Here is a 72,089-nt window from a genome sequence, read left to right as displayed (position 1 = left end):
AATTTTTGACTTACTTCTGGACAAGGCAATGCAGATCTTTTGAAACCATAAATAGCATGTAAAATACCTTGCATTGAATGTTTCAACATAGAAACATCATAAATCCAACTATATAATTTTGGTGTGTCATTGATACGTAACATAATGCCCGCAAATATTGTCATTGGTAAGATAATTGAAGATATAACAATAGTATTTATCTACAATCAAAATGGTGTACATAATTATTTATGGATTTATTTTAAATGTTGATTAATAATATAAAAGTTAACTTACAAGAAAATTCTTGAACAAAACTGCGACTAACATGCCTGTTGCTTGAGACATCAAACCAGTTACAATTAACATTAAAAAAACCATTAAAAATCTGAATAATTCAAATGGTTGTCCAGTCATTAAATAAATCACGATACAAAATAATCCCGTGGAAATAATCTAAAATAAATAAAAAATATGTTTTATAATCTATAAAGATACCAAATTTTCAGCACTAAATTTCTTTTTTTTTAGGAATGCTTAATATTTAATGTGTTTGCAATAAAATGCTTTGGTGCTAAGACTGAAGGAACTTTGTAATGATTGTTATTTTCCTACAGTAGCATTGTAGCAACTATTAATAAAAATAAAATGAATGATATAATGTATTTAAACTGCATTTGTACACTTTGAATAAAATTTTTAAAATTGATAATATTTTGATGTTTTAAGATGATTCTCTTTGAGATATACTTAAATTCTTCAATTGACTAAAATCAATAATTAAAATTAATTAATTTTTAATATTAGTTTTTTAAAGTTGGGTAAACTTGGTAAAGGTTTCTGTGTTTTATTCAATAGCCTATTATGATAATTCTTGTGAAATATAAAATACTTGAATATTATGTAATTATACACTACCTATTACAATAATTATTGTTTAAAAAATAATGACGTGATTGTGATTGTTTTAAATTTGTTTTTTCTTACTAAACACTAATTTTGTTATTATTATTTTTTTTTTATGTTTAATGTATTACATTTTAATTATGATAAAGAGTAATTAAATGTTCATACAAAATTTAAAAAAAAAAAAAAAAAAATGTTACAGGATAGACTTTAAGTAATAAATACCAATTATCTATTCAACAAAACTAATTATTATAAGTATGCAGTATGTAAATGACGATGTAAATTATGATAAAATATACAGATTGCCAGTTCATTGCCTTTTCAAATTAAATTTGTTGTTAAAATCTATAATAGTACAACATTTTACTCTAATAATTAATATAAATAAAATAATGAATTACAAACCTGTAAAGGTAGATCCATTAACGTCACACACGTGTAATATGAACGAAGTGAATACCATTGGTTGAAATATTCTAACCTCATAAGTAACAATTCCATTGGAACTAAAATAATATTATATTATTATACACGGAAAATTGTATTGTTTATGCACTATCAAGTAAAATAACTCACATTTAATTGACATTGAGTAGGCAGATAAGTAAACAATGGCCATCATACTGAAGTATAACATTATTACATTATCCCGTGTGAAGGAACCACTTTTGCCAATATTTAAATATACAGAACCAAACAGTAAACTCATTAAAAGAGGTACAATTATTCTTACTCTGATGAAGTCCTATAAAAAATATGAGAAACAAATATGATTTAATACGATTGTCTATGATGTATATAATATTATGCAGGTACCTATAGAGACATCAATCAAAATACATATATTATGAAATTAATACAACAATGTAACAATTTGATTTATTCTTTAGTCATTTTGACTAGAATACCTCTTATTAAAGATGTAAAATACAAACACTGTCTCTAGATGAGATGATTAATGTTCTACTAATAAGTATTCGTAGTTCATTGAAAAATTTTAAGATGCATTTATGTTGAGAATAATTAGACCGGTGGTATTGCATTTGAACATCTGCTATACATAAAATATACATTATTAATATTAATATATGTAAATTAATAATACCTACAATATTTTTTCACTCACTGTTTTCAATACTTTTTTCATTATTCCAGTCATTTGATTTTCCATTATTAATATACTTGACAAGTATTTCGTTGTGATCGCCATATTCTCCAGAACTCACTTCAATGACTAGTTAAAAAATAAAAAATACTGTTAATAATATTGTTGTACATGGTAAGATATACTAAAACAAGAAAATTTAACATACCGAAATCTGCAGGATTATGATGTAAGGGACATTGGAGACCAACAGATGACAAATAATTAATAAGACTTGATGACTGTCCACGGTAAATGCACTGACCCGTGGGTGATAGTATGTATAAAGCATTAAACATTTCCAATTGGGAAGAAGATGCCTGATGTATAGTGCATATAATTGTTTTACCACAATTGGCTAGGTCTCTTAGCATAGATACCACATAATTTGCAGATACCACATCTAAACCTCTAACAAAGTAAAGTATATTTTAATTTACATATATTAATAATAATGTATATACTAGTATTTACGTAGTTGGTTCATCAAAAAACATCACTTTTGGATTACGTATTAATTCTACAGCAATAGACAGTCGTCGACGCTCGCCCCCAGATAAATGTCCTGCCAATGTGTTTTCTTTTTCTGACAACTTCAAATTATCCAATATTCTTTTAATCTGAAAAAAAATTAAGTACTAACACTCAAGTGAAATAGAAAATTTTTCCTTAACCTAAATATAACTTTTTAATTGTTCTATAAAAAACAAATTAAGTACTTAAATAAGTTTTAACTTTAATAACCTAAAATCACAATTTTATATTTTAATTCTTATTTATTGATATTGTGAACTTCAAAATCTTATTCTACCTTGTTAGATATATGAACATTTTTCTATTTCTAATTTCATTGTTTAAATTATTAAATAGGTACCGATTTTAGTTTTTCATTAGTTAGGTAAAGTTGTAATATTTACACAGACAAATAAATACTAATTTTAATTTCTTACTAAGATTTTGTGGTAGACATCAAGTTGTACAGTACAGTTTCTAAGTTTTGAGGCTATTTCCATTGATTCTAATACAGTAAGGTGAGGTTGTAAGTTATCTTCTTGCATTATATAACTCAATTGTTTCATGAAATGTTTTCGATTGCGAGGCTGTCCGTTAATAATTACATCTCCTTTGTAGCCACATGTCCTATGTACAAATTTAAATATATGAAAAAAATAATGTAATACTACTAATAAAATAAAATATAACAGATTCGTCTTAACATACTTATAACCGGAGATAAAATTCAACAGCGAAGACTTGCCAGATCCAGAACATCCAATTATGGCACATGCTTGTTTCTTGTAGAATGTGCCGCTGACATTTCTTAAAATCGGCTTTTTTTCTGAAACAAACACAGAAATTGATTTAATGTTTATTTAATTTCTCAAGATGTTGACATCTGATATTCAAACTATGATTGACAGACAAAGTATAGATAATGTTATATACAAACATCAAAACATGGAGAAAAAATTGAGAAAATAACTATATACTTAAGTCAATAATGTCTAGCATTGGGGGATGACACAACCCTCCATTTTTTTTTACAGAAAATAATTTAAATTACCGTCGGAATATTGCAAAACGCAGTAAAGCTAAAATTGGTCAGATTAAAAAATAATTGATTATTATTTTTAATAACTGAATAATTATATACTACGTGATTTCATTGTTCATCACCTAGAATTATCGGGGTGTAATTAAATGCAATTATTGTTATGCATACCATAATATGCAACAAATTATTGTGATTAAAATATAATTAAATATTGTACAGTTTTAGACGACATAATCCAGAAGACAGAGAGACCTTGGGATATCGTTGGCCAATAGGTACCGTTGTTGATGTCAATATGCCGCCTTGAAAAATATGTTTCTAATGAAGTAGTGACCATCGCATCGGCCGGTAAATACCGCAACAACAGCATCGTATCCGGATAATCTCCGGAAATCTATGGATATTATCCTACACCGCGGTCCACGGCATTACCCGCGAATCATAATAAAATTACGATAGGTATACAACAACCGCAGAGGTTCTTATATTATATATTATTCGAGTTGACCTTCGATCAGAATATTATTTGTACCTATCGTATTATTCGTGCGTGCACCTACCAGGACTGAATATCCTGCCCGGCGTCCAGACGGTTACCGAGTACGACACGTCCGAAAACTGCACGTCGATCCCTCCGGCGTCCGTCACCAGCTCGTCGCGTTCGTCCATATCGATTTCCGCGTGCAAGCATCAACTGTCGACTGCACTCACAGGTCGCCGTTCGAGAACTGGACACCGGACAGTAGCGGACTGACAAGTAAGAGTCGAGACAGACGACTTCAACCAGTTCAATCTTCGACTAGTCAAGACAGCCGAGAGTTCGAGACCTCCGAGAAGTCCGAGAGTCGACCGAAACTAAACTACCGAATACCAATTACCAACTCGGTCGCCGTCGCGCACTCGCGCGGATACTCGCTATATGTGGCAAGCTGGTATCGTCGTCGTTGTTATTATTATTCAAATGCTGCGCGCGCACAACGGAATAACATGTTTTGTAATTTGTTTTAATTTTTGTCACGATGATGATGAAATGCGCGCGTACGAAGAAAAATAAATATTTATTACGAAACAAAATAAAAAAAAACAGTATAAATGTATAATATAAAATAATAATATTGATAATAATGGAGAAAAAACAAAATAATTATTTATGTTGTGACTTGGTACTTATAAGAGTACTTACGACAAGAATCATTATTATTGTGCCGCGACCGTGCACAAGGTCGATTCTCGTGGTATGAATTATGATCACGAATTAAGATATTAAGAGGATGTCAGCGCACTATTATTTGCTTTCTCTCTCTCTGACCCACCCTCAACATAGCCAACAAACATTTACGCAGAATTATTTTTCAATGTTTTTAAGTACCTAGTCTTTAGTGAAAACGTGATTATTATATTATTATTATTATCATCGTAATCAGTGGCGTATTTTGGTTGATTTCTCGGGGGGTGTCGACATTTATTGAACCTCAAAAACAAAATTTTTAGTACCTATTATTTACTAATATAAAAAGATATTGAATTAATTTTTTAACAAATTAATATGTTAGGAATTGACAAGAAGTCTTACATTTGATAAAAATGGTATACTATAAAATAAGTGACAATATATTAGGACTTTTTTTAAAATGTCGGGGGGTGTCAAGACATGGAGGACACCCCCCCCCCCCCAAAAAAAAAAAAAAAAATACGCCACTGATCGTAATCGGCCTGCAGTCTGAAAATCGTTCGACGGCGTGGGCGCGTGGTGGCCGTCCATGTCTTTGTATCTTGTTTGTGGGAAGCGGATGGGCCGATGGGTGACTGGGTAGTGGTTGGGTGGGTGAAGAAGGACGGACTATACGCGCGATATAACATTAAACATGCGGCTGCCGATATATTATGATTTATGATAGAACGCAAAACGCAATGAGACACGGAAACGTGCACCGCAGCTCTTATTATAGCACCGAAAACGTGATCCAAGGCCGGAATGCGCGAAGCGCGATACGCCGATTGTTTAATACTTCGAAAACTTTAATATTATCACATTATCGCAGGATGTTGTATAAATAATTAATGATTGTTAAAAAAAAAAAAAAAAATCTGTACCTAAAATAAATTCAGTTAACTAAGTTGAGTTGTTAATTCAGTTATTAATTCATATTTCATATTATATAGCCTGTCACCATATTATATTATGATATAATAGAAATTGCATTTCTTAATTTAAACCTTTTGGCTTTAATTATTGCCATGGACGAATGGACTTATTATAACAGTTGACGTCTATACAAAAAAATCAATCGATATGAGCACATCTTACATGCTATATTGTTGCTCCAAAGGTTGTATATATTGTACAGATGTGTGAAACTGTGAAGCATGTACTCTCATATAATATATGAATATAATAATAAACATCATGAACTAATTTTATACAACCTGGCAACAAAAAAACAACTTATTTAGTTGTACACTGTATATCATGCGCAAATCTAAGTCGAAAGCTACAGAAAACCAGCTTTAAAAAAAGCGGTTAAGTCGTGGATGTTGCTCTGTTGTACAGTATAGGTTACAAGTGGGTTATTACTGTAATGGATGAAATTAAATTTGAATCCAGTGATATTATATCATTGTATACGAAAAACGATTCTGAGCGGAGACGGTTTATCTGTCTATAGGACTCTAGGATAATATCATTTATTAAAGATTAGTAAAAATTTTCAAATCTTAGATTTAAAAGGAAATTTTTTTATGAATTTCTATCTAAGATAATCTGAACATTGCCGTAATTTTTACGTATTTAGTCAAAATTTGAACTTTAAATGCTTATAAAAAAAAATCGTGTCTATGTATTCTTTCGAATGTTTCCATTGATGTAGATTCAGATAATTCGTCCGTAGGCAGTCCACCAATAAAAAGACGAAAACCCGAGATGTCATAATCTGACACAAATCGTAATGTGAGTTTTTGACATTTTGTTAACTATCTATATTCTATGTTATAAATAATTTATAATAGGTAAACTAAAATCTATCTTTATGTTTTATGTTATAAAATAAAACAAGCTGGGTATCAGTTATGTTTGATACAGATTCGTTTTTAACATGATATACAATTGTAGTGTCCTATTGAGACATTATTATATAATAATATAATATTATATGACATCAAGGGATCTACTGATGATTTTATAGCTGAGATGGCCATGTGGCACAGGTAACAAAATATTTAATTTCTCATACACAAAAATATTGTTTGGGATCTATATTAAAACATAAAATTCATTGTAGTTTCAGACATTGTTTAAATATGTCAAAAGATAAACGGCCGAAAACATTTATTGAGACTCTCAACAATTGTAATATAATTCTGCATTGTATCTATCAATACACACCTTTTTGCAGATTGGTTCAACTCTACCTGTTTCCGTGGTAATAACAAGTGAACGGTCTTTTTCTTGTCTTCGAAGATTGAAAACATATCTGCGCAACAAGACTGGTGAGGAGCGATTAAATGGATTGATGCTATTAAACTTATACAGAGACGTGGAAGTCACTTGTGAAGAGGTCATTGATACAATGGCAAAAAAACCGAGACGTATAGATCTTGTTTTATAATTTAAATTGAATTGACAAATTTTATATAAGTATGAACAATATGATATTTATGAATACCTACTTTAAATTTTTTCAACCCCTCCCCCCCCCCGAATTTTTTCCTGCGTTCGACCCTGATATATTCATATTATCTATCTATAATACTGTATGATATTATCATTGATTAGTGTTTATAATCAATGATATTATTAATAATTAAAACTATAAGGTATTCAATGGTTAGTATTAGACATAACACATCTGCGATCTGCAGATAGTACGTCTTATAATAATATATTTTATTATACATAAATGTTTTAGTATATTTTATTTTAGTGTAGACCACCTGTATATTGGTACTCGGAAAAAAAAATCCACAGGAAAAAAACCCCCGGAAAAAAATCCCCAAAGTTTGCTTTGTCGAGTTTGCAAAGTTTACTTATATAATATAATAATTGTACATCCTAGGTTACAGTTAGGTATAAGGTATAACTATTGAGGAATTTTTGACAGCTGTGAGTAATAACATACGCAAGAGAACTGATTAACTTTTTATTATATAGGTATATATAGATATTATTTTAATTTTATGCGCAATATATTTACTATTGTTCATTATTATCATAATTATTTTTAATTTTTGCGAAATCTAGCTTGTGTGATCAAGATAATATTATAATAGTTATCATTCAAATTTTATATTTTTTTTAAATTATTTTATATTATTATTAATTATTATTTTAGAACAGTTATTAGGTATATCTTTGGGAATTTTTTTCCGGGGGTTTTTTTTTTCCTGTGGATTTATTTTCCGGGGATTTTTTCCTAGATTCTGTATAATATATTATATTAAGAGGACGCCACACCCACATGTGTTGTCTTCGTCGTATAAGCGCGTAGCATAGCAAATTTTACGCTCAGCAAATCTCGTTTATCTCCTTTAATTTAAAATTTTGAGTGAATTAACCTATTATAAAAAATTAAAGGCAAGATTATTACCGAGGGAATCTCATGGGATTTTTATTATATTTTAATTTTAAACCGAGTTATGAGTATTTTTAGATATAAAAATAATTTTAAATTTTAAAATACTCATAACTCACTTTGAAATTAAAATATAATAAACAACCTAAGAGATGCCCTCGGTAATAATCTTGCCTTTAATTTTTATAATAGGTCAATTCACTCTAAATTTTAAATTAACGGAGATAAACGTGATCTGCTGAGTGTAAAATTTGCAATGCTACGCACTTGTACGACGGAGACAACACACGCGGGTGTCTTCTTAAAGTAATAAAGTTTTATAATAATTTACTATCTATATTTTAGATTGTGAACGAAGTGATGAATGTATTGATTTTACAATGATGTGTGTTTTTTTTTGTGTCTGTGTACAGCAAACTAGTCGAAATAATGCATCGATTTCAAACTTTGGGGGTGGTTTCCGATGTAAAATTGAAGATCCTTGGTGCATTATAAAGGTCAAAAGTAAACATTTTCCAACAGTTTTCAAAAAAATCAAGAAAAACAAAAAAAAATGACAGAAAAACTGGAATTTTTACGCAAAACCAGTTTTCGACCAAATTGATTTATTTTATATGGTTCTAATTCAAAAACTAATCACTGTAAATACTTTTTGACTTTTTTTGAGTTATTTATAGACCACTGAAATTTTCGATGTTTTTGAGAATTTTTTTTTGAAGTGTCGGTAAAAAAATGTTGGACGACCAAAAAAACTTTAAAATTTAATACAAGGTTACTTATAAGTTGTTCTTATTGTAGCTAAAAAAAATTAAAAATCGTTAGTTACAATTTTTTTTGTAAGCGTTTATAGTTCAAATTTTTACGAAATATGTCGAAAATTTGCAAGTAATTTTGAAGTTGAAAAATCATAAAATTTTCCTGTTTATAACTAAGGATTAAAAATATAACACTAAGTTTTCTATAAGTTTTCCTTCAAATAGCTATAAAGAAAACTCGAAGCGTCATTATAGGAAAAATGTTTTGAGCGTTTGAATTTTAAATTTTTTCGAAATAGTGTAACGATAACGATATATCCTCAAACGATTTTAAACATTTGTTATTATTCAAAAAGTATAAGTCGTAGATACTTGAAAATTTTATCAGTTATTTAGATTGGCAATTTCTTTACATGATTAATTATTCAAAATATTTTGACTTTTTTTGAGGTATTTATAGACAACTGAAATTTTCAATTTTTCTGAAAAATTGTTTTTGAAGTGTTGATAAAATTTTTTTGGCCCTATCAAAATACTTGAAAATTTAATACAAAGTTCCTCATAAGTTATTAATATAGTGATTAAAAAATAAAAAAAATATATAGCCACGATTTTTTTTTATTAGCATTTGAAGTTCAAATTTTGACTTAATAAAATTAAGTCAATAATGTTCAAATTATCTTAGATCGAAATTCATAAAAGTTTTTCTTTTTATACCTAAGATTTGAAAATTTTATACAAGGCTCCTAAAATATTTTTACAATAGCATTTGAAAAATAAAAGAAATATATAGTCACACATTTTTTTAATAAGCATTTACAGTTCAAATTTTGACTAAATACATAAAAATTACGGCAATGTTCAAATTATCTTAGATCGAAATTCATAAAAAATTTTCCTTTTATACCTAAGATTTGAAAATTTAATACAAGATTCCTTACAAATTTTTCAATCTTCATCACAAAAAAAATGTCAACCGGAAATTCAAATTAAATTTTTATTAGCATTTGAATTTCAAATATTGACAGAAATTCGTCAAAACCATGAATATTTGCAAATTATTTTGTAGTTCAAAATTCATAATATTGTTTGTATTTATATCTAAGGTTATAAAATTTAACACCAAGTTTTCCATAAGTTTTGCTTCAAATAGCTATAGAGAAAATTTGAAGCGTCATTATAGGAAAAATATTTTGAGCGTTTGAGTTTTAAATTTTTATGAAATCGCGTAATGATAACGATTTATCCTCAAACGAGTCAAACGAATTTAAATATTATTTGTTATACTTCAAAAATTATAAGTCGTAGATACTTGAAAATTTCACCAGATATTTAGATCGGAAATTGAAAAATTGAAAATTTGTTCAATAATATTGTACCACAGATTATAACACATATATATTAGAAGAGATGATTATATTGTGATTACGAAATGTTTTCATGGATATTAGAGAAGAACTTGTTTGAAAATTGAATACAAAGTTCCTCATAAGTTATTCTTATAGTGATAAAAAAATTATAAGAATACATAGGCACAATTTTTTTTATAAGCGTTTATAGTTCAAATTTTTACGAAATCTGTCGAAAATGCGAAAATTTGCATGTAATTTTGAAGCTGAAAAATCATAAAATTTTTTGTGTTTATAACTAAGGATTAAGAATGCAACACTAAGTTTTCCATAAATTTTCCTTCAAGTAGCTATAGATAAATCTCGAAGCGTCAATATAGGAAAAATTTGAGGTGCGTTTGAATTTTAAACTTTTACGAAATAGCGTTACGATAACGATTTATCCTGAAACGATTTTAAATATTTGTTATTATTCAAAAAGTATAAGTCGTAGATACGTGAAAATTTTATCAGTTATTTAGATTGGCATTTTCTTTACATGATTTAATTTAAAAATATTTTGACTTTTTTTGAGATATTAATAGACAACTGAAGTTTTCAATTTTTCTGAAAAATTTTTTTGAAGGGTTGATAAAATTTTTTCGGCCCTATCAAAATACTTGAAAATTGAATACAAAGTTCCTCATAAGTTATTTTTAAAGTAATTAAAAAATTATAAAAATACGTAGGCACAATTTTTTTTTTATTAGCATTTGAAGTTCAAATATTGACTAAATACGTAAAAATTACGAAAATTCGCAAATTATTTTAAGCTAGAAATTTATACAAAATTTTCTTTTTAAATCAAAGATTTGAAAATTTTTAATTATCTATAATATATCCTAGACTGAAAAATCATCTCCGTTCAGAATCGTTTTTCGTATACAATGATACCTATCATTGCATTCAAATCTAACCTACCCTAGTCAGAGGTCCATCCCAACACCTAATGTACAGCAGAGCGACATCCACTTACCCGCTTTTTTTTTATAATCTAACTTAATTCGTAGTCCGCGCTTAACTACAGCAGCATACTATAATGACAACAACAACTCGACAATGTCCTCAAAATAATGCTAATCATTGCGGTGTCGTATATTATATTTCATTGGCTCATTTATTTATTATTATAATTTACATTGTATATATTTTTTATAACACGGAGGAAACAGACAGTGCCGCAACTAGGATTCTTGGGGCCCCGGACACAGTCAATGTATGGGGCCCTGAGGCTTATGTATATATTTTTTTATAGGTTACCAATACAAAATAAATAATGATGGTATTTTTTTTTTTTTAAACCTAAAAATAAAATGCGAAGGCCCACCACCACCCAGTGACTGGTGTCTTGTTATTAAAATATAACAACACGTTTAGTGTTTGTTTTTTTATTATAAATATAAATTGTATTATAATATTGATTCTGTCATTAAATTACCAATACTTTCACTAACAGTTTTATCAGAATATTCAGAATCATCATAAATAGAATTAGCTAAAATAATAAAATGTATGAAATAATTGTTAAAACGTTCATCGGCGGTGACCGGGAGGGGGGGGGGGCTTACGGGGGCTTAGCTCCCCCAAAATAAATAATTTGAAGTTGAACCCCCCCTAAAAATATTAAACAAACAATACCATACTTTTGTACAATTTGTAAAATTGTTATCAATATTTTATATTCTAATATCCACAATTATATAAGTGTATTTAGTACATACATATTATTTACTAATTTATTCTGTCACTAAATTACCAATACTTTCACTAACAGTTTTATATATAAGTATAGATGTTATTATGGATCAATAGGGCCCCCCGCTCTTCGACAACACATTAAATAGCATTATAAATCATAAAAATAAATATTTTCAATAATATTTTTACTTAATATATTTTATTTTATTTAAACATTAGACTATAATACATTTTTTTTTAAATAGACGCACTGCACGTCGGGGCCCCTTGAGCCAACGATTAGCGGCCCTCTGCAGGGACATTGCCCCGGCTGCCCCTGTGGTTGTTGCGGCACTGAAAACAGACAGCGTGGACTGTTGCCAAATAATAGGCAATAGGCCAATGCTGCAGACACGTATTTTATTTCCAACATGAAAATGAAATCAAATTTAATTAGTAAAGATGTGTTTAATAAAAACATGTATGACGTAGAAAAAGGATATAAAAGTGAACAAACGGCAATTTTTCTGGTAATACTAAGGCTTAGGCAGGGATTATATAAGTATTAGCCATTAGGTACCTATAGCTAGGCACTGAATATACCTATTATTTTAATCTACACTACCTATATATTATTATTGTAGGGATTGAAATTAATATTATGAATTTTCAAGTAAACCTATTTTATAGTTGGACCAACCTTGATTTAAAATAACTACCTAGGTAACTATATACCTATAATATACTACACGGTGTCCCGTGAGGATTTACTTATTGCGATATATCCTGAGATAATAAATATGTCATAAATCTGTTTTTATTAGATTCGCGTAGACAAGGGCTACTGGGCTACAGCACATGTATTTTATTTTTTATTTCATTACATTTTTTGGTAAAAAGTTAAAAAATCATTTTTTAATTTTTGATAAAAATAAAGATACCTTCATATATATTTTAAACTTTTATAGAGTTTATTTTGCTGAAAATTTTGACCTTTCAACATTTATTTTCATTAATCACGTATTCCGTGATTTTTAACAATTTTTTTTGGTCAATAGAAAAAACAGTAAAATACTGATTTTTACCCGGGAGACGAGTCCCCCTCTACGGCTAATGGGTTTATCCTCACGGGACACTCAGTATAATATACCATGTATATTGTATAGCAGGCGTGCCCAACCTTATTTAACTTGCGGGCCACATTCGAAATTTATATTTATACTGCGGGCCGTATATGCTTCATGGTTTTTTTTTTTGTTCATTTCGATAAAATATAGACTAGTTATAGGTATATCTATTATACATTTTATCGGATATAATATTATCTTTGTTCATTTATTGAATTTATGACTCAAATCGTATATATATCGTATATAAATTTTTTTACACCTATACAAATTTCTAATTTTTATAAAATGGTCACGGGCCGGTTGGAACACCTTCGCGGGCCGGATTCGGATGTTTTTGGTAAAATCGAAAAAATTTAATTATTTTAAAATTTCAAAAAGCTGTAACTCATTCAATTTTAGGTTTAGAACTATGGTCAATGGATCAAAATTACTTAGAATAAAATAATCTATCCATACCCGGTGACAAAAATAGGTGTTGCAATTAAAAAAAAATTGTATTGCGCATGCGCAAACTACAAGAGTTAAAAATTTGAAATTTTTCCTTAAATGTGTACTTCAGTACCCCTTAGCTATTGCAGCAAACCGTATTTCAATCTAAGATTATCGGGCTGAGATATTTAGGGGTACATTTAAAACGGGACACACTGTATACATATACATATATATATATCCACCTTGGCCGTACTAAAACGGAATAACAATTGTCAAATAGTATTATTTTATTGTTCTGTGATATTCATGGACCTTATACTAAATAGACGAGCCTTCCGTATAGGTATATCAAAAGCACTACGAGCCGCGGTGAGACATAAGACACAGTGATGCAGCAAAATTTGATGTCAGGTTTACCACTCTGTACAATCTCTATTGCATAAAATAATATTGTATAGGTACTCCAAATTTATATAATATTTAAACACGTTTTTTTTTGCAAATAAATATCAACTGTATTTAATTGTAATACCTATACATATAGTTATTAATTATATAATGGATTATGAGTACAATATAATAATCAGTATAATAATATAATAATATACCTATATAATAATATTATATATAAAATAATATAACATAATATTAATCATACTATAACAATAAAAATCACAAAAATAATTCAATAAGTGACATGTACCTGGACAAAGTTGTTTTTAATCTTTTGGGTGTACTGCTCTCACTACTATACTGCATAATTGTTTCATCATCATCAGTTGTTAACTGTTTGAATGGTTCGCCGTTTTGACTAGAATTTAAAATAAAATACTTCATCATATTTATCCCACTATTAAGACAAAAAAATCTCTTACTTGGGAATAGCATCTTTTTTAAAATTCCTTTTAAATTATAATCATTTGATAAAAAATGGTCTGAACAATACATAAAACAGAACATAAAGGAAGTAATAGTTTGATATTACATGCAACCATCCATTTCTTTTTTTTTATGACATTCGTCATTATAGGAAATCTAACAAATTTAAAATATTTATTCCACATTTTTGAACAAATGTAGGTATCTCAACAATTATAGGTAATACTTAACATTAATATGATACTATGTAGTATGTACTTACTTATGGAATTTTCTTTCATTTGTTTTATCAAAATCAACCAAACATACTATACACATTTCCTGGGCATTATAAAACAATTAAAAACAAAATATTGTTGTGTTTATTTTGAGACTTATGTAGTAATGTACTATAAGCATAGACAACGCCTAGACCTTAAGTTAAAGTAGGTACAAACTACAAACACAAAGTACAAATAAAAAATGTATTATAATTTATATTTTATAATATTTTATTGTACCAAATGGCAAATACTATGTATAGAATACATAGTATTTTATCGTACTTTATGTCGGGTAACGGTTTTAAACATATTGTACTCATTAATGCGCATGTGCGCCGTACACGGTGTACCGCCAGCAGCGCCCTCTCGTCAGATCGTTCGAACTGCTACTATTGCCCGTCTAATTAATAATTATAAATTACTAAATTAGTATAAGGTGTATGCCTCTATGGTGATATTACCCTCGATTTAAGATATACATATACTTAAATAAGATATATAATATTATTATAATAAGATATATAATAATATAATAAGATATTATATATATATCTTAAATCGTAATATTACCACACAAAAAAATTTACTTAATATGTGATAAATGATGATACCATAATGCCCGACCGGGGCCCGGGAGCAAGGTTAATATAAATTTATTTATAATATATTTATTTATATTTATTTTTCTATATTTTATATTAACCTTGGCCCGGGAGGTCTACAACTGCTGATAATACGTGATAACGTATCTATGGTGTGTAGAACAATTATGCTCGAATGAACCATGAATATAATAATAATTTTATAGTAAACTGTAAACATTATAGCATTTGCATTATGCTACCTACTTCCGTGACGGTCATTGTTGACATTTGTTAATCGTGGGCCGCCGCACCAATAGTAAACAATAGTAATAAATAGGTAGGCTATTGTACCACCCACCTACCGATAACAATAAATAATCACAATAAGTCAATAATATTTACTGTTCGGTTCGCGGCGGAAGGATAACGTAAACAGTACCGCGAAAACACGAAATTCGCAATCGCATCCGATCGGTTGTTTGCTCGCCGACGACATAATACAATAACCCCGAAAACTCGCGTGCTCGAGCTATGAACGACGACGACCGCAGTCGACAGGCAAAGCTCGACGATCTGGACATCACCAAACGGGAATTGGACAGCATCGGCGAGGCGTTGAAGAATGAACAGTTCCGCAAACTGCTGTGCGAGTACGTGGACGAGATCAACGACCCGGAGAACCGAGCGCAGTACGAGCGGGAGGTAGAACAGTACGAACTGGAACGCGGCACCCGAGTGACGTTCGTGCGGCCGCAGCCCGGTTACGTGATGAAGACGAGCGCCGACGGCGTGCGGAAGGTGTTCATCAACGTGTGCTGTTGCGATGTGCTGCAGAAACCGACCAGCCGTCCAGGTAGCGGTGGTGACCATTGGTCCCTGCCGCATTGTCTGTCACCGGTACGCGAGGACTACGACAAGGCCCACAAGCCGTGCGACGTGTACGATGTGGTGTTTCATCCGGACGCGCTCAAGTTTGCCGCACACCGCAAGAATCTCAAAGATATGGTCGAGGACACGGCACTCAGTATGATCGAGAAGAACAACAACGTGGTTTTGGACAAGGCTAATCTCAAGTATCCGAGAATTGCGTTCAAAGGTGTTGCCCGGTCATTGGTCATACGTAAGTCGATCAAGGATTTCCAGCCTTCTGCTGAATTCCAGTCTGCTGAATTGCCCGGGTGTCCTTATAAGCCACCAGTTGACCGACCGGTTCAACATTATGATCTGGGCGCATTGAAACAAAAATCACTTTTTACTGTTCCTAAGTACATAATAAAATATCGAAACGACATAGACATTCACGAACATGGATATAATATGCATTGCAAAATGAATGCGGTCATACCAAAAAAGTTAATTGTTGAAATCAACTTACCGCTTCTGGACTCTTCAGCCAATGTAGAGCTTGATGTGCTCCCAAAAAAATTAAACTTAATTTGTCATAAGCCTTCAAAGTATAAACTCGATATTAGTTTGCCGTATAGCGTAATGGAAAATGAAGGAAATGCTACATTTGATCAAAGCACTAAAAAGCTAATTATATGCCTCCCAGTGTTGCGGTCTGAACCATCACTAGATTATGTAAAAAATCTTATTAGTGAGGTTGAAATGTCAAAAGATGAAAATGATCATGATTTTGATATTGATAATAGTAATTTAGATGCGGTTGTGATCAATAATGAAATTAACAATGACGTTCAAAACTGTAATACTATGGTTGTTAATAAAACTACAATAACTAATGGTCATGACCATGTGAACTCAAATGATTTTAAAGATATCACTGTCTGTAATAGCTATAATAATAGTAATATCACTGAAAATGATGTGCACTATATCCTTCCAGAACATGAATTTATTTTTGAAAATAAATGTTTTCTCACGCTCAATGTAAAAAATGTAGATCCAACATCGATTGATGTGATAGTTATTAAGGACAAAAATTTGATCTCTGGAAAATTCCATTCCATTGGTTCGGGATTTTTCCCTATATGGTTTGCTTTTTGCTTAAAAATTCCATCTGAATCGAGCTTATTAAAGTCTAATGTCCACATATTACTTTCTGATAAAAATGTTCTACTACATTTTTCCATACATTTTAAACCAGACAATAATCAATACTGGTATGGACTTGACCAAGAAAGCTTAAAAATTCAGTGTATTGAAATAGAAACACTTCAGGAAAATTCAAAACCTTTAACTAACAGTGTTACACTTCATCTGAATGATAGTGACGATGATGATGATGATGACGTATTTGACAATAGTAAGGAAGAAGATGAATTAAATAATCAAAAACAACAGAACATCAAGAAAAATGATGATGATTATCTGGGCAAAGATAAAAATGGTAAAACATCCAAGGAAAAAAAAAAAAAGAAGAAAGGAAATAAGATTCAAAAGTCAAACGCTATACCAATAAATGTTACCAACAGTTTACCAGAAACTATTAAAACAATAAATTTCATACCTGGCTCATTACCAATTGAATTTAATAACATCAGACCAATGATTGTAAGTGATTACACTGTGAATAAATAATATATATTTTTTTTCTAAATTTACAAATGTTTAAATTCTGTAATATGATTTCTTTTTCCAATAGCGTGGGATCTTAAAAAAAAGAGCTTTGTCTGAATGTAGTACCATAGATAACACAAATTTATCTCCTCTAATCAACAGTTCATCTGTGGACAACGTAGACACTGAAAGTTCAGATGTACTGGGGTCAAGTATGAATGATTTTAATTCAAAAAAAAACTGTTCGTTTTAATGATCACGTCATCGAAAAAAAGATTAAGTATGTGTTATAAAATTTCATACAATATTTAAATGGTATCCCTTACTACATAATTTTCGATTTTCAGTTTCAATATTAGCATAGCGGCACAAGCAAAAAAACACAGACAACGTCAACAGCGTAAGCGAAATATACGAGAATATAATACTCCCAGTGAAAGCGAAGCGTCTGAAGCTGAAGACAGATCATATGGATTACTTAATGTGGTTTCAGAAAGTGATGTGACCAGTGTGTCAGAAAGCAGTGCTGGCGAAATGTCTGATGACAATAGTAATAGTATACCAAGAATTGTATCGTCAAAAGTTACAGTTGTAGCCGACTCTAAGAAAGACCATAAACGACGCAAGAGTAAATCAGCTAGGAAAAACGCTTCACTTGCCAAACAGGCATCTACCAACAATTTGATATTTCCTATTGAATATTGAGCAATATCAACACCAGACCCCTGTTTTATTACTTAATCAATCATTGAATCATAATATGTAAAACATTTATTTATGAAATTACTTATTTTGGCTTATCAGAGATTTTCTTTGGGTGCGTAGTGTTTTATTTTTGAAACATTCATTACACATAGTTTTTATTTGTAAATTATTATTGTCTTGTTCGTTTTTTCACCTTTATTGGTTGATTATATATTTTGTAAGATGTTTTAGTCTTTTTATATTGAAATATATTTGTCCTTGTTATAACCAAAATGCTTGTTGGACTTGATTTGTGTTTAGTGATCTCATCAATAGGACGTCCTGTTATTCATATGATCATATCAGGCAAACAATTGTTTTAAGTAAAACACAATAGTTAAAATTTAAAGTTTTAAAATTAAAATAATTTTAAGTGTAACCATAGTCAATCATTGGGTTCACTAATTAAATACGTTAGGTTATAATATAAACTTGATGGAATATGTTTTAGAATGTTCTATAAATTTAATCAAAAACAAGAGTGTTTCTTATAAATTTTGTTATATTTGTAGTCATTGTTGTACTGCACAAAATTGTAAAATTCATTAACAGCAAGTAACAAGAAAATAACTTGATGACACAGTGCCAGTTGTTGTATCATAAGCAAAAGCAATTTGCAAAAATACTGAACATTATTTATAATAACATTTTCCTATTGTTTTCCATCATAATGTAATAAGTATAATTCTGCATTTTTTTTTAAGAGGACACTATACTGGTATTTGTTGTCTATGTCTTACAAGTACATAACTTAGCAAATTAGACATAACAATTATACTTAGCAGATTGCATTTAGATTCATTACCTTAAAATTTAGAGAAAATCAACGTAATATAAAAGTTGATGAATAGAGTATTATGTGCGTTTGTACTTAGGTTATTTAAGATAGTTCAAATTTTTAGCAACTTTTGCATCCATAAAATTAAAAATACTTATAACAGTTATAACTTATTTAAAAACAGAAAAGTTTGAAAGAAACTCACATACATACACAGAAATGTTCTTACCATCAAGTTTCATAATAGTCAATTCACTCTAATTACTAAGCTAAAGATGCTAAAAACAATACAAACTATAATTAAAATGCAATTTACTAAACTTTTTTAAGGTGTACAATTTCAATAAGTGTTTATTCATTTGCAGTATTAATATTTAATATTTCGTATATAAAATAAATAGGCAAAAATTTATATTGTTTTTTAATATTTATAAATATAAAAATAAATTATCTAGAATACAATATGTCATATAATGCTTTTTGTGATGATTAAATTGTTTGATAAGTTTGATTTGCATCTATTTAGCTTAATATTACTACGTTTATATGATGGCATTAAAACGGTAATTAAACTGGTATTATATTCTTAAACTACATAGTGTAAGCGTCTTAACTGTATTAATGGTTTATAAAATGTAAATAGTTTTAACACCATCATATAAACCAGGGGTGGCCAACCCAAATGATCTTGCGGGCCACTATGTAAATACATAACAATCCTGTGTGCCAGATATTAAATTATAAAAGTATTTTGCCCCAATATAAAAAAAAATGGAGTAAACATTATAAACAAAATTAATTATTATTATAAAATAAGTTTTGGTGTATTAATTATTTGAAATAAACAGAATGAATTATTATTATTGTTTTTACTATGACTCATAATTTATTAACATAGATAATATGTATTACATATAATAGTTTTTATTTATTTATTTTACTATTTAGTGAGATATTTGTTTCTCAACTCGTTTACTAAGCTTTTTTAAATATAAAAATAATAAATGAAATTATTTTTTTTTTGGTAAATATTTGATAAATGTTCGCGGGCCTCAAAATTTTCCAAGGCGGGTTGCGGGTTGGCCATCCCTGAAATAAACGAAGTAAGTTGTAAAAAAGGGTTTAAAAAATGTAAACCATTTTAAAACTTAAAACGCTTGCACTATGCAGTTTAAGAATTCAAAATCAATTTAATTTCAAACTGTTTTAACACCATCATATAAACATAGTAATTGTTATAATAATGAAACAAACAAAACATTTTATTAATATATCAAGGTTTTTAAAATTTTTTAATACAATTGCCTAAGGTCAAAAGATAGAAAATATGTTTAGATATATTAAAAAGTCAAATTAAATCATAAAACTGAATATGTAAATAAATTGTAAGTCAATAATAAATCGGACAAAATAAACTTATTGTAGACTAGAGTAATCATTCTGCTTCAAAAATTATAAATAAAACATTTTTACATTTTTTAAAAACATAAATAAAACAAAGTTTGTGAATAACATAAAAAGAATCATTAAAAATAATTTAAACATTGATATCAAGACGTACAGAATCACTAGTCTTATTAATCATTACATTAGTTTGTGATTTAAAAACTTAAATTAAATAATTTACTTTATATTTAATTAACTAATATAATAATAATTATTAATTATCACTTTTCTATCTTTGGCAGAGTTAATCAAGGTAACAGTATAAACGTTATACCAATCATTGGTAAGAATATTAATACAAATTGTACAAAAAAAAAATATATATACTAATGTGTATAAGAGGTCGCGATTACACGTGTAATGAATCACATGAATACCCATGTTTTCTTACCGATGACGGGCTTAAAGCCCGTGTTATAAAAGTATATGTTATATAAATACCCGTGACCTTAAATACTCATATATTTAAATAAAATCGTATTTCACTATTTTGTAGTGCTGACTTAAGATTACTCCACTTTCTGAACTCAATATGACCAATATACATATCATTATATATTGTGTTCACTACCTCTTAGTATATGTTACTCTCTTATATATTATTATACTTATAGTTTATAGTGCTTATGCCTATATAATATTATACAATAAACGAATGCATCATACTAATTTTTAAGCATAACTAATAACTATAAAAATAACTTATAATAAATGAGTATTAATATAATTAATGTGTTGTGCTATTTATTCTTATAAAGACTCGTATAAAGAGTAAGGAAAAGTTAGCAAAAAAAATATTTATATTAAAGTATATCTGATTGAATTCTGAATTAATATACAATATACGCACGGGTATACACGGGTATTATACACGAAGATATTAAATATACGGGCTTTAATATATTTTTTGCCCGCGTATCCGGGCTCCGTGTATTCTAATACCTGTTCACAACCGCGACCCCTAATCTGTATACAGTGACATATGAAACATAAAACTATGTATGGAGGGACATCAGTGAATCTCTAACCTTTTTTTCAATACTAAATATGTTAATACCTTCAATAACAAGTAAATAGTGACAACAACAAGTAAATTAAACCAATACTTGTTGACTGGCATGTCTAAATCTTTTAATATATTTGATGGCGAAGAGCTGTAACAGTAAAACTGAAATATTTTTCAGAGTTTAAATATTATATAATAGAACTTTGAATCCTTTAAATATGTCACTATGTCAGTAAAAACATACTTTAGGACAATATAACCTGGATCGATCCAAACCATAAACACAATGCACTATTCCTTCCATGGCATGTTTCATAAAAGAAATGTCAAACAACCATCGAAAAATCTCTGGCGTGTCAGATATTTTAATAAAAATTCCACCAAACATCATCCATGGCATGAGCAGGAAGCTCGTTAGAATTGTGCTAAACTATGAAGATAATATAAAAAAAAGTAATCAACACAAAATAATGGTTAATGTATATGTATTATAGAATACTCACTTTTAAATCGTTGAACAATGTTCCCGTTAACATGCCTATGGTCTGTGATAACAGTCCTACCATTATCATCATGAGTATATACAATCCAAACCTTGGCCATTCAAGTGGCTGTCCAGTGAAATAGTACAAGACTACACAGTACAAAAAAGTACATAAAACCTGAAAAGTAGAAATTATTTGTTATTTGTGTAAAACAAATAATATTAGGGATACATTTTATGACAGTGCTACATTGGATCAGCGAATGTTTAAAAAACAAACCTTAGTTTAGATATTTAAGAAATGTAGTATGTAATATTAAACTAAATATATAATTCAGTGAGTAAATATATAAAATTGAATTAAATATGTTATGAATTAGTTTCAGAAAAGTATACATATACATTTATCAGATGTATTAATATTAATTTAAACAACTACTTTTGTAAGATCCGTTCATCGTCGTTCCACATTATAAATTATAATATTAACAGATACACATAATGCAATGAGACAACGATTTGTATATTTAACATAATTACAATATCTTAGTTACAACTGCTTCAAATTCACATCAAGGAAAATATTATACAATTACATTATCATAACCTTTTTATATTTTATAGATAGTCACTACATTACTCAATAACATAAAATCTTATTTTGTTATTCACCCGCTAGGTGCGGGGACTGTCAACTAACAGTGTCCCCAATCACATACATTACAACTTTTTTTTTATATATTTTTAATATATACACGCCATAATGTAAATTTTTTCACTATTATACAGATATATCTTCAATGTTTTATGTTTTCAAACAATTACCTGAATTGGTAGATCTATTATTGTGAAACTCAGATAATATGATGACAAGGAATACCACTGGTTGAAATGCTCTTTTGAAAGTATTGGAATTTCTAAGGGAACTTCAACACAAATATTACAAATATATTATACATGTACTCACACAAGTCTATGAGTGTATATTGAATGAGCTTATACAAGATGATTCATCAAGCTAGCTCATCCCTTTTATACTTCAATAATACAGAATATCTGAATTTTCAAATTTTTTAAAATACTTAAAGACCACATTTTAAAATTATTGAGGTTTTTATACTACATAATGAGTGTCCCGAGTAAATAAAAACTTTTGTTTTTAAAATAAGAAACCTTATTTTCTACTGTAATTTATTTAGTAGATAATTTTTCTGAAGATGTTGACATATCAGAACCAAAATTAGTACAAGTACTTATTTTTTGAGTTAATTTAACTTTATGTACTAAGAATTAAAGGTCCATAATAATCGAGTTGTAAAAAAGGAACTATGGTTATTTAATTTTAATAATTGATATAAAGCTATCGACAAAAATAATTATTAATTTGTAAAAATGGCCCAAGTTATACTTAAAAATAATTAATTAATATTAGATCCAATATTACACAAATTTTAAATTTTAGTGAAACCATTTTCAAGGACTATTATTCTTAGTACAAACATTTTAATAAATGAAATATTACTCTATCAAATTTTGAAATAGGTACATCAACATTTAAAAAAATATATCTATTAAATAATTCATATTGAAAGAGGGTGAGGGGTTCTCATTTGAAAAACAAAGTTTGAATTGCCACAGGATACAGGTACATATTATTTAGAAATTCCAAAAGTCAGAATTTGAATTAATTCATTATTTAAGGAAAAAATTGCGATGGATATTATAGGTAAATCATCCAATATATATGTTATTAATTAATAGTTAATATCGCACAAAACTTACAGTTGATTATCATTGATGAACTAGCAGTATACATAATAAATAGCAAACTGAAGAACAATAACATTAGATTATCGTGTATAAATGATGCATTAATACCAACACCGAAGTAAATCCAACCATATACAGCACTAACAATAATATGAACCATCAATCTTGTAATAATAAACTATAAATATAGTAAAACACTAAGTATTAATATGCATTTATATAATGTATAACTACATTTTATGTATAAAAATAAATTTAAATTTCTATTATAAATACTTTTTCTCTTAATGTCTTAACTGTACACCTATGCGATAAAATAACAATTTGAATCAAATTATTGGTAAACTGTTTATTTTTACATTCGTCATTGATGTTAACAACTACCAACTGATCTTCTGAAATTAGAAAACCAGTTTTAAATGTTGAAATAGAAAACTACTTAGAAATTGAACTGTTACATCAGACATTAAGCTCGCTTACAAAAACAAGCATACATAAAATTATATTTTATGTATACTACACATCTGCACCACAATATAATTACTTAATATAAGGCAAAGTTTGCACTCGCGTTATATAATATAGGTTAACATAAACAACTTAAATAATAAATTGTTTCATTTTAATCAACCTTTAATTAAATTTTTTTGATATGTATTCTTTAACCATTCTGTAGACTTTCCATTATCGATATATTTTACTAATTTTTCAGTTTGATCTCCATACTCTCCAAGACTTATTTCAATAACTGTTGAAAATACCAATTAATTTACAGTTTTCATAACAATTTAAAAACAAAAATTCAATAAATAATAATATATACTAACTGTAGTCTGCAGCATTGTGATACAATGGACATCTTAAACCTTGGACAGCCATATAATCTAAAAGATTTGATGTCAAACCATGATAAATACATTGGCCAGATGGAGTTAGTACATAAAGAATGTCAAATATCTTCAATTGTGAAGCAGAAGCTTGGTGTATTGTACAAATGATGTTACGGCTAGTGTTTGCTAGCTCCCTTAAAGTGGCCAACACTTGATTTGCTGACAAACTATCTAATCCACTAAATTAAATTATAATTCATATTATAATTAATCCAATCATTGAAATTTTATATTAAAACATAAAAACATAAAATCATAATTTATCATTTATTAATTGCAAATTTATTTTTAAAAAAACTCTAAAAATTAAACATGGTATTATTATAAACATATATGTTTTATTTTACATTTAGAGGATTTCAGCATTGCCAGCGCTTTTTTCTCTCTACCTCTGACCTAGCAAAATATCCGTTTACAATAATTATTTTAATCATAATAATTTATAAAATTAGAGTGAAATGACCTTTTTTAAAATTTAAAAGTAAGGTTATTATCTGTCTAGAGCATCTATCTAAAATTTTATACAGATTGTACAAATTAAAATAAATATGACAAAAATAAAAATGTAAGCGGCCCACAAGTGATTTTCAAAAATTATATTTGGCCCTTTCTTAAATCCTAGTGAGGACTGCTGATCTAGAGCATCTCAAAGAATACATTTTAAAGGGAGATGAATATTTTAAGATGTATAAACAGCTCATAATTTTAAAATACTTATAACTTGCTTTAAAATAATAATATAATAAAAAGTCAATGAGATGCCCTCAATAATAATCTTAATTTAAATTTCATAAGAGGTCATTTCACTAATTTTAGAAATTATTATGATTAATGTTATACTGTTATAGACATAAAATTTGGTATGATGAACGTGAGTCGAAGAAAAAGAAATGTGCTGACATCCGCTTGATAAACAAAAATATTATCATAAGCAAATAAACTCACCTGGTTGGTTCGTCAAAAAACATGATGCTTGGATTATGGACCAGTTCTAATGCAATGGATAGTTTTCTACGTTCGCCACCAGATAAATTCATTGTAGCTGTGTCTTGAATTTTAAGCAGATTCAAATTTTCTAAAATCAAATCTATCTGAAATAGTACATATTAAAACATATTATGTATTTCTTGATAGATTAATGCAATAACTAAACATTTTAATTTTATACCATTTTAAGCCTGCTTGCGTTTAATGATAAAGTCAAGCATTTCAACTTTAATGCGAATTCCATAGCTTCTCTGACTGTTAATTGCACATGAAGTTGGTCTTCTTGCATAATGTAACATGATTGTTTCTGAAACGATTCCAATACTTGGGGTTTGTCATTTATAAATATTGTTCCACTATATCCACTTGTCCTATAATTAATAAATTAATAATAGGATTATTTTTAAATTATAATTATTCAAAGTGTATATTTAAATACTAGTTTTGTGAAAACTATGTACCAAAAGTATACTATAAAATTAAATATATTAGTTATAAACACAATAGATAATTTTCAAAACAAAAATATTAACAAAATTATATTTCTTATTTAAGAATTATTCTGGAATTAAAAAATACTAATATTAAATGTACCGTACAATTTCTCAAGTCAAAAGAGGAAAATATAAAAATTTTAATTTTTAAAGTAATTTACCTATAACCCGATAGTGCATTTAATAATGATGATTTTCCAGATCCCGAACACCCAATAATTGCACATAGTTGACCTTGATAAAACGCACCACTTAGACCTTTTAAAATAGTTTTCTTTTCTGTAGTAAATAAAATATTATTAAATATATTATTCTTATGATGTTAGTCTTTGCTTATTATTTAAAAATATACCTATTTTAAATGTATCCGTCCAATTGTTTACTATGTATGTTATATCTACAAATCTTAAATCTAATCCTTTGTTTGAAAACCTTGAATTCAGTTCCATGTCAATTTATCACCAAATGTATAATATATATTAAATCTCAACCAAACAAGTTTATATAGACATTATCTGTCTATCTTCAATAAAAATAATCATTAGGTAAGTTCAAAGGTCAGTTTAATAAATAAATGAGTAGAAATGAGATTACCTATGCTTGTACTCTACATTTGTAGGTAAGTACTGTTGATAAATTTACGTGATTATAAATCAATGTCAAATATTTAAAAAGTGCCAGTTAAAACATATAGTATAACTTAATTCAAAATTGGCAAATAATTAAATTATTCAGATTATTACAACTTGATTAAAATAAGTCTAATTTAATTAACTATTGTACTACAGTTTACGTTTAAAATTTTAAATTCAGAGTCTGACATTAAAAATTACCATTACAGAAATGTAAACATTAAAGTTATAATGAACTTTAATAGAGTACTAACTATTTTTATTGCTATATCCAAGGCGTTTCCCAGCATTCTAGAGAGTGTACGTCATATTCTCATTCCTATTGTCCATGACAATTAAGTTCGATTAGTTTTAAGCATTCTTAAAGTGACTTTTTTTTGTAGGTACGTGATTGTTCAGATTTAGGACGACGTTTTATTGATTGCGGTAACATACAACTTTACATTAAAAACGATGTACCTACCAAAAATAATACATTTCTTTAACTTAAAACGTATGAGGCATATTATAGGCTTGAAGACTGAAATACTTGAGGTTAATTGATCGTTGAAGAATGATAAATTATCTCAATAATTCTGTCGACACTGTCTAGTAATGTAAAATCACGGTCTTAAGATTATTAGGTCTGGCAACTAATCCCCAGTTGCGTATTACCATAGAATATTATAGAAGCGACACTCGCCCCTCCACTTTCATAATTTTTATTTCGTGGCGGACTGATTGATGTTGTAAGCTTGGCGGTAGGACATGATGTTAGGAACGCATCTATCGTACTAACTTTTTATGTTAAACTTAAAAATGCTCAATTTTTCCAAAAATCGTGTTTATGAATTAAAAATATCAATACCTAAACATTTTGGAAATTTTTATTTTTCATTCGGTGTGTAATGACATAAAGAAATGTTTAGTGTTAAGTAGAATATTGTTTCTTTTTATAAGATTTTCACTCGTTTTCTTATATGTAGCGATTTTGTTATTATGTTGTAATTCAAAAACGAACACTGTAGATACACGAACATTTCACTGAATGTTTATACTGGCATTTTCTAAACATGATTAAATTTCCAAAAATTTTCAAATCTTTTTAAGCTACTTATAGACATTTTAAATTTTCAATCTTTTTAGTTTTTTTTTTTTATAAATGACAATAAAATTTTATTCGTTGGGTAAAAAGCCTCTAAAATTTAATATAAGGTTCCCCATAAATTTATATAATAGCAGTTGGAAAATATTAAAAATACATAGACACAATATTTTTTTATAACCATTTAAATTCAAATAAATTATTTAATAATTATTTTGTAGTTAAAAAATGAATCAAACAACAAGCATGGGAGCATGCCACTTGCTCTAGTTATACTTATTATATTATGTTATTTTATTTCTAATTAAATGTTTTAAAATTTAGGTGTAATATTTGGATTCAAAATATTGGTTTAAATGATACATTTAGACTTTCTCAAAAAAGAATCTGCTCTGATCATTTTGACTCTGATTGTTATTTACTTAATACAAATCGATTAAAATTAAATGCAGCTCCAAAAATGGCAAATTCTGTTGAAATGAACAGTAAATTGATTGAGGTACCAAAATGTGCTACTCCTCAGCCTTTTGAACATATATCTGATCCTGATGTTACAAACAGTAAGTGTAAATGTCAAAGATATTACAATTTTCAATACATGTTATTAATTAAGTTTTTGATTTTAGATTCATTTTTAAGCCCAGTTGCCCAATTTGCAAATGCCTCACACAAAAAATAGAAAGTTGCAAATTTTATGTAATTTATAAATATTGTTATGTATATATGTTTTTATTTTATAATGTAGTTAGTAATTTTGTATAAGAACATGGTCTGTAAATAAAATAATGTAAAATGTACTTACTGTTATTAACTGGTTATACTATTATGTTAAAATTTGTTGTTATATCATTTCATTATCTAGTTTGTATAATTTGTATTTAAGTAAATTGTAATTCTCTATTTCCAACCATAGAACATTAATGTTCTAAGCTTTAACACAAGCTTGTCTCATACCTTTATAGCAGGTAGTTGATTTGTAAAAATTTGTAATAAATTGTATGTATTAAATAAGACGTACTACCTATTATAGGTACATTAATAAATAAATATCTGAAAAAAAAAACTGCTTACAATATTATTGAATAAAAATCTTTAAAAATATACTATCCGTGATCCGTCCTATATACTTATAACTCATATCGTACAATTCGTACATCATTAAAAAAAATTGATGTAATATTATAATTTATAATACTCTTGTCGCACAATTATCAACAATAATGATTTGTCGCACAATTATCAACAGGAATGATGTTGTAAGCTTGGCGGTAGAACAAGAAGTTACGAACAATTTCAAGGTCAAGAAATATTCTAGACCCATTAACATTGGCCGCCCGAGAGTGTCGCTTCTATAATATTCTATGGTATTACCAAACCGGCTAGAGCGCCAGCGCCGTATAAAAATACCCTGTTTTCATTGGTTTATTCGAAAAAACCGCTCAAATATATTATTTTTCTTTTATTAAATAGGTATTAAATTGATAACGTTAAAATAATATTAACTCGTTGGTAAGTAGTGGTTTTGTAACTTAAGGAAATACAATTTTGCCCTGGTTGTTATGTTGCACACTCACGACTCATTACCATAGATAAAAGATTAATGTATTAATGCTCATTACCGTAATGCCATTTTAAAATTTTTAATTAATATAATAATATCACAACAATGTACCTACACAGATTATATGAAAACAGATTGTGCACTAAGACGTAAACAAAAAAATGCCCTGATATAAATCTCCGCCAGAATCAATGTGACCATTTGATGGATTAAAAATATTTGAAACATATCGTATACTGGTGGCTCACCTGATAGTGATATCCGACAAAACAAACCTTTTAAAAATACGGATGCTCAAATATCACATTTAAATTTAAAATACATGGAAAACTTTTTTAAAAAATTACAGGTATTTAACAAAAAAACAAATGTTGAAGTGACAAACAAAATGAAATTGATCAGAGGTTGGTTAATTTCAATCTCAGGTTTATTTACATTGTAGCAGGATTCATTAAAATTTACAAATACTGATGAAAATTATGTTTTATACAGGGTTATTCTTTTATCAAACAACACTCATTATTTGAAAAAGTATCGACTTTTTTCAAATTTTTTTTTTTTCAAAATTGTAGATTTATGCTGTTCTAGAATTGTATATCTTTTTTATATTTTTCACCCTTATATTTATTAGGTAAACCACTGTCAACTTTTGATTTTCAAATGGTAACCTATACTTAAAATTTAATAATTGAATAAAACTATTTTTTTCATTAATTAATACGTTCTAATTTTCATTTTTCGTTAATCCGTTGATGAGATATTGCTCCTCAAAGTTAGGTGGTTTTGGGAGATAGTTATAGTGTGTAAATGTGTTATACCACTTATACCTCGTCAGTAGATACCGCAGCTATCAGGATTTTTATGTCCCAGGGCAAAAGATATCACACTTTTCAAATCAATTCAAGTAGTAGGTACAATAAGCTTAAGTTGTGCCCCTAAATGTATTTTATAATACCCATTTGACTGGGTGTAATGTAGTTCGCCCCACTGGTCATAATAATACTTATCTAATATAAAGACCAGAAGTTAAAAGTAATACATTCGATATCATTCGAACCCAAGATATACCTAATAGTGATAAATGATATTAATTCATAATTGTACCTACTAACTCGCTACATTAACTTATTGTCATGATGTCATATTTTAAGTAATCGGACCATTAGTGTCACTCGTGGTGCCGTGGTGGCATACCTACTCACGTAGTCACGTCGTATACCCCCGACGACCCCCCTCCATATCTATGGAGTACGCCGTAACCATAGACATAACATTATGCCGTGACGGACTACGGATAAGAAGACAGAACAACACGGGTAATACGATATGGTTTATTAGGCTGATTTGCGATTAGGTAAAATCGTGAGTAAAACTAATTTTGATCAGCTGTTATTTGTTTTGTACGCTGTGGACGATTAAAGTCTGGTACCATGGTTACATGATATGGAAGTAAACCTTATACCTGGTTAACGTAAATCACATACCAACAATACGTTGAGTGAATAAACGGTTATAATTTAGGTTAAGATTTTATAAGACAAGTCATAACAACAATATTTGAATCGTGAGTCGGTAATAAGTAATGTTTGCGCCGCAAAACAAATTTATATTGTGTCATTTATGTTATCATATTCATGTGCATGTATCGGTGCGTTCCACAGTTGCAGCCTTGTCGGCGGACGCTTATCAGGCGTTCGTGTGCGACCGGCCAGCTGTGGAACCATTATCAGTGTTCTAGTTTATTCGGTTATGTTCAAAACTTAAGTTGTTTCGGTTTGTCATGCTTTCAGTGTCACAAAGTTTCTAATTTTTCCATTGTTCAGTGTTTAGTGTGGTGACACTGAAAGGCCGTTCTTTTGAGTTTCTTCGTGTGTTTTTCATCCGTTACATGTAGAAGTCCATTTTCTTCGCATTTTGTCGCTGTCCAGTCAGCATTGTTTTTCGTTCTTCATGTTCTGTTTGCAGTCGTCCCAAACCACGTTGTTGTGATTTTGTGAATTCGTCGTCTGGTAATTATCGTTCTCAGCATTTTTATTGCGTTCATTCATTTGTTTATCCCCAGTTTAGGGTGGTCAAAATTACCAGCGATTTGTGTCGTGATTCAACGTGTTTTGGTGTACCTCGTTGCTCGTGGGGACAGTAGCGTGTGCTAAAGATCCTGTCCCGGCTGCATTCAGTGTTTCATTGGTGTGAGTTCTTCGTGAACAGTTGTCGGCACACATTCGCACGTACGCAGGGTCAAATTTTTGTTTTTATTGTAACTTATTTGACATACTTACAGGCCCTGGTGCGGTAGCGTGGGTGTAAAACCAGGTGTGTGTCTCAACTGTTATGTGAGTATTGGTCGGCCAAATGTTTATGTGTATGACCGACGGGTCTTAGGTATGTTATATTAGTTACCATTGTTATTTCATTGATATTATATTATTTTGTTTTCAATAAACCAATTGTTACCACCCATTATTATTATTATGTTATTTAGTATTATTTTATTTGAATGCGCTGAGGTAGTGCGCCATATTATGTTGCCTACCTCACAGTCGTGAAGGCACCACTTATTATTATTATATTATTAAGCGCTGAACGCGGCATCATTTTTGGTGACCTCGACGTGATATGTGGTGGTAGCAATTATTGTATTTCTAGTAGTGTTATTTGATTTTTATTGTATTTCATTGTTTTCTTATTTTGTTTTTTTTGATTGTGAGATAAGCACTTAGTGCACTACATTTATTTTGTATAGCAGCAATGGGTGAAGAAAGGTCGTTGAAGTTAGTAAAAAGGAAACTGAAGATCATCACCACTGAACTTACAGCAATGTCAACATTCAGTTCTCACTTTAACGCTTCCACTGATGACATAAACGAAGTTCGTGTACGGCTCGAAAGCCTGCTTGATACAGTTGACAGATTTGAATCGCATCAAACAGAGCTTGAGGATCTTGAGGATGAGGTCCCTGATAACCTACGGATTGCTGAGAGGATGGCGTTTAAAGACCTCTTTTTCAGTGTCAAATCATCATTAATGAAACTTGTGAATGCCAATCAAGAAAACCGTTCAACGTCACCATCTTATAGTGAAGTCACTAAGTACAATGGGGAAAATGCTATGAGGTTGCCTCCAATCAATGCTCCAAAATTTACTGGTGATTGGCAGATGTGGACATCTTTCATTGACTCATTTAATGCCATGTTCCATAATAACAAAACTTTGGCACCGGTTCAACGTTTGCATTACCTAAAGAGTTGCTTAGAAGGTCAAGCGAGTGATGTCATAAGATCAATACCCACGACTGGAGAAAATTATTTGCAAGCTTATAACACACTTGTTAATAGATATGAAAACAAGGGTGCCATTATCCAGTCACACATAAGGTCACTGTTGGAAACTCCAAAGGTACACACCGCATCAGCCACAGATTTACAAAGGTTACACCATCATATAATGTCAAACATCAACGCTCTTAGGGCTTTAGAACAACCAGTTCATTCATGGGATGCGTGGCTCGTAACTCTAATTTGCAATCGAATGGACAGTAGTACTGTCGGCGAATGGCAGCTTCATTACAACAGTAAAGAATTGGCATCATTTACTGCAATCGAATCTTTTTTATTCAACAGGATTGCAGCATATGAAGCTGGTGACATGAACGACTGTAAGTCTGCATCTAAACCAGTTCCTGTGAAACCTCCAAGAGTAAATGAAAAGAAAGTATTTTTTACTAAGCATAGTGAAAATAAAGCAAAGTGTATCATCTGTAACACTGAACATTTTTTATTTCAATGCATGAAATTTAAAAACTTGTCCATCAAAGAGCGCAGAGAAACTGTATTCAACAATCGACAGTGTTTTAATTGTTTGAAAGCTGATCACCAAGCCCGGCAATGCAAGTCATCTTCATGTACTCGATGTAATAAACGGCATAATACTTTATTGCATTTGGATCATGAGGAATCGGTTAGAGACACACTTGGCAACCATGAATCTCAGTCAGTTCAGGATTCAGATAGTGTACCTCCCAATGTAGTTGCTTGCGGTATTGTTGACCGTACACTACAGATTCAATCAAATGTTCAGATCATACTGGCCACAGCAGTGGTTCATGTGTGTGACGCGGCAGGCAATATGAGGCAATGCAGGGCGGTCCTTGATTCAGGATCACAGCTATGTTTTATTACTAACAAGATGGCACGACGCCTAGGGTTACATATCATCAACAACACAGTACCCATTTCTGGCATCGGACAGTCAAAATCAGCAACCAGCAAATGTTGTGTTGGTACAGTGCATTCCCGAATTAATCAGACAAAATTCCAATTACAATTTCATGTGTTACCTACAATAACGGGTGATCTTCCAACACAGACGTTTAATTCGAATCAATTTAAAATTCCAGATAATGTACAAACAGCATTAGCCGATCCTAATTTCAACAAGTCTGGAACTGTAGATATACTCCTAGGGGCTGAGATATTTTTTGATATTTTAAAACAAAACAAACACAGGGTATCAACACATACAGCTTTCCAGGATACTGCATTCGGGTGGATTCTGATTGGTAAAGTCAATACACCAACATCTATGTGCTCAGGTGTGCATCCAGGTACTACATGCCAAGTATCTGCATTATCATTGGTCACGTCAACAGTGTTATCACGTCAATGTGAGGAAGAAGAAATTGTTGAACAACATTTCACTCAGACAACCACTCGCAATGATAAAGGTCAATTTATTGTCAGACTACCACTTAAGGACCATCCCTCGTGTATTGGCAATACAAGTGGCATAGCAAAGAAACGGTTTTTGAACCTAGAGAATAAATTGGTAAAAAATAGTGCATTGGCAAATGAATATGATGAGTTCTTGATGGAGTATTTAAAATTGGGTCACATGGAACAAGGTGGACAGTATTACGATGATCAGGCTAAAGGATACTACATACCTCATCATGCAGTATTCAAAAGCAATAGCATTACTACAAAGACAAGAGTGGTGTTTGATGCGTCTGCGACAGGGTCTTCGGGCAAGTCTTTAAATGACATACTTATGAAAGGACCTGTTGTTCAACCAACGTTATACTCTACCTTATTACGTTTTCGAATCCATCAAATAGCACTGACAGCGGATATAGAAAAAATGTACAGGCAAATACTAGTTCATAGCGACGACTGTCAATTGCAAAAAATTGTCTATCGTTCAAAACCAACTGATAAACTCCAAGAGTTCATTCTAAAAACAGTGACCTACGGAACAAAAACCGCTCCGTACTTAGCTACAAGGTGTCTAGTACAGTTGGGAAAAACGTGTAACGATTCAGAAATATCTCAAATCATTCAGCGGGACTTTTATGTCGATGATTTGTTAACAGGTGCAGACACTGTTGAAGAGTGTCATAACATCTATCAAAAACTCACCAATATATTAACCAGTGCCCAATTGCCGCTGAGAAAGTGGTGTTCAAATTCATCGATACTCTTATCTTGGCTACCTACAACCACAGATGCAAATTATTTACTACCATTGTCAGAATCTGAGTCAGTTAGCACTCTAGGTCTAATGTGGCAACCTAGTTCAGATAGTTTTTGTTACTCCGTGAAGCCATGGAGTCCACCAAAGTGGATGACAAAGCGCAGTCTATTGTCAGACATCAACAGTATCTACGATCCCTTAGGTCTTGTGACACCGGTAATGATAAAGGGAAAGATTTTTGTTCAGCAGTTATGGTATCTGAAAGTCAATTGGGATGACAAGTTATCAGAAGATCTATGTTCAAAATGGAAAAGGTTCTACTTAAACCTACAACAACTTGACAAGTTAACAGTACCCAGAAAGGTGATCAGGTCAGATAGTGTCGGTATTCAAATACACGGGTTTTGTGATGCTTCGCAATTGGCGTTCGGCACTTGTGTGTATTTGAGAACAGTTGCTCGCGATGGTAGTGTTAGTGTTCACTTATACACATCGAAATCTAGAGTAGCGCCTATGAAGGCCACTACGATACCAAGGCTTGAACTATGTGGAGCTGTGTTGTTGGCAGATCTTATTAATGAAGTTCAGATGGAATTGTCACAACTAGGCATTACAATTCCGTCCGACAATATTTTCTTATGGAGTGATTCCACCATAGTGCTAGCATGGATTACTAGTCAATGCATTTTCCATGTTTATGTTGCAAATCGAATAGCCCGCATTCAAGATTTAACGAAAACAAACCAATGGCATCACGTTCCCACAAATGCTAACCCTGCCGATTTGATATCCCGAGGTGTTGAGGTACAAGTATTGTCCGAATCTGCGCTATGGTGGCATGGACCACCTTGGCTTAGTCAAGAACCGACGTCATGGCCCAACTGTCCAATTCTACCAACTGAAATCCCTGAAACTAGACCAGTGAAATTGGTCCTATCAACACAACAAGCAGCTAATGAACTCATGAGTAGATACTCCAATTGGAGTCGGTTGATTCGCGTAACCGGGTGGATTATGAGATTTTGCAATAATGCCAAAATACGCAAACATCAACAGGACTTGAGATCCACCCACCATTTGTCCGTATTAGAGCTAAAAACTGCAAGAATAATTTGGGTTCGACAAGCTCAACGTCAATCATTTCAGCGAGATATAGACATTTTATCACAGGGAAATCAGCTAAGTGGCAGCAGCAAATTAAGATCTCTACATCCATTCCTAGATAGCGATGGGCTGATTCGTGTTGGTGGACGGTTGTCAAATTCGACTCATTCAAATTCAAGAAAGTATCCTATTGTACTTCCGTCAGACCATTTAATTACTAAGTTAATCTTCAAGTCTGAACACGAACGTCTTTTGCATATAGGTCCTCAAGGACTGTTAGCAAATATTCACATCCAATACTGGCCTCTACGAGGACGTATCCTTGCCAGGTCCACAGTACACAAATGCATAATATGTTTTCGAGCTTCACCAGTTACCTCAGCACCAATGATGGCTCCGTTACCACGAGAGCGGGTCACGGTAGCGCGACCATTTACACACACTGGAGTAGATTTTTGTGGTCCTATATCGATTCGGTCGGGAATACGTCGTGTGTCTGCAGTAAAAGGTTATATAGCAGTGTTTGTATGCTTTGTAACGAGAGCAATACACTTGGAAGTGGTTAGCAATCTCAGCACCGAAGCCTTTTTAGCTGCACTGGAGCGATTCATTGCTCGCAGAGGGATATGTGGTCACATTTATAGCGATCAAGGAACAAATTTTGTGGGAGCACACAAAGTATTGCAAATGTGGTTCAAGACTAGTACAGATAAATTAACCATTCAAGAAAGAGCAGCAACCAAAGGTATTGAATGGCATTTCAACCCCCCGTCCTCGCCACATTTAGGTGGACTATGGGAGGCAGCAGTAAAGTCTGCGAAAAAGCATCTATCAAAAATATGTCATAGTGCATTGCTCACGTTTGAAGAGACTGTTACACTCTTATGCCGCATTGAGGCAATTCTTAACTCTCGACCACTGACGCCATTGTCTAATGATCCATCGGATTTCAACGCCTTAACTCCTGCTCATTTTCTAGTTGGTGAATCTTTAGTATTCCCACCTGAACCTGAAATATTGACAAGCCATGTCAATCATATCAAACGTTGGTCTTTGGTCAAGGGAATGTATCAAAATTTTTGGAAACGATGGCTTCTGGAGTATTTACCTCAATTGCAACGTCGGAACAAGTGGTTCAATCCTGGTAAAAAGGTAGCTGTAGGAGACTTGGCATTGTTGAAGGAGGACAATATGGCTGTAATGAAGTGGAAGCTAGTCAGAGTGGAAGCGATTCATCCGGGTCCAGATGGAACAGTTCGTGTGGTAACTGTAAGAAATCCTAATGGAACTTTACTAAAAAGACCAATGGTTAAAATTGCTGTATTACCAACATCTCAAGAGTCAACAATCTAGTCATCGTACTTCTGTTATTATTCAAATTGTATTCTGTTATTATTCAAATTGTATTCTGTTATTATTCAAATTGTATTCTGTTATTATTCAAATTGTATTCTGTTATTATTCAAATTGTATTCTTATATAGTAACATCTTGTTATTATTTAGGTGTTTTTTTTTTTTTTTTTGTTTTTGTGTTAAGTGAAGTATCTTGTCATTCACTACATTTATGTTACTATACAGATTGTATGAGTCTATAGTTATAAATTTTATGTATTGTGGGTGTTGCAAAACTCACATGGTATCTATGTAGGGGTAATGTTGTATCTATGTAAGGTTGAAAGTTTTATAATCTTTCAAAGGGGGGAATATGTTTGCGCCGCAAAACAAATTTATATTGTGTCATTTATGTTATCATATTCATGTGCATGTATCGGTGCGTTCCACAGTTGCAGCCTTGTCGGCGGACGCTTATCAGGCGTTCGTGTGCGACCGGCCAGCTGTGGAACCATTATCAGTGTTCTAGTTTATTCGGTTATGTTCAAAACTTAAGTTGTTTCGGTTTGTCATGCTTTCAGTGTCACAAAGTTTCTAATTTTTCCATTGTTCAGTGTTTAGTGTGGTGACACTGAAAGGCCGTTCTTTTGAGTTTCTTCGTGTGTTTTTCATCCGTTACATGTAGAAGTCCATTTTCTTCGCATTTTGTCGCTGTCCAGTCAGCATTGTTTTTCGTTCTTCATGTTCTGTTTGCAGTCGTCCCAAACCACGTTGTTGTGATTTTGTGAATTCGTCGTCTGGTAATTATCGTTCTCAGCATTTTTATTGCGTTCATTCATTTGTTTATCCCCAGTTTAGGGTGGTCAAAATTACCAGCGATTTGTGTCGTGATTCAACGTGTTTTGGTGTACCTCGTTGCTCGTGGGGACAGTAGCGTGTGCTAAAGATCCTGTCCCGGCTGCATTCAGTGTTTCATTGGTGTGAGTTCTTCGTGAACAGTTGTCGGCACACATTCGCACGTACGCAGGGTCAAATTTTTGTTTTTATTGTAACTTATTTGACATACTTACAGGCCCTGGTGCGGTAGCGTGGGTGTAAAACCAGGTGTGTGTCTCAACTGTTATGTGAGTATTGGTCGGCCAAATGTTTATGTGTATGACCGACGGGTCTTAGGTATGTTATATTAGTTACCATTGTTATTTCATTGATATTATATTATTTTGTTTTCAATAAACCAATTGTTACCACCCATTATTATTATTATGTTATTTAGTATTATTTTATTTGAATGCGCTGAGGTAGTGCGCCATATTATGTTGCCTACCTCACAGTCGTGAAGGCACCACTTATTATTATTATATTATTAAGCGCTGAACGCGGCATCAAGTAATAACTAATAAAGTATTTTATTTGTTAATACTTAATAATTTTAAATGTTTAAATTTTAATGGTGAATTTATAATATTATTAGTTCTTGTATATACTTAAATTATAATATTTACCACATATTGTATTTTATTTAGTAATTTAATTAAACATTTAAGTACCTAAATTGGTTAATCTCACGTGAATTGGATACTTTGCAAGTTCATTTGTACAATGTACCTATTGGTAAGTTTTACTAGTTTATTAATGCAAGCAAAAATTAAAATTAATAAAACAATCTATCTCATTAGCTTAAAAAACACTTAAACTTCACATACCTATTCAATCACAAGCGATGAGAAAAGTTGTACAGATGCAGTATGTAGAATAGCGCATGCCAAACAGGCCTACTATAAAAAAATAAATCTTTTACCTCAAATAGATTAAGTTTGGACAACAGAAAATCACTTATAAAAGGCTTTGTGTGGAATGTAGATCTACATATATGGAGCAGATATTGGGACACTACTGAAGACTGAGAAAGCCAAAATAAAAGCTTTTAAAGTATTATGTTGGAAAACGCTGAAATTCAATAGACAGAAAAGATAAAAAAATTTTGAGGTATTTAGGAGAATCAAAAATCAATACGGAGTACGCTAAGATTGAGAAGAAAAGCATGGATCGGACACGTTATAAGGAGGAAACCTGTAAAAGGAAGGGCTAGAACTCCATTTCTGAAGCAAGTGATTGAAGGTACTAGAATAGGAACATACTGAAAGCTGAAGAGGAATGTAAGTGGAGAGGGACATCAAAAATCATTTAACCGATTTTCGGAATGAAAAAAAAAAATGTATCGAAAACTAAAAATTGTGCTAATGTTAAAGCTTTATAATTTGTATGCTAGTTTATAAATAATTTAAATTAGGCGACAACATCAATCATTACAACTTAAAAGATAATATACATAGATATAGATATTTATTTTGTGTTTAATATGTAGATTATGTCCTAAATCAAATTAAGAATTTTTAAGTGGCTATGTGATTAATAATTATTTTATTTTTATTTTTTACGGACAAGCCCTTTAACAAAAAAGATATAATAATCAAAACATCCAAAAACATTAGTCTACTGTGCTACATTGTATAATGTCATAATGATAAATACAAAATTATTTCTGTCAATGATTGGTGTTGTCACCAAATAATAATTAGTACTAAATTCAAGTTAGAATATTATTAATACCATTTTTAAATTTTACTTTTTAAGTCTGGGGTGATTGAAAAGTTTGTTTTAATTTTTTGAATACATGTTTTATCTTTACTCATATTTTGCATATTAACTGCAAAACGAACATTTAGGTTAAACTGTATCATCATTTTGAAATAGGTTTTTCATAGTCCTAGGCTTATTAAAGTAAAATTGTTTAACGGTTCATAATAATATCAGTATAATATGTGAGGAATTTTGTCGTGAACAGGGTTCAGGGCTAAACAGAACCTAAAATCATCAAATCAAACGCTTAAAAAAACATTTAAATAATCAAAATTAAGCAATCTAAAAAATGGTTATTCTCTCCCTAGTTTTTGTTAGTGGTTATCACTTGCATCTTATTAAAGTAGAAAATATACATTAAAAAAATTTAAAACGTGGGGTGCTATAATATTTTATATTTTAAAAACATTAAATTGAGGGTATTTCACTATAATAATGATAGTTAAATCTAAAAAAACAAGAGGTGCTAAAGACCCTTTTGCACACTCTAGTTGTGCCAATGGTCTCAAACCCTGTTCGCGACATTGAATTTTTTTACATAAAATATAATTATATAAATTGATCAGTGCTATATATGTATATTTGGACGTATGTCATTGTTTATTTAAATAGCTACATATTGATTAAATTCATGTGATTGGTCAAAAAGACCTAGTCCTACAACGTATATTACAACTATTGAAGCGATGTATGGTGAATTATTTATATTATACTAATATTTGATTTGAAATTGTAAATGTATTAAATTGAAATTGTAAACATAAAAAAAAATGTTGTTTATACTTAATATTAAATTAGTTCAGATTTGTAATAAACATATGTACCATAGTGTTATGTACTTGTCTAACTTCTTTATTCAATGTGCATGTGCTCAAATGATACTTTATATGAGAAGAGGTACAATATTTGATTTGTTAAAAAACAAAATTATCATTAAAAAACTTAAATCCTAATAGGCATTTACATGTTCAAAGTATCCATATGGTAAACAGCATTAAATAGATATATTAAATCTATAATAATAATTAACACATTATTTTGTATTAGTTAAATCTACCAAAGCTATACACAGTTATATGTATATTATATGTATAAAAAAATAAATTAAGTTACCTATTAAGTTAATTTATTGTTAATATTATGCCATTAAGGTCCATTATTAGATATGGTTATTATATAATATATTGTACATTTATTATTAATTGTTATTGCACTCATTTATCATTGAAAATACCATTGGTTATTACTTTTGATAATACCATAGAATACCTAAATAACTAAAATTAATTTTGCCAATAGTGTGTGTAGGATGGTAGGATTAATAAGTTTGAAGTCGTATTCAGTGCTTACTGTTTAGATTTTTGTTTTTATTATTAATTTAAAAATCTTAAAATTAATGAACTAAGCAAGTTCGTTGGGGTGTGAATGTTTGGTGTGGGATTATTGATGAGTATTTAATTGGTCCATATTTTTTTGAGGAAAATCTTAATGGCAATAAGTATCTTGGTTTTTTGAAAGATGATATACCCATACTATTGGAAAATATTTCACTTCAACAGCGCTTGAATTTGATTTGGCAGCAAGATGGTGCACCAGCACATAATACCTTGGCTGTACGTGCATACCTCAATAAGATGTATGGAGACAATAACTGGTTTGGAACTCACAGCCCCATTATTCAATGGCCACCTCGTTCCCCCGATTTGAGTGTTCTTGACTTCTTTTTTTGGGGCCATCTAAAAAATGAAGTGTATAAAGAAAAATGCAATAGTGTGGAGGAACTTAAACAAAGAATAAGAGATTGTTGCAACAAAATTGAAAACTCAATATTGAAAAAATCTACTTCCTCTGAAGTATTAAAACATTTTTGTTTAACTGAAGATGGCAAGCAATTAGAACATAAGCTAAAATATAAATAACATGTATTTTTTATTCAAATTGTATACAAATACATACATGTATATTTATGTATGTATGTTACATTTTTTCCATTCTTAACCAAAGTTTGTTAAAATTTATATTTAATATGAATTCTTATACTTACGAACGAATGAATTTTCGGTAGGCACATGTACATCAAGTTAATAAATTGGTCTTGGAATTTTATTGAAAATAACAAAATAAGTAAGTTGATAAATTACACATATTTAAATATTTAACTAGAGCTCCAGTTAACTAGATCAGCTAGTTCGTTAAAACTACAAAGGCACAGAATATTATTTATTATGATAATATTATTGTGAAAATGTGAAATTTATTAAGTTTACTACTGTAGACTGTAGTACACAAGTAATTAGTACTTGGTAGTATCGGTCGCTGACGCCATAGCACCATGCTATAAATTATACTGACCAGTAACGAGTAACAGACAACGGAAAATAAATTACTGTACACTACAGCAGTGATTTAAAACAGTTAACAGTTGTTACAACTGTAGTACAGGCTGTCTACTAGAGTAACAAAAACGGGATTTTATTTGTGACAAATAAACAGTAAGTTACTATTTATTTTGTAAATACACATATTGGTAACACTGTATTTTCTTTATGATAGACAGTTGTATTAGTTGTAGAATTAAAATATACTGGATACCCAACGACCTATATGAACTGCTATTTTTCTTGGACCCAAAACTGACTTGCCAAAACAGCTGTTGCAAACTACACCTAGCGCTTGTTATCATATTAGTAGCAACTTTTACAAAATAATTTACCGCCAAATTTCTAAATATTAGGAATTAAATAAACAACCATGACAAATTATATTCGTCAATTCGTCATGTTAATTACTATCATTGGACATTGTTTATAACCAAGAATTAAAATAGACGTACATCTTAATTCATGTTTATAACTTAAATAGATTTCCCATTTTTCATTAATCCAAAATATTTTTTTCATTAAAACAAAAATGAGTTGTTGTGTTCCACTTTGTGATTCTAAAAGAAAAAAAAGTACTTTTGGTGTACCTAAAGATTTAGATTTATGGAAAAATCATAATATTATTTGTTATTTATGCATAATATTTTAAATTTTAAATAGTCAATCCATTAGTAAACATTTAATTCCCTTGGAGCGCTAGTGCACCTTTGCACATTGAAAGTCAGTTTAGGAGCGCCTTATCATGCATCGTTGGGTATCCAGTATATTTTAATTCGTGGTTGTAATCACGATTTAAGATAGTATGGTTGCCCAACGAGCTATGATAAGACGGCATACGACTTAAATTTTGATGCCGGTGCTAGTGCTTTTGGTGGACTATTTTAAAATTGTCAATACTGTTTAATGTATTTATGACATACTATATAATAAGTAATTTTACTATCAATAATGATAATGACAACAATTATTAATTATCATCGACCAATGACCATCGTAAATTCGTAACACATTATAAATTAAAATAAAAATTAATTAATAAATAGTAATAAACATGTATATATAATATAATAAACTTTTTTATGTCATGGAAATAAATATTATTCATCATTAATTGACAAACATAATAACATTAATAACAAATTCTAGTTATTCTACAATGTATTTAAAATAATATAATTAAAAAACCAATTTATAATATAAATAAATAATAATAATATAATATGATTTATATGATTATTAATTATTATTATATATTTATAAGTGTTTATCATAACAATGTTAATTCGTTTTTATAATTTTAACCGTTATGAGCGCTAGATGCGGAAACAGTCACAGATCACGTGACTTTTTGATTCAAATCGTTGCTGTGTGATAACATTTTTCTAATGGGTCGTTGGGCAACCATACTATCTTAAATCGTGGTTGTAATGATAAACCATGGACAACAGTAACTTTTATGGACTAAACACTAAAATAATTCTGTATTTCCGAATGTTATTCTATGGTGTGTTGGAGCATAGAATAGAGGTGAGATCGTGATCGAAGCTACAAACAGAAGCAGACCAATAATAATAGTAATATTATGATCGTGTGTTATTGTATGTAGGTATTATCGGCGATCAGGTACAAAGATTATCGCCGCTATATCTTGGGTTGAACGATATCGAATTTATTACTTATAACTTCTGGTCTTTATAATTGATAATAATTATTACGACCACTGACCATTGACGTAATCACCTTCGTGGGGTGAACTTCGTGTCTCCCTGCAAAATGGGCATAATAAAATACATTTAGGAGCTTTATGGACTGATTTGAAAAGTGTGATATCTTTTGCACTGGGACATAAAAATCCTGATAGCTGCGGTATCTGCTGACGAGGTATAACACATTTACATATTACGATAACTATCTCCCAAAACCACCTAACTTTGAGGAGCAATATCTCATCAACGGATTAACGAAAAATGAAAATTAGAACGTATTAATTAATGAAAAAAATAGTTTTATTCAATTATTAAATTTTAAGTATAGGTTACCATTTGAAAATCAAAAGTTGACAGTGGTTTACCTAATAAATATAAGGGTGAAAAATATAAAAAAGATATACAATTCTAGAACAGCATAAATCTACAATTTTGAAAAAAAAAAAATTTGAAAAAAGTCAATACTTTTTCAAATAATGAGTGTTGTTTGATAAAAGAATCACTCTGTATACAAATCGAATCAACCAAGACTGTTTGGAAAATTTATTTGGCACGTTTCGCACCCAACATAATGGCAATAACATAAATCCAACTCCAATACAATTTATCTGGTCATTTAAGCAAAATTTTTTTTCTAATTATTTTAGTCACTCAGATAATGCTAATTGTATAGCAGACTTAGATGAAATTTTATCAAAAATGAATACAGACCCTATTAATGATGAAAACCTTAAATTAATTTTTCGAGATAAAAATCCATTTAAATTTAAAAAAAAATACATTAACAATAAACACTCCGGATTATAGGAATTTATCAATGCCTGAAAAAAATGCTTTCATTTATGTCTGTGGGTTTTTAATAAAGAAATGCATTGAAAATCATACTTGCGATGTTTATATTGAATATGCAAAATCACAAAAAAAATTGGACGACTCTTTCTTACTTTGTTATTTCAAAGCTTATGAAAATACAGAAAAATCAATGTTTGGAAATTTAATGATGCCACAATATGCATTTTACGAAGATATTTTTATTCATAGATTTCCACATGTATCTATTGACAAGGAAGTAGGTATAAGGTTAAAGCTAAGTATGACTAATATTGTATTTAATCATCCATGTCCCCTATTTAATAAAGAATATTTAATTAATTATTTTATAAGATTTAGGATTCATGCTGCTATTAAATTTTTAAATAGGAATTTAATATCAGAAAAAATAAAAAATAAATAGAAAGTTATGTAAATTAAATCATTTATGAATAAATTATTAGTACTTACCTTATTATTTTAGTTATTAAGAAAGCCATTTATATATTATTATATTATTATATATATATTATATTTGTATATTTCCATGTTTATAATTTATTATATGTATTTACTTTTAATTGTTTATAATAAAATCTGTAAGTTATGTGTAAAGTGTAAAATTTAGTTATATTCAATATTGTAATTTGTATCATTTTTAATTGTTAATAAATTGTTTGATATTGTGAAAAATTTAAAAGAATATGTTTTTTGTAGACAATAATTTACCATTATATTTTACTACTTTTGTGGCTACACTGATTTGGACGGAGACCAATCAGAGCACCTTATTCATTTTTTGCATTGCAGCATAGGAAGTGCACAATCAGTTTTCATATAATCTGTGGTACCTATACACAGTGCCGGATTAACGTATAGGCAGGGTAGGCACGTGCCTAGGGCTAAATAAAAGTTGCCATCAGAGGGGTCTATTTTTTTTTAGTAGTGGCACTGGAAGTTCGTGCGTCGTGCCAGTCCGAGGCGAAGAATGACTTAAATCTTAATAATATGGTTTTTAATTACGTCTTATAAGTTATAATTTTTCAGACAAGTGAAATCCGCCGCAGCAGTGCAGCTGCTTTGAAAATTGATACTGTTCATGATAATTATCATAGCTGAAGGTATCAGCACGATTTAAGATATCTTAAATCGTGATTATTAGACCAGACAGTAAATAAAAAACCAGAAAGTAAATAAAAACACGAGTGTCTGGAGACAGCACCCTCGGAGCAGTTTCCCTTATCACATAACCAACCAAGATACCGGTTACGATGTTTAATACCATTCCTTTGGTTAATACTTTATCAGTATAATTGATATTAAACATAGATAATAAATGAATTTATTATCTATGATATTAAATTTAAATTATTATTTATTACCATAAGGGCATATTAACGTTTTTAGCGACTTTAACAAAATACCAATACATATTGATATTATATAATTATTTTGTCATTTTGTCATGATTATTAGTTACTACAAATTACAATACTTATTTCAATTTTGTATAATAATTCAACATTGTTTTACTAAACACTAAACTCACATTAATAAATATGGTAATTCATTAAAAAAATATAAAAAATAATTATTCTTCACTGAAGTCTAAAATTAAAATTGTTTAAATTACTAAATTAGTAATCTTATTTGAGACTGCAGACAATGCAGTACATAACTATTTTAGGTAATAATAGAAAAAATACATATAGGGAAACGTGCCATAAAAATTATTGGATAGTGTGAAATAGGTATGTGTTATTTCAAAAATATTATAATTTAGATTATTTTTGACAATGTATATTATATTTACGATGAAGTAATAAAATTATATATAAATATTTTGTTGATTAATTGTAGTATTTAATGATTGGAAAGAGAGGGAATAAATATGCTCATCTACTAAAGTTGTGCAACACAGAGGGATAAAATTAAATTATGTATATAATTATGTATTTCATAGTAAAAATATAGGGAAACGTGCCTTATTAAATTAAATTTAATGTGTCCTGTTTTGCCATTGTATTGTAATTTGTAGTAACTAATAATCATGACAAAATAATTATGTATATTTTGTTATAGAAGTTATGCTGTTATGCCAGCGGTTCCCAACCTTTTATAAACGTGCAGTAGCGTGCCCAAGGGGGGGAGGTTAAGGGTTATATCCCCCCCCCCCATTGACTTTTTTTTGTTGACTTCAACTTATTAGATATTAGTATATTACCATAGACATTTATAAACATTTATATATTCTATTGGACAAGCAAGATTAAACGGCTTAGCTCTGATGAACATTTAAAATAAATACTGATGAAGTCATTAATGAGATGAGTACAAAATCTAGGTGGTTAAATTTTTGTTTGGAATAATTAAGTTGTTTTTAAGAATTATTTTTCTTTTGTATATTAAATATTTTAATAAAGGTTATAAATGTTTTTAGTTTAATTTTGTCATTTTATTTAAACAATAGTGAATAGTGTGTGGCTATTTAAATTAATTCTAATTGTAGAATGATACTCATTATGCATGAATGAACATATAATATTTAACAATTTTTGTATTTGGATAACCATAGTTAATTTAAATGTACTTTTACCAAAAAATATATAAAATATATCCCCCCCCCCCCCATTGAAATTTCACGGGCACGCCACTGTAAACGTGACCCTAATATTTTTAATTTAACTTTTGGTGACCCCCCCCCCGTAAAAAAAAATCATAATTTCGCGACCCTCCATAAAAACCTCTGTGACCCTAATTTGGGTCGAGACTCGCGGTTGAGAATCGCTGTGTTATGGTAATAATTTAAATAATTTAATATCAACCACCTTTTTTTTTTTTTTTTTTTTTTCTGTTTTAACCGACGACGCCGCGGGATCTGCTTTCGCATTGCTTCCGCGGCGCCGCCATCGTTTATTGACATTATCAAATATTAATTACATTACAAGTTTTACTTGGCTTCTTCCTGTTCTTCTCGGGCTGACCGGAGTCCGCCGCCCTTGAATTCGCGTGCCTGTCATCCGATTGGCGAGCCGACCGGAGTCTACCACTCTGGATGTTTCGATCTCCATCAGGGCGGTCGCACGTTCCCCTATGCCCTTCGCAAGGCCTCTTCCTCGCGTTCATCCTTTTCCTTGGTCGACAGAATCGTCTCGACCATGCGGATGAACTCCAGGCGATTAGTTTCGAACTGTTTAATAATTCTTCTTCGGGCTTGGGCGTCTTCTGGCAAGTCATGTGACAGGGGACCACACAGGATTTCCTCAACGTCACCCGCGTTCGGAGGTCGCCTCATAATCTCAGTCATCCGAACGCGGTCGTCAATCCATCTCGGGCAGGTAAAAACTGTGTGTTCAGCAGAGTCGTCGGGGTTGACGCAGTATACGCAATAACTGTCGTCCGCCCGATTAAACCTCTTCAGGTAGCTCCGGAAGCACCCGTGCCCCGAAAGCACCTGCGTCAGTCGGAAAGTCAGGGTTAGCGGTGGCTTTGTTAACCAGCGCCCAACGTCAGGGAGGAGCCGGTATGTCCATCTGCCTTTATCAGACCGGTCCCACCGAGCTTGCCAAGCTGCAATACTGATTGTTCTCTCTTGGTTTTTAACGGTGTTCGGGACGACGTCAGTCTGGTCGTCCAGGCGAACCCGAACTCTAGCCCTCTCTGTTGCTAACAGGTCTGCAGGTAGCATTGAGGCCAATACTGACGAAGCGTCGGCCGAGACTGTCCTGTAGGCACGTGTTATGCGGAGTGCGACGGCCCTCTGCGCTCTTGCCAATTCTGCGCGATTCTTAGCCGTTTTTGTCCCGCGGACGGCCCAGGTCGGTGAGGCGTACAACATCTTACTGTTTGCCACAGTGCCAAGAAGCGCTCTTTTGCTTTGCGACGGTCCGCCGATGTTGGGCATCAGTCTGCCTATGGCTGTCGCTGAGTCGGTAGCCTTACGGGAGGCCTGTTGTATGTGTTTGGTGAAAGAGAGCCGAGTGTCGATCTCAACACCAAGGTATCGCATTGATCGTTTGATAGGAATTACGTGTCCTTCAACCAGAAGCTCCGGGTTGTCATATTTGTTTTTCCTTGTCAGGACTACAGCCTCAGTTTTGGTGGGGGCTAACTTCAGTCCGTTTTGTTCCATCCAAGCCGATACCTTAGCTAACACAGGATTAAGCAGGGTAGCGGCTGCCTCGCCTGTGCGGGCGATTCCTATGACGCACACATCATCGGCAAATGCCACGAGTTGGACACCCGAAGGGGTTTCCATGTCCAATAAATCGTCGTAAAAGACATTCCACAAGGCTGGTCCGAGAACCGAGCCCTGTGGCACGCCGCACGTCGTACTTCGATGGTGGAGTGTTTCGCCAACCAATATGGATCGATCCTGTAGGTAGGATCTTATCATTTTCACAAGGTAAGAGGGTACATTCTTAACCCGGAGGGCATTATCCACCTTCTTCCAGGGAGCCGTGTTGAATGCATTCTTCACATCTAGAGACACAGCCACGCAAATATCCCTGTGCTGTGCCGCACCTAACGCTGCGCCGTGTGCGGCGTTCAGCAGTCGTTCAATTGCGTCAGAAGTCGAGCTGCCTTGGCGAAACCCGTATTGGTTTGGTGATCTATGACCGGTGCTATCGAGGTGCGTGTCGAGTCTTGCCAGAATTAGCCGCTCTAAGAGTTTCCCCGAGGAATCAAGCATACACAGCGGCCTATAGCTGGACGCTTCGGTTGTCGGCTTGCCGGGGCCTTTGTGCAATAGTACTAGTCTGGATTTCTTCCATCGGGAAGGGAAGGTGGTGTTGGCCAAGCAGTTGTTGTAGACGCTGAGTAGGATGTTAGGCTTCCGGAGGAACACCTTGGCTAGAACCTCATTGGGGATACCATCAGGGCCGGTTGCCTTGCCAGGGGGAAGTCTTTTGCAGGCTTGGGCCAGTTCGGCCAGGGTGAAGTCTTCAACGGTTTCATCTTCTGCGGTTTCTGGTGGGCGGGGCTCGAGTGCCCAGTCTGTCGCTGGGGGGTTCGGGAAGAGGTGATCGGCGATCTCCGACTCCATGCCGCGGGCTTCAATTCCTGGACGTCGACGACCGATGCGTTTGGTGACGATTTTGTAGGGAAGACCCCACGGGTCAGAGTCAACGGATCTGCATAGGTCGGACCAGCATTTAGCCTGGGAGGATCTTATTGCTTGCCGCAATACCTTCCTCTTGACCTTATATGCGGTTCGATGAACATCTAGTTGTTCGTGTGACTCTCGCCTTCTTGCTGCCCTGTGGTAACTCCTACGCAGTCGACCGTATTCGTCGCGTAGTGTGGCAATTTCTTGGTTCCACCAGTGGGCTTGCCTTCTGCCGTGAGGCGGTGGTGCCCTGGGCGGCATGCATGCGTCGCAAGCAGATGTCAAGTATGAAATGTGCTGGTCAGCAGCTTGATCAGTGGGCGTGTTTTCATCAGTAGCGGGCAGAGGTGCTATTTCCAGGTGGGAAGTTAGTGCGTCTAAATTGAACCGTCTGTAGGCCCATCCCCTGAGGCGTTCCGGGGGATCGTCCTGATCAGGAGTCCGTTCTAACCGTTCTAACCGGAACTGAATGTATCTGTGGTCACTCGCCGATTCGACTTCGTCCATGACTCTCCAATGGGTGAGGGCGAGGCAAGGTCGGCAGCGGTGGAACGTGACATCGATCACCGACTCAGCGTTTATTCTGCGGTACGTAGGCTTGGTGCCAACGTTACCGACCAACAGGTCCAAACTAGCAGCTAGGTCAGCTAATTGGTCGCCTCTAGCATCGTTCTGCGCTGAGCCCCACTCCTGCGACCAGGCATTAAAATCGCCTCCGATGATAACCGAGCAGTGCAAGTCTGCCGAGCGAACAGACTGCTCGACGTCTTCCAGGAAGTTGGCGAAGTTGGCATCCGTGTCGTTCCGGGAGATGTAGCAGCTGTATATCCTAATGCCCCGTGACTGAATCCAGGCGAAGCCGCGACCCGACCCGATCGAGTCAGGTACAAAGTCAGCGGTGGCCGTGAGTGCAACTGCACAAGTTCCATCGGTGCTGGCTACCCATCGGTCGTCATGAGTCGGATTCCAGTTCTGTTCAGAGACTATGAGAATTTGAGCGCCTGTGGCAGCGGAAGTCTGTTGTAGCAAGTTCTGTGGTATGGAACTCCGTTGAAGATTGATCTGTAGGCAGCGAATCATTGCAGCGTGCTTACTCCATCTCCGCTGCCTAGCTGCCGAGACTGGGTTTGTGGATTGCGCCCGGTTGGCTTCTTGATTGCCTCCTTCCTGGCTTTGCACGTACCTGAGCCTGGCTTATGCTCGTAGCGCACAAAGCCAGCTCTCTCGCACGCTACGCATAAGTCTTTGTCTGCCAGGCATTGTTTTAGCTCGTGCCCTGGTTCTCCACAGCGTTTGCAATTGGACGATAGGTCGGGCCCGGAGCAATTACCACTTTGGTGTCCAAATCCGTGGCATCGGAAGCACTTTTCTGGTTCAGACCGCCTAGGGCGAACGCGGCACATTGTCCATCCAATTGGTACTCGACTTATTCTAGAGGCGGCGGCTCTAGTCATTCTAGCAGTAGCAATCTGCTGGCCGGACCTAGTGGGCCAGAGACCAGTGATCTGCATAGCCTGCCGTTCACAGATGGCAGCTTGGTCGTCATCAGATCCTGGTATTGCCGCCCGCAATGCTGACAGGACCTCATCCTTGGTTGCCACTGCATCGAGGTCCACAATCTCGACTACAGCATACTGGCTAAGCTGCGATACTCCTCCGACAGCATCACCCAGCCTGGTAGCAATGGCCGACGACAACTTCTGTGCTGCTACTACGGATCCAGCACCTTTGTCTAGCTCGACTAGCAGATGACCATCCCTGGTTTTACGCATGCCGATTACCTGAGCTCCCAGCTCCGCCAAGTTTATCTCGCTGTTCTGCCTAATTGCGCGAACGGTGTCTGCGTATGACGAGCCAGCCGCCAACTTGACTAAGACAGCCGGGGGCTTAGCCCTGTGCTTGGCCCCTGTCGTCAGAGGTATGTGTTGGCCCACCGTTTTACCATTGGGAGGTGCTGAGGTTGTTTTCCTACCAACGACTACCTTCCACCCTTCGCCATCCGTCTCCATCGCCGATTCAGCTCCATCGTCGGTGTGAGTAGTCATCTCTGCCGGCCCACGAGCACCTGCCTTGCGTGAGCGACGTCTTGTTGACTCCTTCTTCCGACGCTCCTGTTCGCTCTCCCACCAGTTAGGGGTCAGTATGGTGTCCGTCCCAACGTCAACCATCACCGGCCCGTCAATGCTCCTGACCACTGGGCCGGTCGCCAAGTCGTCCCTCGGTTTCTTAGCTGGGGGAAGAAGTGGTGACCTCAATTTCCCCTTTCTTGTTAACATCGGAGCCACGACGTCGAACATATCTTCCATTATCTTAATGATACGGTTGGATCCCAATTATCTTTCCCTTGTCTCGCTTCGGCCATTGCTGTTTTCAGCAAGGATTTTATGCACGCCAGTCCCGCCTCTACCTGATTCCCACTGCCCTCCGCCGTGGAGGTAGGTGTTGTTATGGCGACCTTTCGTTTAACACCCGTAACTGGTGTGGTGTCACCTCCGGTGCACAATCTGTTACTCATCGGACTGGAGTTTGGGTCACCAGATTCAGCTTCCATGGTGTCATCATCGTCATCGTGGTTGCCGCAATTCATACTTCTACGACTCTGGTTTATTAGCTATGCGTCACCCTGTATGTCATACAGTGTGTAGGTATGTTATTGTTTGGCTTCCGCTTCGACCATGCGCCGCCCGATCCGCGATACGGGTTCGGCGATAACGGCGACGACGACGGCTCGCCGACTGACCTTTGGCCGACCGCTCGCCGATACGATAGAGTAATATGTAATAAGCGTTGCTCTTACCTTAATCCGTGTTCGTACTATCCTAACTTAAAACTGCCCTTATGGGGGAGGTTTTTATAGGGCCGACTCGAAACCGACACCGGTCCCTTCGCGCACTTTTTAGGCACTTTTCAGTACAAAGATCATAAAAAACTGTTAACAATTGCCAGCTGGAAGCGCCTTGATATCAGGACGATGCTAACACGCATGCTATTGCTACGACAGCCACCGCTGAACTAGAAAATATCAACCACCTAACCTAACCTAACCTAACCTTTTTTTTTTTTTTTTTTAACCTAACCTAACTGTCATTAGACATTCCGTCCGCCCAGTTCCATCGTTTATTCGTCAGAAATTACATGGCCGGTATTTGATCATCGCCAGGGACAATCCCCCCGGAAATGACCTTACACGCATAATATGTACAACACTTTGAGAGGCTCTACCCTCTCTATATTCGCTTTCAGCGTACATAACAAAGTAACTAATCTAACATAGTATTTCCGTTTCTGGGTGCCGCCTGCCACCGCCTTCGTCTTGTTGATGCTGACTCGCTCGTTCATCCGCCGCCGTCTACATCTTGTTGCTGCTGTCTCGCCATCTGCTGCCTAGCTCGTTCGTCTGCCTCCCGTGTCACCATGATACTTCCCACGAGACTAGATACTCTGCGTCAATCCTCATTTGACCGCAACATGATCTCCACAATATTCTCCGCCGACAGCCTCTCCACGCCCAGGTACACGCACGCCGTGTTTCTACAATGGTAAAACGCATCGCACTCGAACACAGCGTGTTCCGCTGTGTCGGGCGATGCCCATCACAGGGAACACGACTTGGTGTTAGCGTTGCCAAAACGAAAAAGATTGTTATTAAAGCAGCCGTGTCCGGACAGCAGTTGGCATAGGTGGAAAGTGACCTCGCCGTGTTTTCTGTCAAGCCATGGCCCCAAGTTGCCTATTAGACGGTGCGTCCATCTTCCCTTGCTGGAAGAGTTCCAGGCGGTTTGCCAGCTGGACAGTAGGTTTGCTCTGGCTGTGTTCCTGTCGACGCCCCGGAAGATACTTACTCTCTCTTCGGCTAGTAGCTTTAACGGAGGCATACCGGTGATCACAGACGCGGCTTCATGAGATACTGTACTGTAGCAACACGCTACCCTGAGCATTGCCCTCCTGTAGATTGACTCCATTTTGTTGAATGCTTTTGTGGTAATTGACGGGAACCAGAAAGGCGCACCGTAGAGCAACCGAGAGGTGACCACCGTGGCTAGCACTCGCCGAGTCTTTTGCTTCGCTCCTCTTAAGTTAGGTTAGGTTATAAGTCCATAAGTCCGGACCAATGACCGAGCCTTGAGGCACCCCGCAACTCACTTTAATCGGTCGTTCCCTGCCATCTCCACTCACCAAGATGGTCCTGTTCGAGAGGTACTGCCCAATAATGTTTCGTAGGTATTTCGGGGTTCCCTTCCGTTCGAGTGCACTCATAATGCAAGGCTAGGACGCACTGTTGAATGCGTTTTTGACGTCCAGTAGAAGCATTCCCACGAACTAGTTCCTTGCTTGGCCTCTTCCGTTAGCATCCCGATAAACACTCCTCACCCTGGACATAGCATGTAGTGTGGACCTTCCGCGCTTAAAACCATATTGGTTATCAGTGGTGTTTCCAGACGTCTGCAGGTGCTCTCGAAGCCTCGCCGTCAATAATTTTTCAAAGAGCTTGCCGGTCGAGTCTAGCATACATAGAGGGCGGTATGCAGATGGGTTGTCCAACGGCTTTCCCGGTTTCCGGAGGAGGACTAGTTTTGCCACCTTCCAGATTTCAGGGTAGATGGCGCCTCCAATACAGTAGTTAAAGAGTTCAGCAAAGTGTTCGGGGTGCAGGCCAACTGCTACCTTCAGTACCTCGTTGGGTATCCCATCTGGCCCTGGCGCCTTTCCGTTTGGCAAGGTCTTCGCGGCTGCTGCTACGTCGACTGGTGTAAAACGGGCTTCATCAAGTTCTTCCTGGCTGATTGGAGCGATCTTATTCGTGATGGTTGCTCTTGTGGGGAAGAGCGTGTCTACTATGGTGTCCAGTCGTCCTGGCAAATCGAGGCCCGGTATCGGTTTCCTGACGTTCAACTTTTTCATAATTATCTTGTAGGGTTGGCCCCAAGGATCTTTTTCAACAAGTTCGCACAGACGCTTCCAGTTCTCATCCTTTGCAGCCTGGATCATGATGGACAGAGTTTTCCTTTCGTGCTTGAAAGATTCCAACTCCGCCGCGCATCCAGCGTCATCCGTTTTCTTCCTCTTGCGAGTGAATGCCCTACGTGCTTTGAGGCACTTTCTCCTCTGATCCGCAATGTCAGGAGACCACCACCGAACCGGACGGCGGTTGTTTTTACCCGATTTAGGCATACTACCGTCACATGCTCGCGTCAGCCACCTAATTGTAATGTTGCATGCCTCCTCTGCGTTTTGATCACCCACGTGCGCAACTCGCTGGAGGGCCTCCTTGAGCTTCGACTGATCCAGTTTCCTGGTAAGTAGTTCGTTGCGCCGCGATGGAGTACTGGACGTACCGGTGAAGGCTGAGGGACTCTTCGTCCAGTACTTTCCAGTCGCGCACTCTGTCCGCTACAGCACGCGACGCAAACGCAATGTCGATGTGAGACTCCGAGGCACCTCTGACGAAGGTCGGCTCGTTGCCCTGGTTGCAGGAGATCAACCCCAGTTACGCGATGAGGTCAGCCAGAGCCTTACCTCTGTTGTCCTCCTTGCAGCTGCCCCAGTCCCGTGACTTGGCATTGAAGTCTCCGTCGACTATAACAGGCCCTTTAGCCTCGCGGATGCTAATTTCCAGTCGCCTTAAGAAGGTCTCGAACTCGGTGAATGGGACATTTGGGGAGCAGTAGCAGCTAAAGAGCCGTAATCCGTTTGTCTCGATCCATCTAAACCCTGAGAAGCAGGGGCCAATTACTTCGATCTGGTGTCTTCCGAGGACCGCAATCGCCGCCCTTCCGCCTGCATCTGGGTACCAGCCTTCCTCCTCTCCCTTGTCGCGGTACTGCTCGCTAACTAATATTATGTCGACCGCCTTCTCATTCGCCGTGGCTAAAGCGAGATCTTGCGCCCCTCTGCAGACTCCGACGTTGATCTGCAGGATGCGGATCATTGCGTGGCTTCTTGTATCACTGCCATCCCATCAGCCGTAGACCTCCCGGCGTCGGTTTGTTTACCGGCGTGCCTCTTCGGCTGTTTATTCCCGCTTCCGCCCCCGATTTGTTGTTGGGCCAGTTCCGCCTTGAAGATTGCTTTTGCCTCATTGTTGGCCTTGCAACTTGACTCGTAGTGGCCGTTAGCGCCGCACGCCCGGCAACAGTTACGCCTATCCGGCCCTGTACATTCAGCCCTGGTGTGCCCAACGGTCAAACATTTCGAGCATCTGCCCCTCCTTCTCTCCTCCCAGAGACGCACCCTACAGTTGGTGTAGCCCACCCTTAGCCTTCCGGCTGTCAGGAATTTGCTCGCAAAAAGTGCTGGTAGAGAGATAATTGCCCATTTCTGACCTCTGCTGAGGTCCCAAGTCGAGATTACCCTAACCCAACTGCCGGCTCTGGGGTTTCCGAGGCCCCTGTAGCAGTAACATCAGTATTTTTTGTTGCGTCCATCATAAGTTTTGAAATGGTTGCTTGGCCGCCACTGCCAACGCCAGCATCGCGTCGGTTGTCCAGTTTGCCGTAGTGTTGCCCTGATCTTTCGGGACACCGGGGTCGATCAATCCCCAGTGGTGGTTTACGGTGGCCATCCGTGTCCGTTTGCTGATGTTGTCGGGTGGACAGAACCTGCCGGAACCTGACCGTGTGGGTGAGGGCCGGGTCGATGTAGCACCGGGGGTGGTGAGCCCCCGGTGGTGAGCTTGTCCGCGACCGCTTATTCGTCCATCCCGAAGGTGTGGCTTATTTCGCGGCTATCCTACATATCTGCAGGACTTTCCCCTATCCGCAGCCTGGGGACGCGCCCGGTGGCATGCCCATGCCTCCCCGAAGGGCCGGGAACCTAACCTAACCTAACCTTTTTTTTTTTTTTTTTTTTTTTTATACGGTATCGCCATCAGGGGAGGGACTGCGTGAGCATTGCTACTCCCCTGACCGCATCGTTTATTGAACATTGCAACTTAATTTAAACAATTACAAAAAATTAATTACAAACTAGTTTACATCAAATCTAGCGCTTATTACAAAATACGGGGGAATCTAACCACCCGGTGCGTTGGCCTTAGGCCTACAGAAGTAAACTTAACTAAGGTAAGGTCTTCTACACTTCCTTGCTTTCTGGTTTATCGAGACGTCCCCGACCGCCGCTCTGGAGTCACGTACGATTTCTCCTCCTTGCCCTTGGTCCTCCTGGTTTCTCTCTATCCCTTTCGTCAGCTTCTTTTTTTGACATCACCGCTCTGGCAAAAACCTTGACGGCCTGCCAGTTCGCAGGAGAGTCCAGCATGGTGGGCACAAGGTTGTCCACTGTGACCGTATTGCCCGTCGCATGTCCTAATTGACGCCGCTCTTCATCCCAGGCCGGGCATTCGACTACCGTGTGCTCCGCGCTATCTGGGCCCATGTCGCAGTGGTGGCACATGTCAGATACTTCCTTATTAATCTTGTGGAGATAGACCCCGAAACAACCGTGTCCAGAAAGGATCTGGGTTGTGTGGAAGTCCAGGTCGCCTTTTTTCCCGCACCACATATCGACGTCGGAGATTAGCCGCTTGGTCCAGCCCCCGGTTTTTGCTTCGGCGATGCGCTCTTTCCACTTCGTCATTGTAGCTGCTCGGGGGGGGAGCTGGCAGCACGTGGCAGACCTCCTCTCGTTAAACATAGCACTCCTTTCTTCGGCCAGTAAGTCGGCCGGTGGAAAGCCGGACAGGATGTTCGTGGCCGTTTCTGAAACCGTCCGGTAACCGCATATGCCTCTTAAAAGTGCCTTGCGTTGTACTCTATTTACCATGGACTTGTTCTTAGGAACCAAAGACAATGTATCCGCCCAGGATGGAGCACCATATAGGAGAATAGACATCGTGATTGATACAAACAGCTTCCTTCTTGACTCTTTGGGGCCTCCCAGGTTTGGCATAAGTCTTCCAAGGGCGTTTGCCATCTTTTCCGCCTTCCTGGCCGCTTCTTCGATGTGGACCTTGAATAGGAGGCTACGATCCACTACTATCCCAAGGTATTTCATTTCGTTCTTCGGCTGGATGACTTGTCCATCGAGTACTATCCTCGGAACATCGTATTTGTACCTATTGGTAAACACCACCGCCTCTGTTTTGTTCACTGATAGAGTGAGGCCTATGTCCTTGATCTCATCAGAAACCAGATCACGACCGTGAACCTAACCTAACCTAACCTAACCTAACCTAACCTTTTTTTTTTTTCATGAATCGGCAATACACTCACCACCCGGAAACGCCGTTAAGCAATGCTTCAGGTGGTGAGTCGCCATCGTTTATTTAAAAACAATTATACAACTTTTTTGAGGGGCAGAAGGGACAATCCCCCAACTGCAGCCCCTTACACGCTGTTACATAGTAGTGGGGCGTGAAAAGGACAATCCCCCTTCCACGGCCCCAAAGTTAAAACAAAATATATAACATAAATATAAATATAAATAAGGTGCGTCACCGCAAGAACGGCCCCGCAGCCCAATCCAGAGGCCAGACCACCGGCGGCGCGGCGCTGCCGCATACCCTCTCCGGCCGCGATTGTCACCTCCGACTTCTAGACGGAGCCACACCATACCGGAACTGCCTGTCCCGCTCAGCCTCCTCCTTGGACGACATCACATCACTCGCGAAGCGCGCAACCGCCTCCCAGTTAGCCGGACTTTCCAGCATCTTGGGCACCAGTCCGCCCGGGTCGAATGGCCCTATCACGCCGATCAGACGCTCACGCTCACCCCTGAACGCCTCGCAGCGAACTAGGGTGTGCTTAACGTCGTCGACTTCCTCACCGTAGCCGTCGGGTGGACCGCAATGGGAACACCCTTCAGACGGTGCACGGTTGATCTTTCAGAGAAACCGGTTGAAGCAACCATGCCGCGTCATCAGCTGGGTGAGGTGAAAGGACAACTCCCCGTGCCTCCCGGTAGCCCAACGACAGAGCAGGTCCGGGGGGACCAGGGTCCGGGTCCACTCGCGTCCGCTATACGCAGGTGGCACCGACTCCCGCATCCCCCGGGCCCACTTTGCCAGCGAACGAGCCCTCAGTGACTGGGAGTCATCCGCCCGCACTGTCGCCGCTGGTTGGTCCGGCCGAGGAAGCCCCCCGTCACGTGTTCCCGCAAGCCGCCTCTCCCTTCTGGCCTCGAACGACGCGAATCGTTCTTTGGCCATCAGGACGACGGGGATGGTGCGCGCGACGACCGTCGCGGCGTCGTAGGACACAGTACGGTACGCACCCACGCTAGCGATGGCGGCCAGACGCTACACCGACTCCAACACCTTGGGGCCGGTCCGGCTGAGAGCCAGGTCGGCGCCCCACGTCGGAGCGCCGTACAACATTACTGAGTGTACGACGCCCAACAGCAGGCGCCTCCTGCTCTCGCGGGGGCCACCAATGTTCGGCATCAGGCCGCGCAGAGCCGCCATGACGCGTCTGGCCTTGTCGGCCGCGGCGCGATAGTGCGCACCGTACCAAGTCCCCTTCGCTTCGTGCACGATTCCCAAGTACTTGTGAGTCGTGCACACCTGGACGGCCTGATCCCCGATACGCAGTCCTTGGTCGGCCGGGCCATACTGGGCCTTGAAGACCACGGCTTCCGTCTTGTCGACTGCCAGCTGAAGCCCCAATTCCCCGATGTGCCCGGCGACCAAGGCCAGAGCCTCGTTCGCGCAGTCCTGCAGGGTCGAAAGTGTATTCCCCTCCGACACGACTAGCGTGTCGTCCGCGTACCCGATGATGGTAGTACCAACGGGCAGCGGCAAGCGGAACACGGTGTCGAACGCGACGTTCCACAGAAGCGGTCCTAGCACGGAGCCCTGCGGGACTCCGCACGTGACTGCGACCGTCACCGGATCGCCCCCATGGTCGTCGCACACGTGCAGGACGCGGTCGCGGAGGTACGAATCGAGGATCCGTCGGACGTACGCCGGGAAACCCATACGTACCAACGCCGCACGCACCACCACCCAACCGACGGAGTTGAAAGCGTTCCGGATGTCCAGACTCACGGCGACAGCGTAACGGCGCGCGTTCACCGCGGAGTTCAACCGCCGGCGAAGCAGCCGCAACGCGTCGTCCGTGCACAGGCCGCCGCGGAAACCGAACTGCCATTCAGAAAGTCCGACCCCGGTGGCCGCCATGTGGCTGTTCATCCTGGTCGCCAGCAGGAACTCAAAGATCTTGCCGACGTCGTCCAGGAGACACAGCGGACGGTACGAAGACGGCGTCCCCCCCGGCTTCCCCGGTTTGGCGAGAAGCGCTAGCCGAGCGCGCTTCCACCGGCCAGGGAAGACGCCTTCCCTCAGGCAGAGGTTGAACACGCCGAGAAGACGCCCGGGACTCACCGCATGCTTGACGCTCCAGACCCGGATTGGAATACAATCCGGGCCCGGCGCACTACAGCGGCTCCCAAAGCGCCTGACCGCCGCACCAACCTCCTCCAGTGAGAACTCCGCAACGTCCTCGAACCAGTCTCCCCCGAGGTCAGCAGACTCCCCGTCTCTATCCCCTTGGGGGAAGAGGACGGCGGCAATGTCGCGAACCGTTTGCGGTTCCATCGACGCCGTCGCCGGGGGCCCACGGATCTTCTTCATGACGACCTTGTAGGGTTTTCCCCAGGGGTCGGTGTCGATGGTCTTGACCAGCTCTGCCCAGCACTTCGTCTTCGCGTCGCGAACCCGGTGCTTCAGCTCTCTTCGAGCCTCACGGTAGGCTCGCTCAACGTCAGCCAAGGACCCGTCTCCGTCGACACCGCGTCCCCGCTGCCTGATCCACAGCCGCTTCCGTCGGACACATTCAGCCACGCCGCGGCGACACTGCCATTCCACCAGTAAACTGGTGGTCTTCCCCGAGGATGAGGATTCCTTCGGGGAAGAGCCGTGTCACAGGCCACCACCACGCTGCCAACGAGCCTCTCGGCTTCGGCCTCGGCGTTCGTAGAAGCGGCTGGAACCACCGTGGGCAGAGTCGCCCCCGTCCATTCCGCGGTGAGTACGGCCACAGCCAGGAGATCAGCGTCCATTCAGGATGTTCGCCAACCCGGATGCCGCCGACCACCAGCCACCGCCGCCGTGGGATCACCGGGGACGCCCGGGAGCGTGCGTCCGGTGCGATACGAGAAACACAAGTGATGGTGGTCACTCAACGTCCGTACGCACGGTCCACCCCCGAATCTTCCTCGCAGCCGATTCGGTGGCGAAGGTCACGTCGACGCACGACCCCAACCCCCTCCCGAAAAACTTCGGTTCCCGCCCCTCGTTCAGGACGATCAGTCCCAGAGAATCGGCGAGCGCTGACAGGTCATCACCGCGCGCCTCCGTCAGGCGGTCCCCCCAGGACGCTGATCGGGCGTTGAAGTCTCCCCCAACGATGAGGTCGACTCCCGCGCTGCGATGCCGCCTAACGGAGGACTCGAGACGACCCAGAAATTCCTGGAACTCAGCGACGGACAGGGCGGGGGAAGCGTAACAGCTGAAGACTCGGACCGCGCCTCCTACGGTAGCTGCTACAAACCCGTCACCCGATTCGACCTCTCTGAGCGCGAGTCCCGGGCGGAAGACACTCACGGCAGCACGACCCGTAGTGTCGTAGTGCCAGCCAGCTCGTCCACCACCTTGCGGCTCACTGACCAGCGCCACCGCGATGTCCTCCGTTCTCACGAACTCCCCCAGAAGGTCCTGGGCTGCCCGGCAATGGTTTAAGTTAGTTTGCACAAACCTTAACTCCATCACGGCGAAGGACCGGACCCCGACGCAACCGGAGAGGCGGGCCAGCCCACCGCCCGCGGTGGCTCCTCCGTTCTGGGCTGTTCCCTGGGCACCTCCATCTTCTTCTTCTTCGCCGCTCCTTCCTTCCTCGCAGATGGTCCGCTGCTGCAGTTCCTAGCGAGGTGGTCCGGGGCCCCGCAATTGAAGCAGGCCCTGGGCTTGGCCTCGTTGTGGCATTCCGCGGCGAGGTGACCCTTCTGCTGGCACCGGAAGCAGGTTGGCTGCCTCTTCTCTAGCAGCCTCACTCTGCACCTGGTCCAGCCTATCACCACCGCCTTGGCCTCAGCCAAAGCGATGGTGTCGCAGAGAGAGAGGTCGATTCTTGCCACGCGGTCACCGCGACTGCCGCCATTCCTCCTGATAGAGACGTCGCCAGCGGAGACGACACCTACCTGGCCGAGCCCACTCACCACGTCCTCCGTTTCCGCCCACTCCGGGACGTCTAGGAGGAGAACGGGTGTCTTCCGTTCGGGCCTGCGTGTCCTGGCGTCGGTTCCCACAACATCCTTGATCTTACGTTCCAGGATCTTGGCCTTTTCCTCCCCCTCCACCTCGAGGAGGATTCCTCCTGCCTTGGTGCGCCTCGTGGTTACGACCCTAATTCCGAGGGCCCCGAGGTTAATAGCCCCGGACACCCTCTTCATAATGGCCACAAGAGACCCACCATCGGCTGGGCGGTCTATCGTTACCGCCGAGGTCTTTGGAGCCCTTCGACGCAACAAGGTGATTTTCTCGGCCACCTTGCTCCGATTCTGTGGAGCAGAAGTGCAGGTTGCAAGGGGCACCCTCTTCTTTCTCCTGACCACCTCGCTCCATGATGAACTCTTCTGCTGCGTCTGCTGCTGCTGCTGCTGCCACCGCTGCTGTTGCTGCTGCTGCTGCTGTTGCTGCTGCAGGTGCTGTCCCTTCTTCTTCCTCTTTTTCTTCCGCTTGGTAGCCACAGAAGGCATCTGTTCGCTGGGCCCCCTGCCTGGCTCGGCAGTACCCATTGAACCTTGAGGGGTGTTCGTCGACGCATCCGCTTTTGTTACGGAGACGTGTGGTCTCGTCGGTGGGGTAGGAGGGTCAGTCTGGCTACCCGCGTTAGCCTTGTCGACCGGCTTTATAGTCGAGGGGCTGGAATTTCCTGGTCGGACTTGAACAATTACGTTCTTGAACGCCTTGTACAAGCCCTCCCGACCCTTTTGTACGACGTTCACCGCCTCTACCATCTCCTTGATAGCATTGCTCACTGGTGGACTGTGTGTCTTTACGGACACAACCTCCAGTTGAGCGGCGCGCTCAATCACTTTCGCCAATCCACTTTCTTGAGCAGCCATGAGGCTCCTCAGTTCTGCGGTGGCATCACGGATCCGATTCAGTTGCTTCTCCAACGCAGCCATTGCAGTAGCTGAAGCGACTTTCCGGTCGCCGGTGCGGGCCTGCTTAACACCCGCATCAACAGTAGTGTTACCAACCCCGTGGTTGGCGGTGGATGCCTGTCTCGACACATCCACGCTTTTCGTGCTGGTGACTGATGACGACTTTTGGGGCGCACACGTACCCCCAACCGCCGGCTCTGGGGTTTCCGAGGCCCCTGTAGCAGTAGCATTATTTCCGTGTTGTACTTCCATAAAGAGTTTTTTGAAGGGTGCCTCTCCCTTGCGTTTTAGCCCTGCCGCCAGGGGGATTTTATTTCGGTGTTACCTTCACCTATGTCCGTTTGCAGGCGCTTGCAGGTGGACAAGACCTGCCCGACCAGTTAAGGTCAGGCTCTGTGTGTGGGCCTAAGTAAGGCTGGGACCGCTTGGTAAGACCTAATTAAAGGCCCGCAAGCTCCCCCACCGCGTCAAGGTGGGTCCCGTCGGGGGAGAACCTAACCTAACTTAACCTAACCTAACCTAACTATACTGATAAAGTATTAACCAAAGAAATTGTATTAAACATTGTAACCGGTATCTTGGTTGGTTATGTGATAATGGTAATGTGATAAGGGAAACTGCTCCGAGGGTGCTGCCTCCACGATTGGATCTGCGCCGGGACAAATCCCAACGTTCCAAGTGATTACCGCGCATGCGTCAGGACTTAATTATTATTAATTATTAATTACACAACAATAATTGAACAATACAACATTACACAATAATCAATATTCGACATTCGTTTCGTATTTCGTTAATAAATAATAATAAAAATCAATGTAGTCATTGTACAATAACCATAGACATATTCTATGACAATAACACACAAAAATACAAAAAAAAAATTATATAAAATATAATATAAATAATCTTATAAATAACCTTATAATAATAATTAATAAACAATTGTCATTGGTCAATATTTTAATTTGTTAAAACTATAAGTAAGTATGATTAAATTTATCTTCACTTACAATTAATACATCATTATTTTTACCTAGTAAAGATGTTCTGATAATATTTTCTTCTGCTGAACTCATATTTATATATTCGGAAGTTTTTAATTTTTTACTGTTCTTAAAACGTACTTGGGATTCAATTTTTCTTTTATTATTAATATCAGTTTTTTTAAAATTTGTGTCTTCATTTTTGGAAAGTAAAGTTAATATTTTATTACAATATTTCATAACGCTATTTTCATCATCTTCCGGTAAGTTAGATCTATTATACATACCAATCATCATTTCCATTTTGCTTCTTATTTGGAGACTTTTTTCTGATTCTTTCTTTGGTTCAAAAGGTTTTAATTGATTATCTATAGCTAAATTATTTTCAAACACTATTCGAGAAGTTATTGATGTATCATTTGATATTGATTTATTTTCCCTAGCGCATGCATGAATGTGTTTACAAATATTTAAATATATAACATTGTCCTTACAAGTACATTTATATGTATGAATACAAATTTTGCATACATTATAACATAATACACAATTATGACAAGTCGCAACTGTTTTCTCTACTTTGTACCTACGTAATAGTTGTACATTTTACAGATGTAACTATCCAGAAGTCTTCAACATTTTTAATCATACTTGATAATATATTAGTACTTTTATTGTGACTTGCAATAATTTGTATTAACTTTGAAGATCTTTTTTGTTTGGACATTTTGATCATCCTTTCAAAACTCTTGTCACGTACTAATGACATTAAAGCATCAATAGCCAAGTCCAGTCGCTTACACTGTTTTCCGTCAAGGTAAGAATGTTTAATAATTTTGTGTAATGCTTCTAAATACATATTAGTGTTTATTCCACAATGTTTTCTGTTGAAATAAGCCCATTTTTCAACTCTTGTTGAATAATTGTTCACAAAATATTTACCAAATTCAACTGTATCTGGATCATTTAAGAGTTGTGATGTTACTTGAGATAATTCAACATAAAATGCTCCTTCATCAGTCTCATGCAATAATGTTTTTATGGTTTTATAAACAAGATTTTTTTTTCATTGTTACGTATTTTACATAAATTTTTAAACCAATTTCTTAAAACATGCCATGTGCATAATAACTGCTTTTGAACTGGCCCCATCACGCCACTCCAAGCATTATAAAATGCTTGTTCGTCATCAGACATAAAAATATATGCATTTATTTTACCAACAACATTTTTAATATGTTGAAAGAAATGTTTATATGTTATAGTATCTGATTTATTGGAAAAGCAGAAAGCAACTGGATATCCATTTCCATATTCATCAATGACAACAATTGTGTATAGTTGAAAATTATAGGTGTTTAAGAAGCCATGGGTACCATCAATACATATTTTATCATGGCCAAATTGAACAAGCATTTCTGATTGATATTGTGTCATTATATTCAAACAAAAATCATTTTCTGTAAAATGTTTAACATTGAGATCTATTTCTCCTTGCGGTTTAAAGTATAAAATTGGACTATGATCATCTTTACTTTTCATTCGGTCTACCCATAATTTAACACTTACAGCATCATTTTCATGATGTTTTATAGAATAAGTTATATTGAAGTCTCTTCTGATATTATGTAAATCTTTTTTCTCTAATAGATGTATGCGTTGTATTTCTTTTCCAGTTGCAGAATCACGGACATCATTTAATATCCTCTGTACTGGTACACCCATGGATAATTTACCTAAAAGTAGTGTTACAATGTAAAACGTAAGTATGCTATGATAATGTAAATTTATATTTATGTAAATTATTTAGGAAACCTGCTAATTGGGATATGTCATTTTTATGCAATCTCAGTTTTCCTATTTCATTGACGTGCCATAGATGAGTTCTGTGGTATTGTACTTCTATATTAATTTCTTTTTTATGTAAGCGTATACGTGATGGGCAAACACATCCAATTTTTATACTTGCTTTATAAAAAAGCTACTGACTACATTATTAGTTAACATATATATTATATATACATGACAGAATATTTAATATTTCAAATATTGCGCGGGAAATATAGACCAATAAGAATAGTGACCTTCACGACTATGATAAGCATAGAATTCATTGATAAGAAATTATGTTGTCAAAATGCTAAGTCCTGACGCATGCGCGGTAAGCACTAGGAACGTTGGGATTTGTCCCGGCGGCGAAATTTTAAAACATGTCACCGCGCATTTACCATCCGACTATCTTATCACATACAAGATATATGATAACAAGTTGACATTGATAACAAATTTGAATTTTGTTAATTACAGTGCTAATTATTTTTATCATTAACCTATTAATTTCAATTAAGAATGGAAGGTTTAAATTCTAAGGTACCTGTCGTAACATAATTAATATGTATAATATTTATTTATAACAGTTATTGCAAATAGTTAGCACAAATTTTACATGTCAACATTTTGGTGGTTTGTCACTAACATTAGTACGTTTTTGTTTTTTAATATTTATAGTGCCCTGTATGGCTGTATTTAAGTGTGCATTTTACTCATATGCATATTGATGTAGAGACTGCACAACATTCTCATATCTTACCTTCAACATTATGTTTTCTAACAACATTCAATTATAGCATATATCAAAAGAGTGCAAGACGTAAGAGTGTATGTGGAATAAATTATTTGTTTAATATAATTAGGTATAGGCAATAGCTCAATCAACAATAAATTAATAACAATTATAAGCTTTAAGTATAGTTCCAAATATACATAACCAATACTAAAACTATGTAATGTGATTCACAATAGGAAAATAGCAATATTTATTTATTTGCAACTGATATTATAACCTTACCATTTAATGTTTATGTTAATCATGAATTGTACATTGTATTTTAGTTTCATTGGACTAGAGTTCCCTAATTTGTATGTTAATGTGATTGATTTTATCATATCCTATGTACAAAATAAATTATATTTGTAAATTTGTAATTTGTATGTTATGTATCAAGTAAAATTTGTACCTATTATTTCTTTTCTTTCCTATTCTGTGTTCATAAATAAATAAGTCAAAAACAATTGATGTTGTTGTGTTACATGGTGGATTGTTGGACAATAGTAACCTGGTTAGAATGTATAAATTAAATTTGTGTATGAAACACTACTATTTAAATTTCTAAGTGTCTGTTTGACACATATTCAATGGACAAAATGTTTGATCACTTGTATTTCAGATTTTTAAATGTACTATTTGTAACACAACATATAAGTACAAACATGCTTTAAAAATACATTTAGAAGGAAAGCATGGCATAGTCGATGATAGCATAAGCCAAAAGAAAAATGTCAAGTGTGAGTTATGCGAAAAGCATTTTGGTCAAAGAAAAGATATGTTGAGACATATACGGACAATTCATAACAATAAAGAATCAGAACATTTTAATAATGAAGTACTTACAAATTATTAAATATAATTATAACTGCTTAATAACTTTAATACAAAAAAATAATTATTAAAATACAGGTAAAAACAACAATTCCCGATAAAAATACCATCACCCAGTCATTCAACAATAATGAGTATTTACAGGTATCTAATTTACTCAGTGTTTAATTAAAAATGCCCACGTTTTAAATTTTTTAACATTCCGTACACATATGATCAAAGACTATTATCAAGAAAATTAATAAAATTAGTTTTGATTTACAGAGCATATTACCGGAAGGTTATAATTATCATGTTGACGAAACTAAGTTTTTAGAAAATGGGCAATTTATTGTTAGATTTGAAATATATAATTTTAAGTATGATGAAATTTCATCATGGATATTGCAATTTAATCAAAAAAGCAAAACAACTTATTTAGTGACCAATGTAAGAAAATCTGAATTACCAAGTGTTCTGTTTAAGGTAATTCATTATTACTATGTCAAAGGGTACCTAATTCTTAGTTATTTATTAATATTAATATAAATATTTATTATTTTACATTATTTTTATTTATAAATTATAAAAGCTAAAACTAATTAAATAACAATATTTGTAAAACTCTTTTAGAAAAGGTATCGCTGTCATCATAACACAAGGCCAAAGAAAACTGCAACACCCTGTCCTAAACATTTTAATTAATGTAAAACAAAACTATTAATTTATGTATTATATTGTACCATTTAGAACATTATTTTAAATTTTATTTTAAATATTAAATTATTTTAAATTTTATTATTATTATTTTAAAGTGGAGGAGATAATGAAAATATGGTAGTTGAAAATACCAAAGCAATTGTTGATTTTAAATTCATACATAACCATGAAATTATGAGAGCTGATGTTTTGAAATATAGAAAACCATCAGAAGAAGTAAAAGCTACATTTTTAAATTTCTTTAAAGAGGGTAAAACATCGGCAAAAGCTCTATTTTCTTTCAAAACACATTTACGTATTGAAAAAGGAAATAATTATTACGTTTATGCTGGTGACCGTGGAGAACTTCCAAATCCAGAATGGGTTTATAATCTATATTACAAGACTTTTAATCTACATTTTGGTGCATCACATGGTGAATCAATGATAGACTCGCTGAGAAATGCAGTAAATCAATATAATGATGAATGTAGTTCTACTTGTGCTCTGATGGAGACCCTTGAGGATGGAAACTTTGCTATTGTTATTGCAAGTCCACTCATGGAACGAATAAGTTCCGGTGTACATGAAAGTGGAGAAATATTATTTATTGATGCTTCTGGAAATGTTGATCGATATGGGTGCAAAATTTTCCTAATTTATACAAATAGTTGTGCTGGTGGACTTTTAATTTGTACATTAATATTGACCAGTGAATCATCAAGGATTATTTCATTAGGATTGGAATTATGGAAAAAGTTGCTCTCACAACATGCATTAGGTGGAAGGGGAATAAATGGACCAAAAATTTTTATGTCTGACGATTCAGCTGCAGAGAGAAATGCACTACGTGAAGCTTTTCCTCAATCAACTCTACTATTGTGCATATTTCACGTATTACAGGTAGGGATATAAAATATAATATGACATAACAATTATTATTTTTAGTTTTTTCTCATGTATACCATTCGCTTCAACCATTATCAAAGTTAAAGATCTAAGAACTTTAATTCTAAAATATTAATCTAAACGTCTTCTCTAATTACAGGCAGCTTGGCGGTACTTATGGGACTCTCATCATGGTATAATATTACAGCATCGTCAAATTCTTTATAAAAAAATTAAAAAAATGTTGTATTCAAAAACTTTTGTAGAATTAGAAATGTTTTACCATGAAGTTATGAACGATGACTTGACAAAACAATATTCTAGGTTTGAGAGTTATGTAGTAGGTTTATTTCAGCGACTTAATGAGTGGGCACTTTGCTTAAGACAGTCATTGATTACACGTGGACAGAATACAAACAACATCTGTGAAGCAGGAGTTAAGATTGTAAAAGATACAATAATTGACAGAACAAAAGCATATTCTCCTGTACAGTTATTTTTTTTTTATCGTTAATGATCTTGATGCATTTTATAAAATGAAGTTATTAGATATTGCAGCTAATCGCCCTGCACAATATTTAAAAAAAAAATTTTTATTAACTGAATCACAAAAAGAGCATTTAGAATTTAAAGATTTGGGATCAATATATGAAGTTAAAAATAATTATAAAAATACACTCTACCATATAGACCTGGATTTAGGGATTTGTTCATGTCCAGAAGGTTGTACTGGTAAATCTTGCAAACATCAGATATTTGTTGCATCAAGCTTAAATGTTGATCTTACGCTTTGTTTACCTACTAATGAAGACACCAGAAAAACATTACATATAATTGCCACTGGAAGCTCAGAAATTGAAAATGGGTGGTATGGTTCAATTCTAAAGCAACCTCAATCCATATCAGTAAATACTGAAAACGAAATAAAACAAAATATTACAATGGAAGAAATTATACAATGGAAGAAAATGACAACATGGAAAACAATGAAAGTGAAACTGCTAGTAATGGTCTACAAATGTTTGATGAGATGGTACAAAAAATGAGAGACGTAATAAAATCAGATGAAACTTACTTTACACCTGGAATTAAAGCAATGAGTAATTCATTTAAGAAAAATGTAAAGACACATGCTAGTCTACTAACAGTTATGATGACATTTGGTAAATATTCTGGTCTTGATCCAACTTCCAAGAAACTTAAATTGGTTGGAAACAAGCACATTGGTACACAACCTACAGCAAGATCCAGACGTACAACTGAAATTAAAGGAAGAAAAAATTTAGCTGCAGGAAGGGTTCCTAAGTGGAAACGCATTCCAGAACACAGTTATGGGAGCCAACCTAATTCTAGTGTTCTGCCACATACCCCAAAACCAAAAATGCCACACAATTTATCTTATTGTGTTGAGCAAAACAAAAGATTAGGAGCGACACATAGTGCTAAATAATTAGTACCCATTATACCTATTATTTATTTTTGACAAAACGTATTGACACATTGCTTATATTATTATACTAAATTTTTTACATATTATATTATTATACTGAATTTTTGAAATATTATAATATTAAACTAAGCTTTTTACTTATATGCCAAATTACATGTATTGACACACTAGGTCACTAACTTATATTTAATATTTATATACCATTATTTTTTTATATCTAACAATTATTGTATTTTATTATTTTATTTTTAAATTTTTAAACCTAACCTTTTTTACGAACTATGTCAAAATCACGAAAATTTGCAAGTAATTTTTTTGGTTTGTGCTAATTTAATCTATAGCATTAAATTACTGTGACTGTAATTAATATGTAATAACTAGCTTTAAATTTTACTATTTATATAAAAAAAATATATTTATATTTACCTTTATATTATTTTAACATTTTTATAATAATATGTGTAAAAGTATTTTGTTAATTCAATCCCTTAAATAACTGTTATATTTTGAATATTATTATAAATTATTATAGGTTTTACTTACTTTTAAATGCTTTAATTGCTATAATATTATTTAGCCATGACTGACAGAGTACTACGGACTGACACTAAACTGACTAAACTACCAATGTCTAATTGTCTATAATGACTAAAGACCAAAATCAAATAAATAATAATGAATAATAGTAGAACAGCACTTAAAATATACTCATTTGTACCTATTACACAATCGTGTAATCGTGATATTAAATAATTAAATAATAGTGAATAGTTTATAAATAGCACCCCGTATTTATATAGAATTTTTTTTTAATTTTTACCTATATAATATATATTAATTATTAAGTGATTGATATAATATTAATATATTGTTATTATTAATTGTATTGTAATAACTAATAATTGTAAAGGGAAAATAAAATTATTAATTAACAATAATTAGCAGTTTAGCACTGTAATTAACAAAATTCAAATTTGTTATCAATGTCAACTTGTTATCATATATCTTGTATGTGATAAGATAGTCGGATGGTAAATGCGCCGTGACATGTTTTAAAATTTCGCGTCCCGGCGCAGATCCAATCGTCTGTCTCCAGACGCTCGTAATAAAAACGGTTTATATCAGTATCATGGAAGAAATGTGTCATATCTGTTTGGCTTGGAATAAATAACAAATTATAGTATTGCTGGCCGCCAAATGGAATAGTATTTAAATTTTTATTTTGTTTAATATTATATTATTCATAAATTGGTTAATTATAAATCGAAAATGATTAATTAATGTCCACATAGTAGTTTCATATGAGTTTAATATAATGGCATCAAATAGTTTTAT

General features: G+C 35.4%; 7 protein-coding genes, 2 long non-coding RNA genes and 1 pseudogene across 19 annotated transcripts in view; 3 read left to right on the top strand and 7 right to left on the bottom strand.

The window, feature by feature from the left end:
• The window catches only part of LOC107170909 (ATP-binding cassette subfamily G member 4-like), a 6,597-nt gene extending 2,099 nt beyond the window's left edge, over positions 1-4,498 (bottom strand). Inside the window, exons 1-11 of one of the 3 annotated variants that reach the window (XM_015521125.2) lie at positions 4,148-4,498; positions 3,254-3,371; positions 2,983-3,172; positions 2,507-2,652; positions 2,202-2,443; positions 2,015-2,122; positions 1,824-1,939; positions 1,465-1,633; positions 1,294-1,394; positions 277-435; positions 15-200 (exon numbers count right to left, since the gene is read on the bottom strand). In XM_015521125.2, coding sequence (XP_015376611.2) covers positions 15-200; positions 277-435; positions 1,294-1,394; positions 1,465-1,633; positions 1,824-1,939; positions 2,015-2,122; positions 2,202-2,443; positions 2,507-2,652; positions 2,983-3,172; positions 3,254-3,371; positions 4,148-4,256 — 1,644 coding nt within the window. In that variant the 5' untranslated portion in view covers positions 4,257-4,498. Of the gene's footprint in view, positions 1-14; positions 201-276; positions 436-1,293; positions 1,395-1,464; positions 1,634-1,823; positions 1,943-2,014; positions 2,123-2,201; positions 2,444-2,506; positions 2,653-2,982; positions 3,173-3,253; positions 3,372-4,119 lie in introns of all 3 variants that reach the window. The other 2 variants (XM_015521124.2, XM_015521126.2) reach the window with 2 other exon arrangements.
• A 10,906-nt stretch (positions 4,499-15,404) lies between these two features.
• On the top strand, positions 15,405-18,761 carry LOC107170911 (PIH1 domain-containing protein Nop17-like). Its single transcript, XM_015521127.2, is given in 4 exon segments — positions 15,405-17,777; positions 17,869-18,015; positions 18,017-18,063; positions 18,131-18,761. Coding segments are annotated over 4 exon segments (2,535 nt in total). The 5' UTR covers positions 15,405-15,794; the 3' UTR covers positions 18,489-18,761.
• A 250-nt stretch (positions 18,762-19,011) lies between these two features.
• On the bottom strand, positions 19,012-27,676 carry LOC107170912 (ATP-binding cassette sub-family G member 4-like). 9 transcript variants are annotated; one of them, XM_089228972.1, is made up of 14 exons: positions 27,269-27,600; positions 26,977-27,008; positions 26,735-26,905; positions 26,544-26,661; positions 26,070-26,259; positions 25,847-25,992; positions 24,839-25,080; positions 24,643-24,759; positions 24,288-24,406; positions 24,024-24,189; positions 23,067-23,167; positions 22,261-22,419; positions 22,002-22,187; positions 19,012-21,919 (listed from the first exon to the last, which is right to left on the bottom strand). In XM_089228972.1, exons 3-14 carry the CDS (start codon positions 26,829-26,831, stop codon positions 21,764-21,766), a joined length of 1,797 nt encoding a protein of 598 aa, XP_089085098.1. In that variant the 5' UTR covers positions 26,832-26,905; positions 26,977-27,008; positions 27,269-27,600; the 3' UTR covers positions 19,012-21,763. The 9 variants fall into 9 exon arrangements, with proteins under 9 accessions (XP_089085098.1, XP_089085099.1, XP_089085097.1 ...); XM_089228973.1 differs by having other exon boundaries at positions 26,735-26,901; XM_089228971.1 differs by having other exon boundaries at positions 26,735-27,473; positions 27,544-27,676.
• Positions 27,677-27,771: 95 nt separating this feature from the next.
• LOC149054782 (uncharacterized) lies at positions 27,772-29,462 on the top strand. Its single transcript, XR_016191984.1, has 3 exons — positions 27,772-27,894; positions 28,423-28,658; positions 28,725-29,462. It is a non-coding gene; the product is annotated as an uncharacterized LOC149054782 (long non-coding RNA).
• Positions 29,463-32,407: 2,945 nt separating this feature from the next.
• On the top strand, positions 32,408-37,585 carry LOC149054781 (uncharacterized). Its single transcript, XM_089228648.1, has one exon. The coding sequence runs from the start codon at positions 32,408-32,410 to the stop codon at positions 37,583-37,585; it is 5,178 nt and encodes a 1,725-aa protein (XP_089084774.1).
• Positions 37,586-41,551: 3,966 nt separating this feature from the next.
• LOC149054780 (uncharacterized) lies at positions 41,552-42,943 on the bottom strand. Its single transcript, XR_016191878.1, has 2 exons — positions 42,250-42,943; positions 41,552-41,941 (listed from the first exon to the last, which is right to left on the bottom strand). It is a non-coding gene; the product is annotated as an uncharacterized LOC149054780 (long non-coding RNA).
• A 12,505-nt stretch (positions 42,944-55,448) lies between these two features.
• LOC149054779 (uncharacterized) lies at positions 55,449-56,141 on the bottom strand. Its single transcript, XM_089228637.1, has 2 exons — positions 55,730-56,141; positions 55,449-55,603 (listed from the first exon to the last, which is right to left on the bottom strand). The coding sequence occupies exons 1-2, from the start codon at positions 56,139-56,141 to the stop codon at positions 55,449-55,451; spliced, it is 567 nt and encodes a 188-aa protein (XP_089084763.1).
• A 5,181-nt stretch (positions 56,142-61,322) lies between these two features.
• On the bottom strand, positions 61,323-61,913 carry LOC149054778 (uncharacterized). The gene has a single exon (XM_089228636.1). It carries the CDS (start codon positions 61,911-61,913, stop codon positions 61,323-61,325), a length of 591 nt encoding a protein of 196 aa, XP_089084762.1.
• LOC149054777 (uncharacterized) lies at positions 61,436-63,784 on the bottom strand. Its single transcript, XM_089229464.1, has one exon. It carries the CDS (start codon positions 63,563-63,565, stop codon positions 61,913-61,915), a length of 1,653 nt encoding a protein of 550 aa, XP_089085590.1. The 5' UTR covers positions 63,566-63,784; the 3' UTR covers positions 61,436-61,912.
• A 351-nt stretch (positions 63,785-64,135) lies between these two features.
• LOC149054776 (uncharacterized) lies at positions 64,136-65,841 on the bottom strand (annotated as a pseudogene).
• Between the last annotated feature and the right edge of the window lie 6,248 nt (positions 65,842-72,089).

This window comes from Diuraphis noxia, unplaced genomic scaffold (assembly GCF_037042655.1).
Source record: "Diuraphis noxia isolate RWA-SAM2 unplaced genomic scaffold, SU_Dnox_SAM2 contig0005, whole genome shotgun sequence".
NCBI classification, from domain to species: Eukaryota; Metazoa; Arthropoda; class Insecta; order Hemiptera; family Aphididae; genus Diuraphis; species Diuraphis noxia.
Note: the sequence above shows the minus strand (reverse complement) of the source record. Positions and strands in the feature narration are given on the sequence as shown.

Excerpts from the sequence above, each read along its gene's own strand:
- LOC107170912 (XM_089228971.1), bottom strand. The coding sequence starts at position 26,831 with ATGGAACTGAATTCAAGGTTTTCAAACAAAGGATTAGATTTAAGATTT. Across the intron at positions 26,662-26,734 it reads GACGGATACATTTAAAATAG|AAAAGAAAACTATTTTAAAA; the intron begins GTATATTTTTAA and ends TATTTACTACAG. Across the intron at positions 24,190-24,287 it reads TTAAGACATTAAGAGAAAAA|TTTATTATTACAAGATTGAT; the intron begins GTATTTATAATA and ends CTATATTTATAG.
- LOC149054781 (XM_089228648.1), top strand. The coding sequence starts at position 32,408 with ATGGGTGAAGAAAGGTCGTTGAAGTTAGTAAAAAGGAAACTGAAGATC.
- LOC149054779 (XM_089228637.1), bottom strand. The coding sequence starts at position 56,141 with ATGATCCGCATCCTGCAGATCAACGTCGGAGTCTGCAGAGGGGCGCAA. Across the intron at positions 55,604-55,729 it reads CTGCAAGGAGGACAACAGAG|CGGACAGAGTGCGCGACTGG; the intron begins GTAAGGCTCTGG and ends CGCGTGCTGTAG.
- LOC149054778 (XM_089228636.1), bottom strand. The coding sequence starts at position 61,913 with ATGGAGTTAAGGTTTGTGCAAACTAACTTAAACCATTGCCGGGCAGCC.
- LOC149054777 (XM_089229464.1), bottom strand. The coding sequence starts at position 63,565 with ATGGAAGTACAACACGGAAATAATGCTACTGCTACAGGGGCCTCGGAA.